Source organism: Mustela nigripes, chromosome 6, assembly GCF_022355385.1.
Source record: "Mustela nigripes isolate SB6536 chromosome 6, MUSNIG.SB6536, whole genome shotgun sequence".
Lineage (NCBI taxonomy): Eukaryota > Metazoa > Chordata > Mammalia > Carnivora > Mustelidae > Mustela > Mustela nigripes.
The window spans coordinates 10,920,608-10,990,690 of NC_081562.1; the positions used below are offsets into that span (position 1 = coordinate 10,920,608).

General features: G+C 53.6%; 2 protein-coding genes across 6 annotated transcripts in view; both read left to right on the forward strand.

Annotated features, from left to right (window-relative positions):
- The window catches only part of PVALB (parvalbumin), a 16,909-nt gene extending 8,078 nt beyond the window's left edge, over positions 1-8,831 (forward strand). The window contains exon 4 of the mRNA XM_059404614.1: positions 8,611-8,831. Within this exon, the coding sequence (XP_059260597.1) occupies positions 8,611-8,639 (29 nt within the window). The 3' untranslated portion in view covers positions 8,640-8,831. The remainder of the gene's footprint in view (positions 1-8,610) is intronic.
- A 16,766-nt stretch (positions 8,832-25,597) lies between these two features.
- Positions 25,598-43,775, forward strand: IFT27 (intraflagellar transport 27). Of its 5 annotated transcripts, none has more exons than XM_059402097.1 (8): positions 25,598-25,684; positions 25,992-26,090; positions 32,436-32,515; positions 32,885-32,944; positions 34,005-34,064; positions 35,994-36,111; positions 37,061-37,170; positions 43,527-43,775. In XM_059402097.1, the coding sequence occupies exons 2-8, from the start codon at positions 26,057-26,059 to the stop codon at positions 43,623-43,625; spliced, it is 561 nt and encodes a 186-aa protein (XP_059258080.1). In that variant the 5' UTR covers positions 25,598-25,684; positions 25,992-26,056; the 3' UTR covers positions 43,626-43,775. The 5 variants fall into 5 exon arrangements, with proteins under 5 accessions (XP_059258080.1, XP_059258079.1, XP_059258081.1 ...); XM_059402096.1 differs by having other exon boundaries at positions 25,616-25,714; XM_059402098.1 differs by lacking the exon at positions 25,598-25,684 and adding an exon at positions 25,721-25,811.
- The last annotated feature ends 26,308 nt before the right edge of the window (positions 43,776-70,083 follow it).

Genomic DNA, 70,083 nt, shown 5'->3' on the forward strand with positions numbered 1-70,083 from the left:
CAGCCTTAGCTCATGGAGCTGGTGCAGCTGCACGACAGCTCCCAGCTGCCAGGAGATACACCCTCACTCCACCGACCTGCAACCCGAGAGACTCGGAAGTGGGGCAACTTGCCAGTCAGCCAGTCACACGGCCAATCAGCATCCAGGCTCTCCAGATCCAACACTCTGACTCCGGGTGGCCCACTGCTCCCCGCAGTGCTGCGGACGGGATCTGGACACCCCGGACACACGGACAAGAGCTGAACACCGTGTTCACACACACACACACACACACACACATACACATGGACAAGATCTGCACACCCCACATACACACAGACACACTCTCTTTCTCTCTCACGCTTTCTCTCATATACACACTCATGCACTCTCGCACAGTCTCTCTCATACACACACACACACTCCCTCACGCACTCTCTGAGATACTCACACACTCACACACATACTCTCTCTCTCACACACTGTCACACACTCCCTCATGCACTCTCACACACTCTTATACACATACTCTCTCATGCACACACATCACATACTCTCCCCTACACACTCTCACACACACACTCTCACACACTCCCTCATGCACTCACACACACACACTCTCACACACATACTCTCTCATACACACACACTCCTATACACTCTTTCACAAACATACTCACACACATTCCTTCATGCACTCTCTCACAGACACACACTCTCTCATACACACTCACACACTCACATACTCTCATACACACACTCACACATTCCTAGATTCTCACACTCTCTCATACACATACTCTCTTACACTTTCATACACACACACACACTCTCTCTCTCTCTCTCTCACACACACACAGACACACACATATACACACACAGGATCCTTGTTACTCGTTCCCCAAAACCTGTTTCCAAGCCTTCCAGCCTATTCCAGCCCAAGAGCCTGTGGTTTACTTTTTGCTTCTGATGCTGAAAACTTTCATCATCATTATGGCTGGACCACTGCGACCTCCTCCACTCACATGCCTCAGGTCATTTGCTTTTTCTGCTTCCTTCTGGCAAAATCTGTTCTCTTTTATCCTTAAGCAGCCCACTTAATGTGTCCAGCGGCAAGGAGTGAGGGAGTAAGCCCTTGGGCCAAAACACCTGAAGTCAGGCCGAAAATCCAACCCACAGAATGCGGTGGTGTAGACAGCCAAGCCCTTTTCTCTCCCTAGGCAACCACCTCCTCATTCCAAAGTGGGAACAAAAATGCCCACCTCACAGGGCTGTTTCTTGCATGAAGTGAGTGTTCTGGAAATTATTCCTTTCCTCCTATTTCACATGCGCGCTTTCTCTCGGAAGCCGCCTCAAAACCCCAGTCCTCGAAGGACAGGAAATGGGGTCTAAGATAGAAGACAGTGACAGGGACGGCAGGAGAGGTCATCCAGCCCTCCAGCCCCGGTGGGATTTGGTTTCTGGGGAAGGCGGGAGGAGCCTATCCGAGCCAGCGCGGTCCTGGTGGCAGAGCCCTAAGGTGTACAGCATTTTGTCCCATCTCCCTGCGTCTTCACACTGGCCCCACGAGGTCAGGGTGGGGACAGAGTCTGTGATTCCCCCACTGAGAGCTGTGGCAACTGAGGCCCGGTGGGAGCTGTGCCGGGGTCACACAGAAATCCTTGGCGGAACGGAACCTGTGTCTCCTGACTCTGCCACTCCCTCCGCCAGCTTCTTGGAGACATTCAGGTTACAAATGGTTCCTGGGCTTAGCGAGATGCTGGCTTGAATTCGCGAGTGGATGGACGCTCCCTCACTCCAGCCTGTGTGCAGCTAGATATGACGGAGTGGAGGGAGAGGAAGCAGCGCTCTTAGAGACCTGCCTTCCTGGGAGGAGGAGCCATGGGGAGGGAGGAGAGAGACACCCCCTCTCCATCGATCCCTCTCCTGCTTCCGTGGGTCAGGGCGGGAGTCAGAACCCCACCTCGGGGGGAGAGAGAGAGAGAGGGACACACTCTAGGTGAGCCCTCCTGAGTTAGAATTTCCTGGCTGAGTGACTCGCGGCCTCAGTTTCCCGGTTGGTAACATGGGGACAAGAGAGCCAGCACAGATGGAACAGGATGACACCGAGGGCAGGGCCTGGCACAGAGGGAGCCCCCAGGACTGTTTACGCCGCTCCGCGTGGCCGTCTGGCTTGACCCCAGATGACCTTGCCTCCCGTTCCCCCGGGTAGGAAAGTGATCCCTGTTTGCAGTACCAATTTATAAGGAGCCCGGCCCAGGAGCTATTTAGAGGCGAGGTGATAAACCGGGGGCCGGTGCCTCCGTCCTGGTCATCACGACAGAGGGGAGGGAAGACGGTTCCAAGCACTGACTCAATGTCTGTCTCAGGTTCACTTGGGGCCGTCAGCATGTGCTGGTCTCACCTGTCAAGGGCTTCTAAATTTGTCCAATCCCCTCGGTGCTGGGACTGGGGCAGACCTAATTAGGCTAATTTCAGCTTCCTGTGGGAAGGGGAGGACTGAGCCCTCGCATCTCCCCGACCCTCTCTGCCCCACCCCAGGGGCCCAGGACTCTGGGCCCCGACAGAGGAACACGGGCTCTCGCATCTCCATGGGGAGCCTTGATTTAGATGCGCTCCCGCTGTGTGCCGGGCCCCCCTGAGCCCGGTGCTTCTCACCTGGTTACCTTATCTGGTCCTCTCCAGAGCCCTATCCCCATTTTACAGACTCGGAAGCTGAGGGTCAGAGGCTGAGTTTCCATGGATGGGCAAGCAGAAGGTGGGGGCCTAACTCAGTGGGTTAGACGGTGCCAGAAACTTGGGGCAGGTCAGCTGCCTGCTCTTCAGGCACCCCCTGACCTCTGCTGCTCACATCCTTGCCTCCGGGATTTCTGTGCCACTTTGAAGCTCCAGGCTGTGCCGGTTGGAGGGGAGCTCCAAGGGAGAGGGACCTAAAGCTTACAGACCAGGCATGTTTCTGCCTTTGCTCGTTTGGCCTTCCCAACTGCTGGGCAAGCAGACGTTATCATGCCCCTTCACAAACGGGAGTGGCGTGGTGAGTGGAGGTCATCCAGCCAGGAAGAGAAGGAACAAGAATCAGACCCAGCTCCAGGTGCCAGGTGGGGACAGGAAGTGGTGGCGGGGGTTGGGGGGGGGACGGGCCAGGGGCGGTAAAAGCTCCCGTGCAGGATAGTAAATGTCATGGTGCCGGTTGCCAGGCCTTCGTTCACTCTGTGCCGGGCAGCACACAGGCATCTCCTAGGCTTGGTTTCACATAAGTTTAGCTGTAGAAAGCTTTTTTTTTTTTTTTTAAGATTTTATTTATTTATTCAACAAAGAGATAGAGCCAGAGTACAAGCAGGGGAAACAGCAGAGGGAGAAGGAGAAGCAGACTCTCCACCGAGCAGGGAGTCTGATGTGGGGCTCAATCCCAGGACTCTGGCTGGAATCATGACCCAAGCCGAAGGCGGATGCTTAACGGACTGAGCCACCCAGGAACCCCAAGTAGAAGCATCACAACAGCTACCAAATGCCGGGTGCTGGCTACGTGTCAGGCCTGGAGCAAGAGCTTTAGTGCAGGTTCCTTGGAATGAGTCAGAGAGCTCCACTTTACAGGCGGGGAAACGGAGGCACAGTATGGTGAAGCAGCTCTAGTCCAAGGTCATGGAAGCAAAAGTGGGAGTTGGGAGCTGACTCCCAGAGCCCTTGCTCCAAGCCCTGTGGGAGACCTGGCAAGGCATCTTCTAGACCTGACCTTGCACAGAGGAGAGCAACAGGAGGCAGAACCAAGGTCTGCACCCCGTCCCTGTTCCGCAACCCAGCATCCTACCGCCAATCAGGTGACCTAGACTTTGCAGGACTTTGTATGTCTGCTCATTTGTTTTTCTTTAAGGAGAAACCTAACATTTTAGAGGAGACTCCCCCTCCCTAGAAGAGGGCTGTTTGTTAATTGGCTGATTGCTAAGAGCTCTGCCCTGAGGCACCTACAAAAGGTCCAGAAGAGGTGACCGCTGCCCTCAATTTGTCTACAAAATGCCCTGCTCCAGCTTCTGGGAGGATAAAATTAGAATGCAGTGTTTCTGCAAAAAGCCAGGGCACGTGGCCTTTGTGATGTCCTGCCCACTTCAGAGTAGATCCCAGGGTGGGCAGAGGTGTTTGTCTTCAGAGGCTTTTGAAAACCCACGGGTCCAAGATACCTCCCACTCAGGGTCCAAAAGACCTGATCTTCTGCCCCTGGAACGTCCCTTGGTTGGCATTCCTTGGTCCCCTTCGCGCTGATCGCACCAAATGCCATCATCTAGCGTGAAGGTGGTGAAATGCCTCTTTGCCGACGAGCAGCCCCAGGACCGTGATCTCCAGGGGGAGGCTTAGGAAGGTCAGTGCAGGTCGGGAAACTGTAAGGACCAACTTTCCCTCCCGACAATCTCTCCGTGAGCTGGCACAGGCAGACAGACCCATATCTCCTTTATCCCGGCGCAGAGCGAACTCTGTGCCCAAGGACAGGCTACATTGGCCCTGGCCAGTTTTCCAGATTCAGTGGCAGGTTGAGAGTTCCTGCTGCACGCAGCCTGGGACCCCAGCCCAATCAGGAACGGCCTCTCCACACTCAAGCAGGGGGTGCACCCGGGACCACCGACCAAATCGTTCCTCTGTCCCTTATTTTCTGCATGACCCTGAATCTTCATGTCTCTAAGCCTTCCGTTTCTCCATCTGCAACATGGGAATCACCGCCCAATGTGAGAATTATATGAGGCTAGTCGGAATTTGTTGAACCCCATGGAGGATTCATTCATGAGCCGTCTGTCCATCTGTCTGTCCGTCCATCGATTTGTTTATTAGCACCAGGTTCTACTCTGTTGCTAGGACAGTGGTGGACAAGCTGGGGTTCCCTGCCCTCCTGGGGTTTACATTCTAGTAAAGGGGAGACCAACAAAAGGAAGCCAGTCCATAAATAAGCTCATTTCAGAGAGTGTGAAGTATCATGAAGGGGTAAGGTGACAGAGTCGCGGAGGGTGGGGATATTTGAGCTGGTTCATGAGTCACTCTACACCTAGGTCAAAGTAGGTCGGGAAGCTCCGGGGTAAAGAAGAGAGCCTTAAAGCAGAAGCTTGACTCACGTCTGCTCTGTGATCTTGGGCAAGCTACTTCGCACTCGGGCCTCGGTTTCCCCATCTGTAAAATGCAGACGAAAGCATCTCTCCTCTCATGGAGGAGTCATGAGAATTTAACGAGAGGTGTGTGTGTGTGTGTGTGTGTGTGTGTGTGTGTATAATGTGTAAAACGCTTCCCATTTGGCATTCAATAAATAAGAATTCCTAAATTCTATAAAAATGGACAATATTGATGAGAGACCTCTCCGAAGAGCAGCCTGACTCACCGAGGGGCTATAGAGTCACAGGAGCTCCCAGTTGAGGAACCGGACACTGTGTCCCTGGCCCCTGGGAGTGATTTTTGGAGTATTCGGTGTTTGGGCTCCATCCCTGCCCCTCACTGTTACCACTCCGCCTGCGGCCCCGTGGGTGTTCGGGACCAGCTAGAGGACTTTCTCTCTCTGCCACCTTGAGTCAATACCTAGGTCCCCACATCCAGGTCACTTGCCTTTCCTGCCCTCAGGGACAGCCTGGGAACAGGAGAGGGTGGTGTCCACTTTCCAGCTCACACCCCAGGAAGAGAAGGAGCCCGGGGGCGTGTCCCTCCGCCTGGCAGGGATCCCACCCATTAATCCCGCGGTGGGAGCCTGTGTTTGGTTTGGTTGATGTTAGTTTTTTCACTTTTTTATTTGGAAACGACATTTGCTTTACAGAAGAGCCGCAAGGACAGCACGGTGGCTTCCCTATACCCCACACGCAGCGTCCCCCAGGGCTACCACTGCACGTGACCGAGGCACAGAAGGCATACAGTGATCAGGGGTGGGGGGCACATATGTGCTTCATTCAAAATCTGGGGAGGGCATTGCTCCCCTTAAGGAGCCCCCGTCCTTCTGGTGGCCTTTCTGAGGCCACTTCATATTCCGTTTTCACGGGTCTCTCCCAAGGAATTGCTACCACCCCCCACCTCTGCTGCCCTGACAGACACCCAGACCCACACCCAGAGAGGCACATTTCCAGGCAGGGCCTGGATCCCTAACTTTCAATGCTTTCTAGATGCCATGGGGACTTGCCTGGGGACCCACACTCTCCGGCAGGCTGGGGACACAGCTTCTCCGAGAGCATCGTGGTAGAGGGCGGCAAACTCCTCCTTGTCCTCTCTGGTCTCCTGGAGAGAAAAACAACAGGGCAAGCATTCCCTGGGCCCCTTTTACTCCAAAGAAAGGCCTCAGAAGCCCCCACTGCCTAGTGGTAGCCCCTGTGACTGTCACAGCAAGGAACCCACCATTAGGAGGAGCTCACGGCGGCGGGGGGGGGGGGGGGGGGAGCCAAGGACCTCCTGTGCACCAGCCCCTTGCTTCTGACTATCTCCCAATTCAAGAAGCAGCGCTGACTTTTCTTCCTTTTATAGATGATGACAGTGAGGCTCAGAGAGGCCAGGAGATTTGTCTGAGGTCACACAGCCCATAAGTGGTGGAGCCAGACTGAGGGCCGCAGGCCTGTTTGGAGCGCCAGCCCTATCACGCAGGGCACCAGCCCAGCATGGCTACTGGGTTCTTCCTAAACCTGTCCCCTTGTTTCCTGCCTTCTGAGCCTGCCCCATGAAAAGCCACTGCCTGTGATCCCTTGCCCACAGTCTGCTTTCTCCTGTGGGCTCCTGCTCCCTCTCACAGGACTCTACCCGAAGCCACCTTCCCTCTGAAGTTTTGGTGACACCTTAAGTAGAGGTGCACCTCTTCTCCCCGTGAGAGTGAAGTCTCTGGGCCTTCTATCCATTCACAAACACTCACGGTCCCTCAGTGTCGCGCTTGGAGGCAGGTGGTGAGATGGAGCAGGAGAGAAGGGGAGTGGGCACTCTCCAGAGAGACAGGATTATGTCCCAGTGGGAGAGGCAGATAACAAATGAATAAGCAAGAACACACTCAAAAGGATTTCAAGAGTGGTAAGTGCTATATGACTAGAATAAAAACTGATGACAGCAAAAAGGATCCCAGTCGGGGAGGGTCACTGCTGTCACCAGAGAGGTCAGAAAAGGCCCCAGGGGAGCGACATCGGAGCTGGGACCTGGTGAGTGAGAAGAAGGTAGCCGTGGGAAGTCTGAGAACACACCAGGCGGGGAGAACAGCAGGTGCAAAGATCCTGAGGTGGGAATGGGCTGGGCACACCGGAGATTCAGCCAGAAGGCCAGCAGCATGGAGCCTGTCCTGCCGAGGACTGTTTCTTCCCTGATTAGGTCAGAAGCTCCTTCAAGGAAGAGATCATCTTTGGCTCCCCTGTGTCTCCCCTTACCTGGTTGGGGCCATCCCTTTGTTCATGTAGGCGGAGTGGGATTCAGTAGAGGGACATGGGATCTCCCCCTAGTGCTGTCACCAATCTCTGACATCAATTAATATCCAATGAAGTGAGGCAGGGAGACGCTCCTGGGGTGGGAGGGGCAAACCCTGTAGAGAGACCCTGACCCCAGAGCTTGAGTCCCAGCTGAGCCCCTTAGGACCCCAGAGACTCTGAAAAGTCACTTCTCCTCTCTGGGCCTCAGTGTCCCCTTCTATAAAATGGGACTAGCTCCTAGTTTCCTGAAGGATGGGCAGGACTCCGTGAGCCACTGTGTGAGACAGGGCCTAGCTCATTCTGAGCACCTGCACTCCCCTACCTGTCTGACCTGTGTGGAGATGTCACTTGCTCTGGTCTCCTCCAGAGTCTATCTCGGCCCCCTGAGGAGGAAGAACGCACAGCAGTCCTTGAACCAAGCTGCTCACCAGAATCCCCTCTGAACAGCTAAAAGAACTCCTCCCTGACCCGGAGCCTCCTACGTCACAAATCCTAGGGCGAGGGCCTGGCCATCTGTGTCTTCTTGGGATTCTGCTGGTGATCCTGGTAGGCAGCTGGGGAAGAACTAGACAAGGAGCTAAGGAAGAGCTCCAGGTCCCAAGAGGCTCCAACAGACCTGGGTCTAAGCCCTGGTTCTGCTCACTAACTGTGTGGCCCCATAAAGATGGCTGGACTCTGAGCCTCAGCTTCCTCATCTGTAGAATGGGAATGAAGACCACGTGCGTATCGCAAGATCATTGTCAGAGTCAGACAAGATCTTGAATATCAAGTGCTTAGAATAGCTCCTGGCGTGGGGTAAACCGTCAGATGCCTGCCTCTGTTCTCACTGTAGTTACTATTAGGAATTTGCAGGTGGCGGGAAATGATGAGCAAGAGAGGTGGCAGGCACACTAAGAGAACACTTCTCCGGATGGGCGCCGAGTGGGATACGGAAGTGGTAGATGACATCACTACACTGCACAGCTAACATGAATATAACTGTGTGTATTCACTACCTCGGAATCAAAATGTCTAAAAAGCAAAACACAAGAGACGGTAGGCTCACCACTTCCCGTTCGTTGTTTGTTCATTCATTCATTCATTCATTCCTCCCCACACTCACTGATTCCATTACTCTGGGTCTGCAGCAGGTGGGAGAACCAACAGGAGGCCCCGTGCGGGGCCCAGCGGCCAGGCCGCGGCGAGTCCTCCTACGCTGCCGTCCTCTGACTCACCTCTCTGTCCTCTTCTTTTGCAGAATTCTCCTCTCTGGTGGCCGAAAGCTAAGAGGCTGTGACTGCCCCTGGTCTTCCACCCCTCTGCCCCAAACACCCAATGTCAGCCCCTCTTGCTGCCCTCCTGCATTTCTGTTCGGTGTGTTTATGTTATTTTTTACTCTTCCCATCCCCTGTGGCCCTCAAATGACATCATTCTTCTGAAAAAAATGCTGGTGAAACAATAAAGGCTGAACCAATCAGATTCTGCTGCTCTGCTCGGGAGGCCCCAGGTCTGGTGGGGCGTGGAGCTTGCCTTGGCTTCCCACGCCTATGCAGGGGTGGTGCAGGATTTAGACTGAAAAGATAGGACGGGAGGGAAATTTCCTGAGCCCTCCTCCGCCTGGAGTCCTGAGAATGGTACCTTGCATGGGTTACCCATTAATCCTTGAAACACCCATAAGGTAGGTGATGAAACTCCCACTTTACAGATGCAGAAATTAAGTCTTAGCGAGGAAAGTGATGTATGTAAACCCATACAGCCAGAACTTATGGGTGGATGGACGGAGGGAGAAATGGACAGCCTTGAAGACTCTTTGTTACAAATGACAGAAGCCCAACCCAGAGTAACTTAAGCGAAAAAGGAAAAAGAAAACACACACACACACACACACAAAGATTTGGTTATGCCTGAATAGTCCACGGCTGGCCTTCAGGAACGGTTGGATCAAGGGACTCAAGTGAGATCCCTTCCCCCCACGTCTCTGAGGACTGGGTTCCTTTGTGCTAGATTCATTGTCAGACAGGTGCTCCCTCATGACGGCAAGATTGCTCCAGCAGCTCAAAGCCAGTCAAAAGAAGAACTTCTCTCCTCCAATCTCTCCATCAAGAAGACCCCAAATTTACTTCCATCAATACCACTAGCTAATATTTATTGTGCACTTCCTTTGTGCTGAACCCTTTCCGTGATTCCATCTGGACAACAACCCTATAAGTGAAGGCTATCACTGTCTCCTTTGTACAGATGAAGAAACATGGGCCCAGGGAAGCTCTATGTTTGCCCCAAATTGCTGTCTAAGTAGTGGAGCCAGAGTCCCCAACCCTGGCAGCCACCTCCAGAGCCTGCGTCCCTCCCTGAACCAGTCACTGTGACCCAAAGGCTGGGGGCCCTGATTGGCATGTCCCAGATGGAGCCCATCTGTGAAGACAGGTGGGGTCGGGCCCACGGAAGGCACAGGGCCTGATACTTGGAGAGAGGTGTCCCAGCAGAAATCAGGAGTGGGGACGGCCACATTCCTGCAGGATGCCTTCTGCTTTTTCCCATGACAGCCTCGGGAATGGAACTGGTGTGTTCTCCTCTCTCATGTCAGGTTTCCAGAACCCATACCCAGCTGTGTCACTGGACCCTGCCCCTGGGCCCTGCCCTGTCGTCTTGGGCAGGGTTAGCAGGGAAGGCCCTCACCAAGGGCAAGGCCAGGGCGAGGGGCCCCCTCCGGGCTGAGGCTGAGGGGTGGGGATGGACAGGCCACCGGGCAGAGTCAGCTGACTCAGGCTTAGGAGGGGAGTCGGGACCAGAGCTAGGAAGTGGGCCAAAGCAGCCAGGTCCGAAGAGCCACCCCTCCAGGGGCCCAACCAGTTGTGCTCCAAGGGGGCAGGTAGGCCCAACATGGGAGCTGAGGGCGGGGGAAGATGAAGAGGAGCCGTGTGCCGGGCCGGGCCGTGTGTCATGCAGGAGTCAGGGCCAGGCTGGTGAGCTGTGGTGACTCCCCGGAAGCCAGAGCAGGGCCGTGCGAGAAGGACAGGCAGGTCAGGAGCAGTGCCGCCCACTGCGGCCCACTGGCCTGAGGTGGCTTTCAGTGCTTCTCACCCCACACGCGAGTGACAGCCCGCACATCACAATTCGGACTCAGGGCAGCACGTGGCCCAGCAGCCAAGCAAGTCTGAAAGCGGGTCTGTTCGACCTCTAAGGGGACACAGGACATTGGCTCGAGGGCCCTCCATTCAGAAAGGATTTTTTGTTTGGGGATGTGGGCAGGACCAGGCGGAAATGGCTTCTCTGAGTGGAGGGCACATTTTGGGGGGCGGGGGTAGGGAGTACAGTGGCGTCGGTGTGGGGGGTGGTGATGACAAGTGACACCACACCGGCCAGCAGTCACCAAGCCTCCTCTTGCCTCCTATTACACAGCTCATGATTTCGTCCAGCCCCTCACCTTTGCCGCCACTGCCTGAAGCCAAGCCTGGTCACAGGGTCGGGCAGGGGGTCCCTCCACCAAGCCCTGTCCCCAGGGTCTCACATTCGTGAAAAGCCTCCAGTTCAAACCTGGGGCCTCTCTCCAAATGAGGCCATACGCCCTGTCACTGTTTATAACTCGGGCTGGGACCCTTACCACCTGGAACTCAGCTGGCTCTAAGCCAGCTCTCAAAGCTGCTGGCGGCGGCTCCCCTGGCCCCTGGCCGGCCGCAGTGGCTTCCTAGCCCATGTCCTGGCCTCTGCTCCCTTCCCCAATCCATGACCATACTTTCTGAAACAGATCAAATCATATTGTTCTGCCTAAACTGCCCTGTGACTGCCCCATTCACAGACTAGGACCCCGAATCCAAGCCCAGCCTTCCCTACCCAAGTACAGCTCCCCCCTCCCACCGCTTCCCCATCTCTGGCTTCTCCCTCAGTCCTCCACTGCTCCCTACCAAGCTGCTCCCTCAGCCTGAACCGTTCTGCCCTTCCCGCCACTCTCCCTGCCTCGGTCTTATCCTGTCGAGAACCCCCCTCCTCCGGGTGGACACCCCAGCCGGGGCTGGAGGATCTGAACTTCTGCTGCAGGTGAAAACAGGTGCGGTACCTAATTCACACCCACGTCTCCCAGAGATCGTAAGATGCCCAGGGCCATGTCCATGGGGTTCCTGGCTGGATTCTAGGGCCTAAGACACAAAAAGGTGCCATGATGCCGATGTGGCCACAGTGGCCAATGACCGGCTGAAGACCACAAGCACAGAGCAGAACAGGGACCTGACCCCAGCCTCCTGCTTCCCCACCCTGCCTCAGTGTCTCCCCCATAAAGATCTTCCTCCCCAGCAAGGAGAGGGGCACAGAGGACAGATGTCCTCCTAGCCCAGCACCGGCCAGCCTCCAGCCAGAGCCACACGGACGCCTGGTCACCACCCTCTTTGTTTGCCCATAGGCTCAAAGTAACTCCGCCTCCGTTCCTTCCTGTTATGCTCACCCCTTATCTCCATCTCACTTCTGTCCTGGAGAGGCTGGGGACCTGGAGGGAGGGAGCGTGGGACTGGGAGAAGGAGCCTGACTGGCCTTTGATAAGAGCTGGGAGCAGCCAGCATGCGGGCAGAGGGCTGAATGATGGATTGAATGTCCTAGAGCTGGGAGAACACGCAGATAAGGGAGAAGAGGGAGCCGGAAAGGTCAGAGGTGGGGAGGCAGGGTGGAAAGTCGGGGCCTCAGACTATCTCCTCTTCCAGCCATGGACTTGGCTGGACCGAGCCGCCTTCCAAATCTGTCTCTTCCTCCTCTGAACACCTACTATGTGCCAGACGTTTTGTAAATACCACCTCTTAATCGCCACCAGAACCCTCCAAGGAAGGGAGCAATTTCTGTTTTACAGGTGAAAAAAAGAGAACTTGCCCAAATTACAAAACTAATAAAACCGGAAACAATAAACATTGACGCATACAGTCAACGAGTAATTTTTGCGTGCCTGACTTGTAGCCAACCCAGCTGAGCGTTTTAGAAGCATCACCTCATGGGATCATCACAGTAACTGCTGGACCTCTTTCCAAAGTTTGGCCTCCTCTGGCTCTGCCTGCCCGAGTGAAAACCCCCCCACCTCCATCCAGTGTCTGTGCCGCCACTCCACAGGGACAATTAGCCTGGAAAGATTTGAGTCCAGTTTATGGAAGAATCAGGAGGCTGTTTGCGAGGGGCTCAGCATGTGGGACAGAAGTCCAGTGCCCTCTGACTCTGTACCCTCCTCCTTCAGTCCAGCCAGAGAAAGGCCTAGGCAGCCAGTCTGGACTCTAAACCATGTCCAAAGCACTCTCACCTGACTTACCTCTGTTTCTGCTCTTCCTGTATAGCCCCCGGGAAGTGGTAGAAGAAGTAGCCACATTTGGAGTTTTATGGCCAGATCTGAGGTTCCTAAGGGGCAAAGGCAGTCTCCCCAGGGGTGGTGGCACTCAAGCCAGTTACCCTCATCATGGCCATTATGCAGATGAGAACATGGAGCCTAAGTAGCTTAGCCGAAACTCCAGATCGCATTTGCTGGACCCCGCTCTTTGCCTGGTGGGGGACAGAGCTAGGATTCAAAGTATGAGGAGCCTGGATTCAGAGTCCACATTCTCCTCCTACTCCCCCTACCTCCTCAGGCTGAAGAAGTCTCTCCTACTCAGGGAGGGCAGCCTTTTCATTCTGTTCAGGCCTTCAACTGATTGGATGAGGCCCACCCTCATTAGGCAAGGCAATCTGTTTTACTCAGTCTATTGATTTAAATGTACTGTCATCGCAGAAACACCCAGAATAATGCTTGACCCAATATCTGAGCACCGAATATCTGGGCCAGTGAAGTTGACACATAAAATTAACCATCACAAAAACCCCAATTTAAAAACCAACAAATGACTTGAAAGACATTTCTCCAAAGAATATATACCAATGGGCAAAAGAACGGGCAAGACACTCAACATCATTGGTTATTAAGGAGATAGAAATTCAAAACACACGGAGAAACTACTTCATACCCCCTAGGATGGCTTTAATCAAGAAAATGAAAATAATATTACTGGCAGGGATGTGGAGACGTTAATACTCTCATCTATTGATTGTGAGAGCATAAAATGGTATAGTCATTACGGAAAACAGCATGGCGCCTCCTTGTAACGTTCAACATGGCATTTCGATACACCCCAGAAATCCACTCCCAGGAATAGATCCAAGAGAAATGAGAGTACGTGTCCAGACAGACACGTGTATGCGAGTGTTCACGCGGCTCTGTTTGTAACAGCCAAAAGGTGAAAACAGCCAAAGGTTCATCAGTGAATGAACAGATCATCAAGACGCGGTGCATCCGTACATTGGCATGGTACCCGGCCACAGAAAAGAACAGAGCGCCGACCCGTACTACAGCCAGGAGGTACCTTATACCCGTGATGGTCCGTGAAAGAAGCCAGACGCACAGCGTCCTTCTAGATGAGAGATCCAGAACTGAGAAATCCATATGGATATAAAGCAGACTAGAGGTTGCCCAGGGAGTGGATGGAAAAGGGAGTGGATACGGGGTGTTCTTTGGCAGGAATGGAAAATTCTGAAACCAGGGAGAGGCGGTAGTTGCACAAGATTGGCAATGCACTAGATGCCGTTGAACCATTCACTCTATGCGGTTCCTTGTACGTTGTGTGAATTTCCCCTCAGTCAGCATCACCACCTAGGTTCCCCATTCAGTCGCCGAGGTTTCCTGAGAGCTAGAAACATGTGTACTTCACTCAGCGCCGTGACCCCCAGCACCGGACACAGTCCCTGGCACGAAGGAGGGGCTTAACATATCCTAGTGAAGGAAATAAACATGAAACCAAAGAACATTCACAAGGAAGCAAGAAAGCAAAACATCAACATCCAGAGGAGTTAAGCTTTTCCATAATCGAAGGCAGGAGCGTAGCCTGAACAGGAATTGCGTTTATTTTGTGTGGTTCCACAGGGACAAAATCAGGACCGACTAGGGGGATTCATGGAGCTTAAACCTCAAGAAGCCTAGCTACCACCTGAACTCCTGGGCATGACACGGGCAGTGGGCCTCCTTTCGTGACAGGCATGCAAACAGAGATGAGGCGACTTTTTGAGAGAACTCGTGCATCAGCAGGCAGGTTCCCTTGGACAGGGAGTCCCTTCCAACTCGGAGATGCTGTGACCTGGGCTGACTTACAGGTCATTATAAATCCATTAACCTCCCGCTGGCTGCTCCCTACATTACTGAATCTATCACTCTCCAGATAGCCGCTGAGCACAGATGTCACCCCAACACAGACCCAAAGAGGGTGCCTTGTCCTAAAAAAGCAGAGAGGTTTCTTTTATTCTCTCCACCCTGACCCAGCCCGGTGTTCAGAACACCACCTTGGGAAAGCCATGTGCTGGTGTCACCAGCTTCAAAGGAGACTGGTTTGCATTTAATGTCCCTCCTGCAGGCTTCTGCTGTCCCCTTGGTGTGCTCACCAGCTCCCGGTCCCTGTGCAAACTCCTTCCAGCAGCATCGCCACCAGCGGCGGCTCCTGCTGTGTCTGACACTGCTCTGCTCCTCGGGGTTCCCCAGAATGCCCACATCCTGGCCCATCCCACCCCCAGAGGCAGGCCCTGGTGTCTGGAAAGAAGCTGTTATGACACGAGGAGGGACAAGGCTGGGAAAAATCGGGGCATCCACAAAGAAACTAGGGGGTGTCCTTTACGCCGGACATTGTGGATATTCTAGAATAACATGCAAAAGAACTGTGATGTGAATTTTAATTATTTCTAGGTGATATATTATATTATATTATATTATATTATATTATATTATATTATGATTGGTCTATTAATCTCTAATTCTCACCTCCTTCTTTCTACCACAATCCCATATGTGGGTAGGATAACCATGTGCCCTGAGAAAGAAGCCTGAACAGGAACATGGTTTTGGTCCATGAGACGTAAGCCTACATCCCGGAGTAGGGTTTGCAGAGAAGCTTCTGGAGAAGCAGACCCCTTAGTCTTTGGCCTTCACCCTCCTACTTCGCCTTGTCTGGGTGCAGCCCTGGTGCCCAAAGACGCAGCTGCCTTCCTGTAGCCACAGAGATGAGAGACACGCTGGGACGTGTCACTGGAACACTAGGAGAAGCCCGGTCCCCAGTGGCTCCCAGAAGCTCCCAAGCTCAGGAGGGTTCTAACGACAGCGCAACGAGCCCTTTGTGGATTGAGCTGCTGTGATTAGAACATAGAACAAACGTGATTCTAACCCATTAGCAGGCATTCGAGCAAACGCAGAAAGCGTAGTGTAGCAGGTGGGACAGATCGTCCCCTCGTAGCCGCAGAATGTGAGCTTATCTGGAATTTCTGTGGAGGTAATCAAGGTGCGGATCTCAGGCTGAGACCCTCCTGGATCAGCGTGGGCCCTGCCTCCGGGGACGGGTGTCACCAGAACAGAAACAAAGAAGACACGGAGGGAAGAAAGGACACGTCAAGGAGGAGGCCGGGGTGGGAGTGACGCAGCCACAAGCCCGTGAGCACCAGGAGCCACCAGAAGCTACCAAAGGCGAGGAAGGCCTCTCTCCCGGGGCCTTCTGGAGGAGCATGGGCTGCCGACACCTCGACTTCAGACTCCGGCTTCCAGAACCATGAGGGAATACCTTGCTCTCATTTTAAGTCGCCAAATTTGTAGCCCTTTGTTATGGCAGCCCAAGGACGCTAAGACGTGCAGAAAAGCAGAAGAGGGGACAGATAAGCCGGGCATCTGAAGGATGCGGGGGATTGCTTGGTTAAGAAGAGAACGATCTTCCCAGGACACGAACAGTCCGCTATACCAATAAGAAGAGCGACAGAGTGTTGGCGTCGGGGCCCATCTGGTTTATCTGCCCCCCAAGTCCGAGCTCAGATCCACTAAACTCCTCTGCTCCGTGCGGTGATCTGCCCAACAGCCCCAAGTGCATCCACGCTTAGGGACCCAGACCCACAAGTAGACAGCTATTCGCAGCCCGCAGCAGGATGCAGGAGTGCCGCGGCGGCCGAAGCCCCAGCCTCTGACCGCGGAGGCTCGCGCATGTCCTGCTGTGAAAGCAGAGAACGTTCTAACTTTTCCTGTGTTCACCACGGTGCCCGAGGCACCGACCTGGCCGTGGTCCAGCAAGACGCCCGCGCCTCTATTACCACTCCAGCGTCCCCAGGTCTCGGGCCATTTGTCACCCAAGGCTCACATCTGTTCGCTCTCAAACAGTGAGCAGAGGGTGATCGTTTCAGCAGAGTGCTTCTCAGACGACCCCGGGGATGGCCGCGAAGCCTGCGGGGTGAGCCAGCGCCAGATGAGAGATGGCTATGGCCCAGCGGTTCCGTAAAATTCAAAGCTTTCTGCTGGAGCAGAGGGCCAGGGATTGGAAAGGTTTCTTGCATAATCATCACAAAAATGCCACCTTGTCAGCACTGCCAGAAAGATGGTCACGGGTGGCTGGTTGGCTCCGGGAGCCAGCCCTCTCTCTGCTTCGGAGTGTGAATAATGCAGAGGAGTGGCAGCCAGTTCTTGCGCGACCATACACTGCTTCCACGGGCACTTCATTTTCAGCTAAAGGCAACTGTCTTTGTGTCTTGGGTTTCTTGCAAGGAGAGCTTCTTATCCCCCCACAGAGGGTAGGAGGACATCTAAGCCATTCATTCATTCATTCATTCATTCATTCATTAATAGTGTGCTCTCATGTAGCAATAACCACCAGCAGCTGCTGAGCATTTGCTCTGTGGCCGTATCCCGTGTTTTGTCTGCATCACCTCATTTAAGGCACTTTTAAGCCCTCTGAGGTCAGCCATTCATCCCATTTTACAGATAGGGAAACAGAGGCTCAGCCAAGCTCATTCGCTCTCCCAAAGCCAGGCAGCCAGAAGGTAGGGGAGCAGGATTTGGAGAAAAGCGATGTGAATTCTAATCCCACGCTCCCTTCTTAGTAGCCACTTTGTACCAAACACATTTGTTAACTCATGGAACTGAGCCTAAGTCCCCCCTTCTGGAAACTGTACGTGCTGACGACTGAAGTCTGAGGGGACAGGAGAGGACCACCAGACAGGTGAGGGGCCAGCGCTCTGAGGGACGACTGAACATATTCCAGTATCTTCTTCTGAGTCTGTCTAACCCCAAAGCGGTTTTCTTCTCCCCACAATCTTTGTTGCTCCTCCCCCACGACAAAGCTTCAATTTGTGAGAGTTTAAGAATCTTTCCCTGCAAGCAGGATGTCCGAACTCTCTTTCGGGATACAGGAGGGTTGGGGGGTGGCATTGGTGGATCAGAGACATCCTTCTGTTCAGAGTCGGCCTCTTAATCCACATCTGCTGACTTCAGCGTCTGTCCTCCTGCCCCTCCGGCACCTGCAGGAGCCGCGTGCTCGCACACTTGGGCACGCAGCCCACTCTGGTCAGTGCTCTGTGCTGCTGTGTCTCACCAGCTCCCTTTCCTGCCATGGAGGTGGCCTGCTGTCCAAGCAATCGCACCCATTGACTGTCCCTGGAGGCTCAGGAAATGGCCCAGAGGCGGCCCAGCCAGGTAACTGCTCGGCCAGTCTCTTTGTCTCCACGGTTCCATTTGGAAAAGGCCTGTCGGCTTCTGACTCCGAATGGCTATGGGTACTTTCACAGCCTATCCGCAGGCTTCCAGATTCCAGCTCTGGCATGCTACGTTCAGGTGCCAATGACACACTCCCAGAACGCTCAGAACAGGGGACCAGGAACCAACCTCTGGATGGAACCCATCATAGTAATGAGGACAGCGCTGACCTTTGCCCAGCACTTTACAGTTTGCAAAGCCTATCCCGGTCAACATTTTGACCTTCACAGTCACTCTTTGAGAGAGCGAGCAGGGGTGTTATTATGCCCAAGTCCCTTGTGTCGGACAGCCTGTTGTGGACAGGAAGTCACAGCCTGGGTGCAGACTCCAGGGAGGGCCCAGAGGGCAGGGAGGTCGACCGCGAAGCCTTGGGGTCTACCATTTCAAGAGCAGCGAGCACAGCAGCCTCCAGTGCATTGGAGAAAGAGCAGCCAAGGGGCTCAGGAGAAGAACCACAGAAAGGGGCCTCACCGAGAAGGAGGAGAGAAGAAGGCCAAGAGAGACGAGAGGCTGGCCTTGCCAACTTGGCAGAGATGCCCCCTCAGAGACAGCGTGGTCAGTGGCCACAGTGGCCCCTGGGTTTGAAATCTGAGCCGCTGCTTCAAGCCTTTGAGCCCAGGCATGTTGCTAAACCCTCTGTGTCTCACTTTGCTCCTCTGGAGGCTGAAGCTACCAAGAGACCCCACTCCACAAGGCTCCCGTGAGGCTGGAGTGCTTACCATGGGCCTGGCACGCAGTCCGCGCGGTGTCCCCCCGTTCCTGCGGCCCAGCGCTGGAGCCGACCCTGGCCCGTGGGAGACTTCTGACATGGGGAGAAGACTGTTGGCGGCAGATCGTGGCAGAAGTGGGACGCGAGAGAATGAAAGAGGGGCAGGCAAGCCAAGCTCTGAAGGGAGGTGTGGGGAATGAGTCTCAAAAGCTAGGAGGCCTTGCGCGCATGTAAGCAGGGGCCAGACAGAGGAGAACTACAGAGGAGAGCTGGACCCGGCTGGGACAGTGGGGAACCCGAAACCAGGAGAAGGGGCTGGCTGCCTCCCCTCTCTGAGGGTCCAGAGGTATGTCGGGACCCCAGCTGCAGGGCTGGAGGAAGGAGTGGGTATTTGAGTTGGGTCCCAAACCCGGCCCAGAACTGACATTGCACAGAGACAGATGGGAAGGGCCTGAGCACAGCCCACTCCCACTCACAGAGATAACCGTCCCTGAGTTTAGACACGATTTTTGAAGTGTTTAATGTTCCCTAGAAGTCTTCCTGGATTTGACTCCTAGCTCTGCTCCTGTGTGACCTCTGGCAAGTGACTTAACCTCTCTGGGCTTCAGTTTCCTCACCTGGGAAATGGGGATAGTGATGACACCCACCCGTCAAGGTGTTGTGAAAATGGGGTAAAATTACCCAAGGATGAGCCTAGCATAAGGGCCAAGTACTGTGGGCTGGTACCAAGGCTCCTTCCAATCTGTAAGCAGGCCTGGTAGATTCAAGCCATCTTTATAGAATAGCTGTTCTACACCAGGCGCTGGGAAGGGATGCCTGTGAGGAAGACGTGGTCCCCACCCTCAGGGGTGAGCACTCAGGCACGGAGGCGTGCTCTGTGCTTACTCATCCAGTCTCTGAATCCCCAACACCAAAGCCCAGGATGAAGGAGCTATTATGGCTCCCATGGCACTTGGCAGAGTTGTGGTAAGCTGCCCAAGGTCCCACCGCTACAAAGTGCCTAAGCGGAGATTTGAACCAAGGACTCTGGTCTAGAGCCTATGAAGAATCACTGTGCTACAAACAGTGATCACCCCTGCTACGGGACGTGCAGGACACAGCGCATCAGTAATGTTTGAGCTGAGGAAAGTGCAGTGGGGACAAACAGTTAGGAGGGGACAGCAGGGGCAAAGGCCCTGGGGCAGGAGAGGCAGGTCAAGTCTGAGGATGGATTAAGCCAGCCTGACCTAGACACAGAAAATGAGCTAGGCCAAGGCCTGCTTACCAGGCTTAACAGCTGTTTGGGGAAAACAGTAGGATGTCTTTGAGGGGCTTGAGTGGAAATATAAGATTTAGAAAGACCACTCTCTGCACAAACATTTAAAAAAAAAAAAAGAAGGAGGGGCATTTTGGGTGCTGACGCAGAGCCTCTCCAAAGTATGTTGTTAGAAAAAGCAAAGCACAGGAGAGGGTGTATGACAGCTTCTCTTCATAGGCGGCAGGAAGAGAGGAAGGAGAAGAAGAAGAAAAGAATGTTCATGTGTGTTCGCTGTCAGGTACACAAAATACGTGAACGGTGCAGAGAAACTGATGAGTGGTGGCCCCCAGGGCTGGGAACTGCAGGCTTGTGTTAACACTGGGAGGCAATGTTCTCTGTACAATCCTTCCCACCTTTTACATTTTAAACCTAGAGGAGAGATGGTCTATTCAAAAATTGGGAAGACGTCCCTGGCTGCGGCGGGGGAAGTGCAGTGGAGGGGGTCCAGAGCGAATTCAGGGAAGCTGAGAGAACGAGACTCTGGAATGCTGTTTTTGTGAGGGGGAGATAGGGAACACGGTAAGACGGAGTGTGGTGGGCAGCTGCTGGGATGCTCCCTAGAAAAGGCAGTGTGTCACTCAGACAACTGGGCAGGACAGGTGGGGTGAGCAGGGGAGGGAAAGCCCAGGGAGCAACAGGAACCAGCTTAACTTTGCCTCCAGCAGAACTTGGCCTGGGTTCAGAGAGAGCCATCTGGAAACGGACAGAGATGCTAAATGTAGAATGTTCTAGAAAAGCAGCTCTTGGCCCCCACAGATGAGCTATTGCGGGCTGTTAAAGGAGGCCGCGGGTGGCTCTGGAGAGATGATTTAGAGATGATTTGCTCCGCTTTAAATACACGCAGCAGCCGCAGCCGCAGCAAAGGCAGCCCGGGGCACCCTCCTGCAACAGGCATTTTCCCGGCTGCTGCTGCCCCCTGCTGACAGAATCAGGGCATCGCACCCTCCGTGCACCTGCAGGCCACAGCTCAAGGGTCTGCTTTGCATTCCCCGCGCATAGGAGGTGAGCCAGGCGGGCACATTTTCTCTGCCCCTTTATCGAGATGGCCACCGCCAAGCACTGCGTCAGTGGAGGCATAAACAACAAGGCCCACGTGAACAGTGGAGAAACAAACAGCAAAGGTCATTACCATGACAAGGCAACGTGCCAGGAGGCAGTTGCATGTAGAAAACAGTCACATAGACCAGACAGCAGGGCTGCATTACAGACCACCCGAAGGGGGATTCATCAGCATCCCGACTGCTGTCAGTGAGGGCTGGTGTTTAGTGAGTCCTACCCCTTGTCAGGTGCTGTTCTAGACCCCCTTCTGGGTCTCAACCCGGCCGATCCTTGCGGCACCCACAGGAGCCAGGATGACACAACAGAACCCAAGAAGCAAGGCAGGATTCGAACCCAGATGTGTCTGAGTCCCGGGCCCTGCAAATGTCAATTTTAAAATCAACACTCCTTACTCACTGGGTTCACACCGCAGTGGCCCTTTATTCCCTGATGGTTTTGGCCACCTGGGGATATGTGGCAATATCTGGAGGCATTTTTTGGTTGTCACGACGAGGGAGATGATTCTGGCATGTAGTGGGTAGAAGCCAAAGATGCTGCCACATATCTTAAAATGCTGAGCACAGCCCCCCACAACAGAGAATCACTCTCTAAAATGTCCACAGTGCCAAGGTGAAGAAGCTCTCATCAAAATACATAAAATTCCCACAAACCTACTGGTCCTCTTTGGCACAGCCTTCCTCCCACCCCCGACATGAGGGCATTAGAGCAAATCTGCTTTGTTGGATGAAAGGTATTCTTCCCAAGGCTTCATGCTGTATAACCCTCGAGAGGCTTTCCCCACGAATTTCCCCCTAAAGCCTCTTATTTACTCCAAGGGGTTGTTTTGCATCCAATAATCTTGCTAATAATATACTCCATGAGCCGTGGGGGTTCTGAGGAGTGGCCCACGCGAAGGAGAAGCCGCTGGAGCAATGGTGGAGGGACTCGGGCCACGCAGTGTGCACGACCGGTTCGGACACGTGCGTGGAATATCGTGGCTGTCCCTGGCACCAAGCCACAGCTTGGGCACCCGCTGTTTGTCAGGGCTGTCAAGTGTTCACCCCCAGGATGATGGAACAGTCCCTGGGAACGACTTGTCAACAGCTGCCTCACCCAAAGCCCCCGCTTCCCAATCAGCCCAAACAGCCAGGTCCCTGGCTTTGGGGAGCAGTGCTATTTAACCCCTCCACTCCCACAGAGCCTATGGGTCTGCCTGGAGGTTCTACCAATCCGGAGCTGGTATACAAGGGGGAGGGAAGTAGCAGAGGACCCAGGCCTCAGGCTGTCCCCATCTGAATGGCCATGGCCGGGAAGCATGTTGCCTGTACAAGAATTGGTACTCAAGAATCAGTACTTGTAGAATGAATGAATGACCAGTAGGGTAAACTCTACAAGACTCCTTCTTTTATTCAACAATATTTACCAAGTATTTCACCAGGCTGGGCACCATTTGAGATCTTGGGAGGACAAAAGAGACCAAGTCCCTGTCCTCAAGAAGCTTACCCTGTAGTGCAAGGAGACAGACACTATACAAATAAATAAGTATAGAATATAATATTGGGTAGCAGGGAGTGCGATGAAGAAAGTAAAATAAGGCAAAGAGATTGAGACCAACAGATTGGGGGTAATTCTTTAAACTGGGTGCTTGGGAGGGCCTCTCCAAGGAGATGACATTGGAACAAAGATCTGAAGGTTTGAGAGAAAGATTCATGTGGGCACACTGAGAACAGTAAGTGCAAAGGCCCTGAGGTAGGACAGGTCTTGGGGAGTTTGAGAAACAGTGAAACAGAGAAAATGGATAAAGGTGGTCCTAGCATGACCTAAGAGCAGAGATTCTCAAACAATAGCATGCATCAAACCCACCAAAAAGGCTTATGAAAACAGACTGTGGTTCCTACCGTCAGTGTTCAGTTGGCCTGGGTAGGGCCTTGGAATGAGCATTTCCAACAAGTCACTGTGTGGGGCTGATGTTGCTGATCCGGGAACCGCCACAAAGAGTATTTTTTCCTTCATGCAACAAATCGTTTCCCACTCAACACTTACATACAAGCAGGCTCAGATCATCTGAGAGGGAATTTCACATAGAATCCAGATTCCTGCCTCCTCTAGAAAACAGGCCTGCAACCCTGGCCGGCGCTCCCGCACAGGCCCACGGTGTGACCGATCCGCCTGGGACTCTGTCACCATCACTTCGTAGCTCAGGGCTGGCCTAGGGGAGGCGCTCAAGGAAAGCTTATTAATGAAACTGGGAAGACCGCACCGGGAAACAGAAAAAGACAGCAGTCGCAAGAGCAGGACCTGAGGTCCATTCTAACTCCAGCACGCCAAGTGTGAGAGGCACAGGGGGGCAGGACAGGCTCCTTGTGTTCGATCCCTAATTCCACCCTTCACTAGCTTTGTGGCCCCGGACATTAGCCTTTTCGCCATCTGGGCCTCAATTTTACCATCTATCAAACAGGGATGATACAAGCCTCGCAGGGGTTATTGTGACTATCACACATGAACATGACTAAATTAATTTAGTCCACAGCTTGGAATGAGGCCGACATTCAGTATGTACTCAAAAAAGGCCAGCTCTAGCCACGACAGCTGCTCAGGGAGGGGTCAGACAAGAATTTCTCAAGGGCCCTCATGGCTCCAAAACTCCCTGACCCCTTTAAATCCAGCGACAGTCAGGCAGCTGTCATTAGTCGTCAAGAATCTATAGAAGGGGGGCTCCTGGGTGGCTCAGTGGGTTAAAGCCTCTGCCTTCAGCTCAGGTCATGATCCCAGGGTCCTGGGATCGAGCCCCGCATCGGGCTCTCTGCTCAGCGGGGAGCCTGCTTCCTGCTCCCTCTCTCTCTCTGCCTGCCTCTCTGCCGACTTGTGATCTCTCTCTGTCAAATAAATAAATAAAATCTCTAAAAAAAAAAAAAAAGAATCTATAGAAGGCCCTTGGGATTGTGGAGTAAGCAGGGTAGAATTCACTATACACAGTTTAGCACCTTGCTGGAAAAATCTAAAATGCTCTCACAATGCTACCAGCCCAAATCACAGAGTGGCATCAATGAGAGGGAGAGTGGATGTGGTACAGAGGACTACAGCCTATGAGGGAGGCACCATTACCCCCTTGGAGGAAATGAGAGCTCCAGAAGGCTCCCCTGAGATGTATCTTCATGTCTAGGCTCCATGCATCTGCCTCAGGAGGGTGACTCACTCAAGGTCCTCTAAGGGGGTTAACAGGGTGACAAGGGGCAGGACAGCCTGGAGGGGGAAGCAGAAAGACCAGGCAGAGACCTTCTGACTCACCCGGGCCCGAGGTACCTGAAAAAGCTGTGCACGATGTCTTCAAAAAGAGCAGGTAAAAGGAACCAAGGAGAGACAGAAGGGCCTCAATGATAATCCCAGGAATGATTCCTAAGGAAAGAAAATTCCAGGCAACTTGCATTGTTTCTCTCGATTAGGGACTGAAAATTTCATAGCAATTTGTGAGTGTGCATGTGTTCACCGCCCTGCATGTGGCTGGGAGAAGTGCCTGGTGACAGAGAGGTTCCTGATGGGAATCCTGGGCACAGGCAGCTGTGCCCCGGGGGCGGGGTCTCTTCCCTCTCAGCGCCAGCCACCCTGGGCCTGGGATGGGGGCGGGGTGCTTGACAGCAGGTGTGCCCTTGGGGTCACACCTGGCCATGATGTCATCACCGGGATGGTGATAAGCCGAATCTGTCCATATAAATTTCTTCTCGTTCATCCATTCGACAATCACTGTTGAGCCCCTACTGTGCACGAGGCCCCTACATCCTTCCTCTCCTGTGCGCCTCAGGACAACTCCAGAGGCGGGTTCTGCTGGCCCATCTTCAAAGATGAGCTAAGAAGCTCGGGGTGAAGCAAGGCGCCAGGCCAGGAAGACTGCAGGGATTTCAGCCTGGTCTCCTGACCGACCGCCCAGCAACAGGGGCTTTGGGGGGCGGGGAGGTGCAGTCAGCGGAGATGGGCTTAAGCCTCTCTGAGGGACCCGCAAGGTTCTGGAGGCCCGCTTTCACTCAGGAGGGGGTCACACGTTCTCTACTGTACCGGGGAGAAAGTGGGTTCAGCGGAAGGTAGGACTTCACGTTCCTGAGAGCAACCCTCGCCCCCGGGGCAAAGTTTACTTGCTCTCCTTCTCGTTCACAGACATCCCTATAAACACGTTCATATTTTAAAGATTTTACAGCGCATAATATCGTTGGGCTTTAAATACCGGATTTCCCTGCGGGATGTGGGGCAAGAACCGGATTTCCTGATGCACCACACAGCCTTGCTCCCTGGTGCCCGCGACCTGGAGCCCCAAAAAACTCTGAAGTCTGACCGGCTCACAGTTGTGCTTCTGCAGCTGGTGCCTCGTTACTGCGCAAGCGCCGCTACAAACTCCCGCGCGCCGGACCCGCCCCTCATGGGCTAACTCACTTCCGGAAGGGCGGGGGGGAGCGGCGAATCCCCCTTCCTCCCGCAGATGGTCCAAGCCAACCTCTGGCCAATCAGAAAGCTTCTCTTATCACCGCCTCTGGCTACGGAGATTGGAGCTTCCTTTCCGCAAACTTTCCGGCGGCGCGGGGGTGGGAGTAGCAGTGATTGACATCTCCCGTAACCATTCGTCAAGCGGGATGAGTTTGAAGCACAAATAGCCCTAAAGACTTGTCCGTGGAGGGAGGGCTGTTAGCCCCGCCCCCTCCCCCCACTGGCCTCCGAGAGCCTTCGGGGCGGGAGCTTTGGGTGGCAGCCTATCGCGGGTCAGTGGGGAGAAGGAGGTGGCGGGGCAGGTGGGTGAGAGGGAGTGCCTCTGGCTCCGTGTTGGGGCTGCAGGCTTGCTGGGTCTCACTTTTCGATCGCCGCTGCCGACTCTGGGCTGGGAATGGGGTCCGCGTCGCCTCGCTCGCGCCTCCGAGGCCGCCCTCTGAGGCCTCGAGCTGAGCCCCCTCTGGCCCTCCTCCGCGCCCCCGCCCCAGTCCTCGCGCCCGGTAGCCGCCCCCAGCCCAGCGGGTCCGTACAGCGGCCACAGGCCCCTTGAGCGTCTCCTCTCTCCACTTCCCTTCCCAGGCAAGTCCCCCAACGCCTCTAGCAGCCGCTCTTCCCTCTCTCGTCCGCGGAGGTAGTTGGTTACCATGGTGAAGCTGGCGGCCAAATGCATCCTGGCAGGTGAGTTTGAAATTTACAGTCTCCGGAGTCCAGAGACTTCCTAAGATATGAGAGGTTTAGTTCTAAATCGCCTACCCTCTTTCCCTTTTTTGTGTCTTCCAAAGGCGAATTAATGGAATGACTGATAGAGTAGATTCCGTTAGGGTGGGAGAGTTACCTTCCAGAGCGCATCTGTAGCTCCAGCGGACCTGCCCATTCCCGGTCCTGCTCCGAGACCACCTTCACCAGTTTTCGAGCTGTGTTCAGGACGAGCAGACCCGTTCTAAAAATAAAATAAAATAAAATTTTTTAAAAAGTCAGGCTAAACACACCGTAAGTGTTTCATCTAAACCGTGTGCTGTATCCCAGAGTCAGGGATCAGTGACTTTGGAGGTCTTTACATGTGGGATTTTTTTTTTCCCCCCTGAGCCCACCCCCTCTGATAACAGGGATTGGAGACAATAATGTGCAGTTGACCAGAGTTTGCAACAGACCCATGTGTGTCGTGTTTAAGAGCCAGAGCTACTTGGCTAACCCAGTCTCAAGGGGACATGAATGTTGAATCCCCCAAATCTTCGTTTTGTTGACTTCTGTATCTCAAGCATCCTGAATATCTGGAATCCAAGAGGTACTCAGTAGCCATGTGTGGAATGAATGACCGTGTGGCATTCACATTTGTGGTGTTTCCTTTATGTGTCTGCACCTTTAGGAAGATAGTCGCCTGGATTTTGATCTGGGGCCTCTGAACACAGGTGTAGTTTTAGCGCAGGGCAGGCACGGGTACTTCATTCAGTCCCCTTCCTGTAGCACACAAGTAGGTGCTGTATTGTTCTCTTACTGAGGCACTGAAGGGTCTCTTGCCCAAGGTTACCCCCTGCCCCCCAGCGAAGGAAAGTCATAGGCAGGATTTCAGCCCCCAGACCTGCCCAACTCCAAAACTCTTCACTTGTGTTAGCTTTGAACTCCGTGATCTCGCCAGGGTTCCCTGACGGGCTCAGGAAAGAAATGGTCAGAAACCATATAGAGGGAGAAGAGATGCCTGTTTGAATTCCTCTCTTCCAGACTGAAACTGATGACATTTTTAAGGGCTTTTTTAATTTGAAAATAAAACAGTCATACAGAAAGATGACTGACCATAGTAACTCAGATCATACTAGAGAGAAAGAAAAAAAAAAAAAAATCCATGCTTCTCAAAAGAGGTAGTTTTTTTCTAGTTTCCAGAAACGCCAGGGGAGGCAGTGTTGTGTAACAGAAGTAATTCTGGCTGTTCCTATGTCATCTGGGACCAGCAACTCCCCTGCAGTTTCCTTGCAGATACCGTGAAAACGTTTTTATTTTCCTCCATGGGCTTCTCTAACTGTTCTCTTCTTTCATCATTCAACTTCCATCATGGGACTAACGTACTGAGCACCTTCTGTGCGCCAGCACTGTATAAGGACCCTCAACCCAGGAATCTCAGTGAATCCTCACAAGAACCCTGTGGGATCGGTATTGCTGTCATCCTCGTTTACAGATGGGCACCTGAGGCCCAGAGACGTTAAGACATTTGCCCTGGGTTGCACAGCTGGATCTGGCAGAGCTGGCACCCAGACCCTGGTGATCTGATTTCCAGGGCTTTGTTTTCAGCCCCCAGCGCTACTGTCCCCAAGCCTCCATTCTAGACTCTTTGTCTCTCTTTACATCCACTCCCCCAGGCACTTTTTCCCCTGATTGCGGCCACCGCCTGAGTAAGTGACTTGTGAACTCCAGTCTAGTCCTTAACTGCAGCCTCCTTTCAGGGCCTCAAGGGCATTTCCTCATGGAAGTTTCCAGAAACCAAAAAGACCTCAGCACAATGAATCAGGTCCCCCCCACCCCCCCGCCCACCACCATCACCAAATTCTCATTCTCCACACCACCCCCACTGCCTACAACCCCCCCTCACTGGTTTTATTTTTCCTTTCCCTTCCCAGGCCTACTGTTTAAATTGAGTTTATCTGTCTTTTTTTCTCTCCTATAACTTAATCATGGAGGGACTTGATGTTCAACTTAAGTGTTCATTCATTCAACAGATCTTTATTGAGCACCTGCTGTGTGTAAGTCACTGTGCAAGGTAATAACGGAATACAGGGTGGAACCAGACCAGACCCTACACTCGTGGCAGTGCTGAGATGGGCAGAATAATTTATAATTCAACAAACATGAACAGAATGCCCTTTGTGCGCCAGACACCAGAGAAATACCTCAAGGCACTGCTGCTAATTGTTCTGGCCCAGCTGAGGAGATGAGGAGGGATTACACCCTTGACATTCATCTGTTGTAAATAAAGCAGTGATTTATTTCTATATTTATATATTTAAAAATCACTTAAATATAACTTCATATACGTCAGGCGCTGCACACATCAGCTCATTAAATCCTCCCACCAATTCCATGAGATAGGTGCTGTGATTCCCATTTTGCGGAAGTGGCCACTGAGGCTCAGAGAGAGATCACTGACCCAAGATCACATAGAAGATAAGTGAGGGGGCTGGAGTCTGTGCCCTAAGCACTACAATTGACTGCCCCTTGATGGAAGCGGGGACGGGGCCTCTGATATCAAGTCTCATGCTACCAGCCGTGAGCCTCCCTTCCAAGAGGGAAGAAGGGCAGGGAGCCTTGCCGGGCAGAGAATTTGGACTTGGGTGGGGAGATGTAGAAGGAAGTTACCTTTGAGTGATTCTCAGCCAGAGAGTAGGAGTGTAGGGCCCAGATTCAGTGTAAAGGGCAATTGGAGAGCAGATTGGATGTGGATTCGGGCTTGATGGCAGAGAGGGGTACAGTGATGCTGTCCTGGAAACGTCCATCTGTTGGTGCCAACGGGGTAGGTAGAACGAAGAAAAATAAAAAGCAGAGAGGGGCAGCAGGTGGGGAGCGCGTCAGGCAAGACCCGCTCAAGAAAACAAAACACATTGGGTATTTTCTTATACAGAATTGGTTCAACAGGGGTTGGAGAAACGGAAAAGCAGGAAGAGAACCTTGAGGTGACACAGAAGTGGTAGGTAGAAGTTGGGGTGTCAGAAGCTTGAGGAGGAACCCCACAGAGCTGGGATCCAGATTCCCGAGGAGGGGGCGCGGCTCTGCTGGGGTGGGACCTCAAGAATTCAGTCACCTGCCATGTGGTGCCACAGATCACTGGGCCTCAGTCCCTACCCCTTGGGAGGGAGCTGAGCCCCGTGTTCAGGCAAGACGCACCCAAACCCATTCCGGACCATCCTGAGGGTCTGGGTTTGGAGGCCACTCTTGGTATGACTGCTACAGAAGTCGGGGTCTGGGCAAAAAAGCAGAACCTACAGTAGGTAACTGCACCCGTGAGATTTCACGCAGGGTGTTCATCACACAGGTTCTGGAGGCCTGGAAGGATGAAGGGACATCAGAAACCCAGGAGTGCCCTGGGTAGCCAATAGGCAGATCTCTGAGAAGGGGACACTACCCCCCCCAGCCCCGATCCTGGCATCTCTGAGGAGGAATAATAAGGCTGGTCTGGGAGTACCAAAAAAAAAAAACAAAACAAAACTGGAGAGACATTACTACCTGCTGCTGGGTGAAGGCCATTGCCAAGGTACTCCTAAGAGACACAGCAGGCAGGTGGGAAAGGAGTAAGCCCATCCCCCCTCTCCCAGCTGCCAGTCTCTCTAGAACTCACATTGGCAGAGCCGAACAGGAAGCCCCTGGCAAAGGAGACACATGTTTGCAAAGGCCCCGCTCCCGCATCACAAGGCAGGGCTCAGAGCTCAGGCTGAGGTAACTAGTGCAGTGTCAGCAGTGATGACAAAGGCCATGCGGGCTCGAGACCCAACAAAGGACATCAGGAGCCAGGAGCAGAGCGCGGGGTGTGGGAGATGCGGTCAGAGGTGACTGCGTACAGCTGGGAGCCATGGGCAAGTGGTGACGTGAGCAGTACCAGAGAGCTGGGTGAGCAAGACCACTTGGGACCTGGGGGTGCGACACGAGCCAGGCTGTCGACAGATTGGGTGGAGGCCCAGCGTTCTCGTGGAAGCTTCCACAGGTTATTAGAGATACAGACAGAGCGTGGGAGAGGGATCCTGACCCGATGACTTGGGGAAAGAGTCAACAGGACAGAGCCACTGGGAGCAGAGGGCCAAGGACAGACCTACAGGAGTGGCCACATTTCAGGAGCAGGAAGTGGAAGAATAAGACCCGTGCAAGGACCCTGGGGCCACAGGGCCAGAGGACTCAGGAAAGAGGGGGCTGCTTCGGGCTGAGTCATCCTTCAGAGACATCAGGGAGCGTGAGAACTGAGGAAGAAGCCATTGGACTTGGCAATTAAGAGGTCACAGGTGACCTTGCATGGGGCCTTTGCAGGTGTCACCGTCTTTGTCCATCAGGGCCCCTCCCTGCCATCACCCCGGGCTCTCCCGGGCCCTGGGGAAGTCATCCTTGCTGATGAAACTGCTCATTTGTTTCTTTGCTCGATGCGCCCTCAGACACTTTGATTCTCAGCTTGTGCTTTTTGCCTTTGCACTTGTCATCGTGTTGCTCTGCAAACATGTTTATCAGTTATTCCCTTCCCTGTGCTGGATCCCTCCTCAGCCGGCACATGAGGCTTTCCATAAGTGTGGGTGACTCTGACTGACAGTCGGAAGAAAGATTCATGAAATTAACTAGAACAAATAAATCTGTGGGGAATTTCACGAGCGAGAAGAGCCAATTTCTAACTGGATTCAGAAGCAAAATTGGAGTCAGGAGCGTGGATGCAGTCAAAGCACAAGAAGGAAAGCGATACGCTCTGTTTGTTCAGAGATGGATGGGTACCCCGCCACAGTCTAGTCCGCGGGCGCCCCTGATGGCAGGCAAGGCCTCGGTGATGGGGGCCTATCGGGGCAATGTTAGAAATGGGTCAGGAGTGTCCCCGAGCTCTAGGAGAGGAGTGGGGTCTGCTGGGGAGAGTGAGATGCTAGAATTCTGGGCCAGTTACCCAGCTTTCTCTGAGCTTCGGACCCTTCCTCTGCCCAGTGAGGTTGATGCTGGCGACGGTACGGGGTGGGGGCTGGGAAGGAGGGAATCGTGGGAATGATTCCCTTCTAAGTCACGGTGGTAAACAGAAAAAAGCAAGACTGAGCAGCTCACTCAATGCTGGAGGAGTTCACGGGAAACGAAATGCCACAAGTAGTCAAGTAATTGTCTCACAAGAGAAAATTATAGGTGGGAAGAGTCAAAACTGAAAAGTGAACAGAGCAGCGGGCTGCGGAGAAGTCAAGTGAAGAGGCGCGTGGGATCCGACTGTAAACAGTGAAGGTGCAGAGGGAGGGGTCACACGTAGGATAGAGTCAGAGGCCCGAGAGTGCAGAGGCCCGAGAGTGCTGGGACTCAGGGCACGAGAGAGCAGAAAACAGGTGTTCAGGAGGAGCGTCAGTGCCAGACTCACGGCCCCAGGCCCCATGCCCCTGAAGATCTTGCAGATGAGAAAAGTGTGGAGTCCCAGGAGGCTGAGCAGAGCCACGCATGGGGGCAGGGGGATGGGGGGGCGATGTACACAGTGGGATTAAGGAGGGGCGTGGAGAGCCTTCAGCATCCTTGGGGGCAGGGAAGAACCTCCAGATTAAATATCTCCGGACAGTCTTGCAGAAGGTCCAGATCTCAGACTGAACCTATGCCATACACCTTCAGTTTGGAGATACCAATATACGGGGCTGTGGACTCATAAAGGAAGGGCAGGGAGAGAAACCCCAGAGCATATAAGGCGAGCCTAGAGGAAACAGTGGCCGTTGAGGACAGACATGGCAAAGCCCCTGGGAAGATGGGTCCGCAGTGGTCTCCAGCACGGGGAGGCAGGGGACAGAATGTATCACTTGCAAATGGATTTCAGGTTGATAAATTTAGCACCTGATCCCTTGCTTCCTGTAAATACAGATACCCTCCCAACCTCTACCCCCCTGTCCTAAAAGAAGCGTGCAGGGACCCACGGATGGAAGTTCTAAGCTCGAATTAGTTCCATAAGACTGAGCGGGTCACACACCCCTTTACCTTATAAGACTTCAAAGTAAATTCAAGTTTGAAAGTGAGAGTTTTCCCCCATGGGGTGTGTTCGGGGGCAGATGTTAGTTCTGTTTCTAGTGCTCGAAAGCGCCCCCCGCCCAAGCTCTGTTACCTTCTGGGTCAATTCTTTCGGATGAAAGGATTACCCTTGAAGAAACGCGACTGGGCTTTGAAGATCGCTCTCCTGGGCCCGTGGCCCTGCCAGCCACCTCACAAGTCCCCAGGAGAATCAACTACATTTTCTCTGAAAAGCCATTGAAGTTTCTGGTTTCTAACTAGCATTCTGGAGTGAGAGCTTCTGTGGTCAGATCGGGACGGCAGTGATGGTTTTCTTCTCCAACCTCACAGGAGATCCAGCAGTGGGCAAGACCGCCCTGGCACAGAGCTTCCGCAGCGACGGGGCCCATTTCCAGAAGAACTACACCCTGGTGAGATGTGGGAGTTGGGGGCTGGTCGAGGCTTAAAGAGAAACGGTTGTCCCCTAACCCTGAAGGAGTGACTTTCCAGAATTTTTTAAGAAGCCCTGAGAGGTTTGATGAGAAGCTCTTTGAATGGCCACAAGCCACAGGGCACGAGGCTGTCCATGGAACAGACCAGCAGGTGGTCGGCCTGGTTCTCATGTGTTGCTCCTTGTGGGTGGGGACTTGGACGAGGCTGGTTGGTCCTGTCTGACTTCTGCACCAACAACCAATCCAGAACATAGTACTTGTGCCTTCTGGGTATTGGGTGTTCATCGTGTCCTGTGACATGCCTCTTGGGACCCTCTGATGCACATATTCTCGGTTCTCCCCCCACAGACAACAGGGGTGGACTTGGTGGTGAAGACAGTGCCAGTCCCTGACACGGGGGACAGTGTGGTAAGTGGTGCCCTTGACCCCAGAAAGGTCAGTGCTCCTCCAGCTGGGCTCAGAGTCTCTGGGGCCCATGTCATCTTCCCTAAGAGGGACACAGTGTCAGAACTTGGCCGAGGCTTGTCTGAGCACTTGGGAAACGTCACTGACCCAGGCCAAAGAAGGGAGTGTAAGAAGACAGGGATAGGGGCCCTGCACTCATAGAAGTGGTGTAGTACCAGGGTTCTTAACCGAGGTCCCTTCTTTGGAATCCGTAACTCTGGAAATTGAACTGCAAAGGCATCACGTGTGTAGTACTATCCTGGAGAGAAGACGGATGAATCACCACCTTCCTAAAGAGGTCCATGAGGAAACACAGCTTGAAGTACCCCCAGTGCAGGGAGAAGGGCTAACATGAGTGCAGATAAGCGGCGCTCAACACAGAGTACAGCCCTGACCTTCAGAGCGCAGGTGCTGGGGTCAGAAGCCAGCCAGGGCATCCAGTGCCCCGGGGGAGCCGAAGGGGAGACTTCCCGGAGCAGCAGCAGCAGGGAGGGGCCCTCGCATGGGCTGGCCGAGGTTGCATCGAGGGGCAGGAAGAGTCACCCTGCACCCTCTGTCCGAATCCCACCGCTCTCATCAGGGAAGGATGGCAGGCTGTCCTATTTCAAACACCTTCTCCAGGCCTACTCTGTGACCTGCTTTAAAAAGAATTGTTTTAAGATTTAAAAATCAATTTGGTTAACAAAGTGCAGAATGACCTTTTGGAAACCAGAGCACTTGTCAGCCTGTTTAGCATTCTGTTCTGCCAGGTGGGAAGTCAGCTTGTTCCTGGTATTTCTGCACTCGGGGTTAGGAGAGGTGAGCTGTTGCACAGAAAGTGCTAGTTGGTGTGGAAGACCATTGCGCTGCCCATCTCGGGCTCTCCAGATCGTTCCTTTCCCCCATCGTCGTCACCGAGCCTGTGGGAATGGGTGCATCTCACCATGAAGCCGGGTCTGCAGGGAGCGGAGGGTCACCTCGGGGACTTGTGGCCAGCCATTTGCCTACATGTAGATTTTCTGGGGACCTGCCTTTCTGGTTCTAGGAACTCTTCATTTTTGACTCTGCCGGCAAGGAGCTGTTTTCCGAAATGCTGGATAAACTGGCAAGTAGCGTGCGATCTTTTCCTTAACCACCACCACCGTCCACACAAACTTGCCCCCTTCCCTGCTCTCCCAGAAGCTACCACGGCAGAATTCTTCCAGGAGCAGTCCTCCCAGCCTTGGGATGCACAGCCCCTTGGCCAGGAGGACTGGCACATGCGTGTTGAGTCCCTCTTCCCCCAGCTCTGGAATGGCCAGGTTCCAAATGCTCCCAAGCTGTGTGACTCAGTCCCCGCAGCGCTCTGGGCCCCCCTCCTTTGGCCAGCTCCCTCCTGAAGGTGATGGTGCTGAGCATTCCGCACTCCCCAGCCTCGCAGGACAGAAGCAAACATTTTCTTCCCCTCTAGGGGGCACCCTGGAGGCCCCGTAGCAAGGCTCACCTTCCCTGCCCACCTCTGGGGTCCAGCCTGGGGTCCACTCTGGGACCTGCACCTGCTGCCCCCCCAACCCCTGGGGGGTCCTCCTCTGGCCCACCCAGCCATCCTCGCAGGGTCCAGCTCCCTGTACCTGTCAAGGTAACAGTTCCGCTAATCTGGGCCAGTGAGCTAATTAGAAGTTTTGAGCTCTCCAGAGCCCTCCCCTGCCTTTCCAAGAACAGCTACACTTTAATAGAAACTGTTTTCTGCCCCTTTTTTGTTGTCTAAGGGAAACAGATCTAATGACAGTCATTTCTCATGGGCTGGCTTCACGCATCCATCTGTGATGCCTACCACGTGCGTGCTGTGTGCACGGCCTCTCAGTGGGTGCTGCCCTATTGGGCAGAAGGGAGGAAGTGTCTGGACAAGCCAGAGGGGCACCGGTCAGCCCACAGCCTGCCTCCAGCTAGCCCTGACACAGGGCTCCCCAGCTTGATCCCAAGCCTATCCTGGGTCCCCTCACTGAGGCCTAGAGGAAGGAGGTGTTCCCTGCATGCACAAAGGCGAGGTCACTGTGGTTCTAGCAAAATTTCTTGAGTTAGTCCGCAGCGTGAAGTTGGTGGGGGGGGTGTTCATCAGTTCCGTTAAAGCGACAGCATAGCCTTGGGGTACAGTAAACCCTCCAGAGCCAATGCTGGACCAGCCGTCCAAGGACAACTTGAGGGAAGAGGATTCCTCCCCACACGCTGGGAGGTTACTGACACACCAGAAATAAACCAGGCTGTAATTGTGCAGGATAGGGGTCCTCAGAGACAGGGGCCTGTGTAGAGCCTCGTACACCAGGACGACGAGCATCACAGCCTCCGAGCAAGGCCGTCCTGTGGCCTTGTGCAAGGCCGCAGGATGTCCCAGGCCACAGCCCCTGAGAGCATAGGCCTGCTTCTTAATTGGGACAGCAAGCCCTGTCCACTTGTCGGTCTGGTTTGGATTAGGGCTGATGTACTGCAGGAGAAGCAGAAAGTGCTCTTCGCATTTTGAAAAGCCAGCCCTTATTAAGAAGATGCCAGCAAACAAGCTTCCAGAGGCTGGCTAGTGGAAGAAGGATGCTCTTTTAGGCCTGCAAAGCAGAAAAACATAATAACTGACATAACAGTGGGCCCTTGAGAGGAATGAGACAGAGAATGAATGGATGAAACCAGCAACAGGCCAGAGCATTTCTGGGTCGGAAAAAAGCCTCAGTCCTACCCTAGTCTTTAAAGCATGTCTGATCTGAGCAAGTCAGTTACCCTCCCCGAGCTCAGTAGGGATCTTGAGACCAGCCTTGCAAAGTTGGGAGGTTTTTCAACCACGCACAGAACGTGCCCAGAACGGCAGCCTGGCACAGGGGTGAGCCCCGGCCCTCCCCTTCAGCCCAGCCCTCCCATTGGTACCTGTGCGTGGGCTCAGGTGTCTGACTCCCATCCCCGTTGTGGTTTTTCATCTCCACCCACCACCGCTGCCGACCCCTCTGGGCTTCCCTGGGAAGTCCCACCTAGGAATCCTTACTGACATGCTCATCCTGTCCCTCTGGCACAGTGGGAGAGTCCCAACGTCCTGTGTCTCGTCTATGACGTGACCAACGAGCAGTCCTTCATCAACTGCAGCAAATGGCTGGAGAAGGCTCGGTCACAGATTCCAGGCACCTTCCTCCCAGGTAGGAGCTGCCATCAGCTGTGGGACTTCCAGCCGCAGCTGTCCCTCGAGTTCACGAGTTCAAGGTCATTGCAGAGGTGCCTCAGGCTAGAAAAGAGGGTGTGGTGCCCCTGGCTTAGAGTGTGGTGGTCTTCATGGTAACGGCAGCACTGCCTCTTAGCTGCCCCGGAAACCTCAGCGAGTTACCACACACACCTCTGTGAGTCTGTAAAATGGGCATGAAGACGCCCCTTGCCCCCCGCAGAGTCATGGAGAGGAGACTCAAGGACAATACGGAGAAGGTGCTGTGATATGAATGAGTTCTTATTTCTGAAAGCCAGCCCCGGGGATGAATTCCTCATTTTCTCCTATATGTGGGGCACAAGTAAACATTCAAGTCCTATTGTCACTTCTGAATGCTTTAAATCAGTTTATTTTTCATCCCTATGTGAGATCAACAAATTCCCCTCATTAGAGACCAGGGAAAGCGATCTCCAGAGACGGGCTCAGAAATTAGCTGCAGCTGATGCAGCTGGGAACAGCTCTAAATTGCCTCCGAGTCCCTGGCTCTGAGCCCAGTCCTTAGATTAGTATTAATGACCATTTTTAACGTCTGCTCCATGCGCTCGGAATTATCGCAAATGCTCGCATAAATTTGGCCCTCGCCTTGCAGCCTGAAGGAGACAGGGCAGACAGATCGGCGTGAAGTCTGGAAAAGGGGCCGAGAGAAAGCTGGGTGTGAAAAGCAAAGCCCAGTGGCTTTCCCGAGGCAGGGGTGGGGAGGGCGGGTGTGCAGCCTGGGAGCCTCTCTCCCCCTCCGCCTTCCCTGGTGCTCAGCACCGGGAATCAGTTGGCCTCTCCTCGACAATGTTTTAGACCCCTCAGAATTAGTATGCTTGCCCTCTGATCTCCCCAGCAGCCCTCCGGGCTGCCACAGTTAAACCAGTTAAATGGTTGTTTCTTTTGAGCAGGTGTGTTAGTGGGGAACAAGACAGACCTGGCCAGCAGACGAGTGGTGGATTCGGCTCAGGCCCGGGCATGGGCCCTGGGCCAAGGCCTGGAATGTTTCGAAACATCCGTGGTAAGTAGCCCCGCTCGCCCCGGAGCCGAGTCTGGAGTGGGCCTCTGCTGGAGGTGGTCTTTCATGTGATCTTACGGCCTCGAACCCCACCATAGGCAGAGTCTCCTCTGGAACTGACATGCACATTCCTGGTTCAAAACCTTTCTCGATACAGCAGAGTCACTCATGCACTTTCAGGAAAGCAGATGCGCCGGCCTGCGCCGACATAGTTGTATCTCAATTAATGAGAAATACAGGTGCATCGAGTTCGGGCGTAGCGACCCTTGGTGTCCACGTGAGATAGTGTGGGTTACAGTGTCCTTGGAGCATTATCTCACGGGCCCTCACAGTCAGTACCGTGACCTTGGGCGCTGGTCCCATAATCCCCATTTCCATGTTGAGAAGGTGGAAGTGACTTGTCCAGGGTCACGTGATTTGTGAAGAGTCGAGCCTGGGCTATGAGTGCTGGCTCCCTGTCCCAACTCCCCGCAGCACCGGCGTGACACCAGGCCACAAAGTACCCTCCTTAGAGTCCGCAGGAGCCCTTGAGAGAAAGGGGACAGCCAGCGGTTTTGCTACTGGCGCCATCTCACAGTTCTGGCTATCCAGCGCCTGAGAACGCCGTGCCTGTTTTTGAGACCTTTTAGGTCCCAGCCTCCCTGCAGCCAAGGCACAGGCATGGGACCCCGTCTGCACCAGTCAGACATGCTCCTATCAGACTTTCCAGAAGGGAGGAAAGTAACAACTCCCCCTGCAGGAGCAACCCAGAAGTATCCATTCTAGCCAGCAAGGGGCCAAGGTTCGTGGCTGCAGCGCCCCTCACCAGGGTTGATGGGGAGACTTGCAAAAGCCTGCGTGGCCAGAAACACCCATGGTTGTCACTCGGACCTCACTCCTGGCCTTCTGGCCCCCTGGCCTGAATCTTTGGCCTTCCAAAAGAGTCAGTGAGCTAGTTAAGAAACAGTCTAGATGTGGTTTTCTACTCACACTGCAGATACTTCCACTGTTACGTTTACAAAACTTGGCAAGTCTTGCTGTTCAGTTGCTGTGTGGATGTGAACTTTTTAAAATCCACCCCCCCACACCAAAGCGGTGTAGCTGCGTGCTTTCTTGGGAAAGTGTAGCAGGTAGAGGCCAACACTCTGTCCGCTGGGGGCGAGGCGGAGAACTTAGCCTGTTCGTCGAGCTGCCAATGCCTCAGCCTCCTCACCTGTAAAATGGGAATAAGAAAATCTATTCCTCGTTGAGTGATGAATGTGCGAATTCCGTCAGATGGTGAATAGGAAAACATCAGCACAAAGTCTGGTGCATAGGAAACGCTCAATAAATGTTTGCTTTTGAAGTATGCCCATTCCCCCTAGAAATCTAATTGATACTATTGTTACTTAAAAGTTTCAGATTCATAGATGATACAAAAATAGATGTCCCTCTTGCCTCTGGCCCTATGATCACAGATGCTAAACTAATGAATTTTGTATTAGCAGCTTTTACGGGATGGAGGGCGTCTCCCCTTGTAGACGGTGCCCCTTTGAGCCAAGCGAATGGTGTACTACCCGCATCAAGCCATATTTCACTACTCCCTCTGCCTCCATTCACGTTTGTGGGATTGCCTCCCCACCCCAGGATCCCACAGTCCCCAGAACTCTTGATGGAGCTCAAAAATTAACGCCCACTCCCAACTCATGAGTCATCACAGGCCACTGGGCTACGTGCTTCAACTCTGCGTGGGTGTTTGTTGCTGCGCCAGCAAAACGGGTGGGTATCAATTATGCCAGGGGAGGCCGTGGTTAAGCACTTGGTATTAACTGTGTAAGCTAACTAGTCCCCGGAGTTGACGCTAACAGAAGCACCACTGGCAGCTCGGGTAAGAAAGCTGTAATTAAAAAGGAAATAGAACCCGATGCCGCCTGAGACGCAGCCGAGCCTTGACACCTGGCGCCCGGCTCTGCCCTCCTGATGGCTGCGTGGCGGCCACCGTCCTGACGGTCCCCACGCGGTCGTCTGACCTTCTATCTCTCTACCCTTCATTCCATCCCCAGAACAGGCTCGTCTTAAAACTGGAACTTGGCTCCCTTCGATGCACCATCCCCCACGTCCCCCATCGCTCCTAGCACCCACCAGTCTGCTTTGTGTTTTTCTATGACCAAGGGTGTTTTTAGATCCCACATATAAGTGAAAAGATGCAGTATCTGTCTTTCTCTGTCTCGCTTGTTTCACCGAGCATAACGTCCTCAAGGGTCACCCACGTCATCACAAATAGCAGGATGCCCTCCTTTTCGAGGCTGAATACTATTCCATCATGGTCATTTGCATACCAACCGCAGGTTCTTTAATTCATCTGTTGATGGACACTCGGGTTGTTTCTGTGTCTTGGCTGTTTCAAGTAATGCTGCAGGGAACATGGGGGTGCAGGGGTCTCTTCAAAGTAGCAATTTCATTTGCTTTGGCTATGTACCCAGATGTGGAATTGCTCAATTGTATCCTAGATCTACTTTTAACATTTTGAGGCACCTCCCTATGGTTTTCCACAGCACCAGCTTGCATTCCCACCAACAGTGCACAAAAATTTCTTTTTCTCCATCTCTTCCCTGACACTTGTTATCTCTTGTTTCCAGGGTAATAGACATCCTAACAGGTGTGAGGTAGTCATCTCATTGTGATTTTGATTTGCATTTACCTGCGGATGCGTGGTGTCCGGCACCTTTTCATGGGCCTGGTGGCCGCTTGAATATCTTTTTGGGAAAAATGTCTATTTGCTCCTCAGTCCATTTTTTAAATCAGACTATCAGTGTTTTTGCCATAGAGTTCCCAGAGTTCCTTACATATTTTGGATATTAACCCCGTCTCAGATGTGTGGTTTGTAAATAGCCTTTTCATTTTGTGGGTGGTTTCATTCACTGTGCAGAAGCTTTTAGTTTGGTGTAGTCCCATTTATTGGGTTTTGCTTCTGTTGCTTGTGCTCTGCCGTTACAGCTGTAAAATCATTGCCAAGTTTCCTGCCCCAAGCTTTTTCCCAATGTTTTCTTCTAGGAGTTTTATGGCTTTAGGTCTCAAGTTCAAATCTTGAATCCATTCTGAGTTAATTTTTGTGAATAGTGTAAAATAGGGGTCCAGTTTCATTCTCGTGCCTGTGAGTATCTGGTTTTCCCAACATCGTTTATTAAAGAGGTTAGCTTTTCTCCAGAGTATTCTTGGCCCCCTTGTCAAATACTAGCTGTCCGTGTAGGCAGGGGTTTATTTCTAGGCTCTCAATTCTGTTCCATTGGGTTTTAGGTCTGTTTTTATGCCAGGACCACTCTGTTTCGATGCCTATGGCTGTTTAATATAGTTTGAAATCAGGATGTGTGACGCCTCCCACTTTGTTCTTTTTTCTCAGGATTGCTTTGGCTATTTGGGGTTTTTTATAGTTCCTCTTGGACTTGTTTTAAGATTTTATTTATTTATTTGAGAGAGAGAGCGAGCATAAGTGGGGGGGAGGCAACAGAAGACGGAGAGAGAGAATCCCAAGCAGACTCCACACTGAGCACAGAGACCAATGTGGAGGTTCGATCCCTAAGATCGTAACCTGGCCCGAAATCAGGAGTCAGGCATTTAACTGACTGAGCCACCCAGGCGCCGCCGCCCCCCCCCCCCCCGCCTTAGACTTTCTTACACCCTTTGAAACTTGACATTTTCAGACCAAAAAATGAAAAAAAAATTTTTTTTTTAAGCAAGTTCTAAAAAAAAGTTCATCTCTATAGGACAATATTAAACACAAATTCAAGAAGGATCTGAGGGGAGGGCTCTCCTCTTACAGCAGGGTGAGGGAAGGGAACTGACCTTTGTTGAGTGCCTACTGCGTGCTAGGCATCTGCACACATTATCTGCAGAAGCTTCTAGCCTCCCAACAAGACAGCCAGTGCTCTCCCTGTTCTACAGATGACGAAGAGACTCGAAAGCTTGTGTGGTTCTCCCTGGTTGCCCAGCCTTTGAGCGGCCGAACCAGGACTAGAATGCCAGTCTAAGCTTGAGAACCTTCTAGAAGGAGCTCTGGCCTCCCACAGAACCTACTTTGGGACTCTCAGAGGCAGAATTCTAGGCCAGATTGAGCACTAGTCAGAGAGTCTGATCAAAGGATCTTTTCATACAAAGCAAATGTACTCTCTAGTATGTCAGTGAGATTATGATTAGTCTTTAACAAATGGGTTCCTGTCATCGGCAAACCCTTGTAATGCATTCAGAAAATGGTGCCGTTGACATCTGCTACTTCAGGAGTGCTCCGTGGCATATAGAAAGGCTCAGCTCCACTGAATTTTTACTTTTCATATTGCATTCTCCCCAGATCTTGCTTTCGGGAACTTTCAAATTTATTTGGAAATCCTTGTGCATGTCCTACGCAATCCTCATCCTCTGTCTGCTCCTTACTTAACTATGCTTTCAACTGGGGTAACATTCTTTTTTTGGAAAGGGAGGAGGGAAGGGGCAGAGGAAGGAGGAGAGAGAATCTTAAGCAGGCTCCACGGACAAAGCAGAACCCAACATGGGGCTCCATCCCACAACGCTGAGATCACGACCTGAGTGGAAATCGAGAGTCAGATGCCCAACCGACTGAGCCACCCCGGCGCCCCCAGTGTAACATTTTACTATTGACGTTGGTGTTGCCTAGGGTTTATGTTTCGTACAGCCAAAGTTGCCTCGCGGATGTGATGAGTTTGTTCCCTTCTGTCTGACGGCTGGGGGGGTGGGCCTTGGGGGTCGCACACTTAGTACAGGTGCGCTTCTCGGCTACGTCCCCTGTTCCTCAATGGCACCCCCTCTTTTTCTGCTCTTGGCTAACTTGTCCCATTCCCATTTGGGAATTCCCTTGTGAGAAAGTCTAGGTAACGCTCTCTGTGCGAACCGGTTTCTGTTGCGTGTTTCCGTCTCCCCGGCTGTCAGGCGGAAAGGCTGTTCTCCAGTTGGGGAACTCAAATCCTAGGCTGGGCTCCGCACACCCCAGCAGCACCCCTGGGCCACAGACAAAGCGAGGGCACTGAGCTCGATGAGTTAAAAACATTCTGCCGTCTGGAAACCCTTCCCTGTCGTTGGGGATATCTCGTTGCCTCGTGGCAAGGCTGCGCTTTTGCCATCTGTCAAGAATGGTCTGGAGGTGGGTTCTTATGCGTGCATAGCTTGAGCCTCTGTCCTCAGAGTAGCGGATTCCTTCTTCTGCCAGCTTATTCTATAAGAAAAGAAGAAAAAAAGACACGCGTGCACACAGAGTGAGAGAACACTAGCTAAGCTGAGAAACTACGGTTTTCCTTCCTCTAGAGCTTGCCATGCTCACCTTGTGGGACTGGTTCTTCCCACCCTGTGGAGGTCATCTAGGGCCAGCTCCAGAACTTGTCTAATCGCTCAGAGAAGTGGAAGTCCTTCGGGCACCTTTGGTTACAAAATAGTCATCGCAGTTACGAAGACGCACAGTGCTGGGCACCTGAAAACTCTTCCCCACGTCCAGTCAGGGCTCGTTCCTGCCATGGGAAGTAGGGCCGGGCCTGCCCTTCCCACCCCCAGCCTGCTGCCTGCAGGAGAGGGAGCTCGGGCAGCTTGGCTGGGACCCGCCGCACTTCCTCTGGACTTGTCAGGTGTCTCAGGCTGGCGCCTGGGAGCACTGCACTGACGCACCCTCCCCGGCCCCTGGGCAGAACCCTCCCCACCAAGCTTCCCGCTCATGAGTGACCCCGCATCATCCCCTCCTTCAGCCTTGGTTCCTGGCCCTCGGCTCTTGTTGGGGCCCATCCCGCTCCTGCAGCCAGTCCCTGCGGAGGCCCCTTGGGGTAGCTCCAGGCTGGCTCTCCTGCTCGGCTGGCCGCTGGCTTAGGCCAGTGCTGCTCCACACAGCCGTCCACACAGCCAGCCCCGGCTGATCTTGAGGTTTCCCAGGCCTGGCTCCAGCACCGGCCTGAGCCCCTGAGCCTCGGGCTTTCTCTTGCAGCCTCCCGCTGAGCTCGAGGGGAGGGAGAGACACCCCAGGGGTCAGCGCCACAGTCTGCCCGTCCGGAGTGAGGCAGCAGAGAGAACTTGCCATTGTTATTTTGCCTGGCCCCTTGAGGGCCCCAGTCAAAACTAAGCGACAAGAGCCTCACTTTAGCATCCCGGCACATCTGGGGCGAGTGCAGCCGCAAGCACGGGCTCTGTGGAAGCATCCAGGTGCAGCCCCAGCCCCACCACTGAGGGCGTGAGGCTTTCGGCAAGTTAGGTAACCAGTCTGTGTCTTGGTTTCCTCCCTGTCACAAGGGCGCGCTAGTAGCCAGACTTGCTGTTCCGGGGGGACAAAGGAGGTGTGGCACCTGCCGCGAGGGGAGGGGGAGTCCTGAGCAGGTGGAAACACCACCAACTTCTCCACCTTGCCTCTGCAGAAGGAGACGGAGAACTACGAAGCCCCCTTCCACTGCCTGGCCAAGCAGTTCCACCACCTGTACCGGGAGAAGGTGGAGGTTTTCCACACGCTGGTGTGAGGGCCCCGGGGCGGGCCGTGCCTTTCGACAACTTGGCACCGCTGGGGATCCGGCAAGGACTCCGGCTCCTGGGGGAGAAGAGAAGCTGGACTTGCTTCAGCCACTTCTGATATATCCTGACAGCTTTAAATAAAGTGAAAAGATGTAAGAGCCACGGCTCCTTCCGTTCTTGGCTGGGGTGGCCCTGGTTCCGTCTTGCCCTTGGGCTGCCAGTTCTGGGCGGCGCTCAAAACCTTGGTGGCCCCGGCACCTGCGGGGGCTGGCACCCATCAGAGTGGGTGGTCCTGCCAGCCCCGAAGGGCCTGCACCCATGGCGTGGCCCACGGTGGGATGCTCGGCTCGGAACTGGGCCCACGGCTGCTCCTCCTAACAGATCCGGCTTTGCTGCCCGTTTTGCTGTCCAGATGCCGAGCTGCCTTGCGATGGCCATGGTCACCGACCAAACAGGGCCCTCTGTCGGCCCCCTTGGGGCCTCCTCCCGAGTAAGGTGCCCCGCCCTTCCCCGCTGCCGGGAACCCCGAGTGCCCAGGGAGCTGTGAACCAGGCCACTCTCCTTTGATGACCCGCCTCTCACAGCTGGGCGGGAGTCGTAATTCTTTGCACTAAGCTTGACTCTTTTCCATCCCGTGCCTGCTGCCAGATTAATCTTCCTAAAACCTCACTTTCCTCATTTCACTCCCCTGATTAAAGACCCACAGAGGTTCCTCGGTGCTTTTTACACCAGGGCCGTGGGCCACGGTCTGGCACGGAAGGCCCCCCTGTCACCGCCATGGGGGGGCCTCAGCTGCTTTCAGTCCTGGTGCCGCGGAGGGTTTCCCCCTTGCCCGCTGTCAGGTGCCACCCCTCCCAGTTCGTGGGAATGGTGGCCTTGGTGCAGAGCACCAACTTTGCAGGTAGACAGACCTGGATCTGTCCCAATGATCGTGATGGTCATGAAATTTACTCTGGGTGCTGTTAATGACCTGAACTAAGCACGTGACCTGTATTAGCTGACTCAGTCCTTACAATGTAGTCTTACCATCCCGCTTCTACAGACGGGGAACCGGAGTGAGAGAATCTGGTAGCTGAGCCAAGGGGTGACAGAGCCAGGATCGTGGACATCAGAGCCCGGCTCACAGCCACAGCCTCTTCGGCCTCCCTCCTCCTGCCCTTCCCCCTTACCCCCTGCTTGCCCTGGCCTGGAGCAGGTGGAGGTCTTTCCACCTTCAAAGGGTGCTGGCTGGGCCGCCCCTTGAGGTGACCATGAGGAGTAAACTAACAGGTGAAAGGCAGGGGTGGGGAGGGAGCACATGGTGTCCCCCCTTCAGGCCCCATCCAGCCCCTTCCTCTTCTGGCTGTTTCTCTGTGGGAGCTCACAGTAACAGCAGTCTTCCTGCTGAGTCACTCTTTCAGATGGTGGGCACCGAGGACCTACGGTGGGTCAGGCATTTCTCTAGGCGCCCACAATGCCAAGCTGCTGATCTCATGTCACGTGGTATGCAAGGGAAACCTACAAAAAACAACCAAGGAGCCATGGAGGGGGCATTTCCAGTTGCTCCAGAATTGGTCCCTGGGACCCACCACTACAGACAAAGATGCTAAGAGATCCCAAAAGGCTGGGGCCAGACACCTTCCCTAGGGCAGAATTGGCGCTGCTGCCAGGAACTAGCCCCGGGCCCCTCTGCTCCTGCCCTCCCCTGTTTATGTAAGAAAGATGAGTGGCAGAGAGGAGGGACTGTGGGTAGATGGGGCGTTGGTGAGTGGGTGCCTCTCCGGCTCCTGCCCCACTCCCCGAGAACCCTCCTGAGGCCGAGGGCAGTGCCAGCAAGAGGCTGGCGCCCCGCTCCCCTTCTGGATGCTCACCGCACTGCGGGAGCTTCGTGCCAGCTGCAGGCACAGGGTGGTGAGGGTGCCCTTGGGGGAGCCTGGCACACATGCCTGGGACTTGTGCCAGATCCAGGGGGATCTGGTGGGGAGAAGTTGGTGCCACCGGCAGGAAGAACAGGTCCCCCCCTCAGTTGTGCAGGACCCACATAGAGTGGAGTCAGTGGGCCCCCAGACAGATCCTGGGCAAAGGGAGCTGCTTCCCACCCGGAAAAGGTTGGGGCCTATTCTGCCTGCAGTGCTGCAGTGGGGGGATATGGCTGTCGCCTCCTGAGGAGATCTCAGCTACCAAGGAGACTCTGCCGCAAAATGACCAGACACCGATCTCCACGGAGAGGAGACGGCTGGTAGGTGGAAGCAGACCAGGAGAGGCGTGCAAGGGAACCGGAAGTAGCCCACCCCTGACCCCTCTGCTCCAAGGGGAAAGGAGAAGACGAAGCCCTTGCTCCTCATCCTGCCCCTTCGGTAGAGGAGCTCTGAACCAGGATCGGGTTTCGAACCCGCCTGGTCTGAGTCCTGATAAGCAAAAGTACCCACCATATGTGGGATTGTGCAGTCAGGAAGACCCAGTGGGAAGGGACTCAACGGAGCAGGACAGAATAAAGCAACTCAGGAAAGCAAGGTGGTCGAGATTCTCCAATAAACATACTACGAGTCAATAAGTGATCAAGATCATTGCAGACTGTGCTAAGTGCCACGCAGACATTGCTGGGGTCAGTGCCGGGGTGACTGGGTTGGGTGGGCAGGAAGGAGTCTAAGGAAAAGTGACATTTGAGCTAAGTCCCCCAGAGCCGTGGGACCCCGGGAGGGATGAGCTATCAGGCAGTGAGGACAGCAAATGCAAGGGCCCTGCGGTATGAACAAGCGCAGAGGATCCAGGAAGTTAAGGCCAGTGAGGCATAGTCTGGTGTGTGCTGGGAAGAGCAGAAGGAGGCAAAACAGAGGCCATATCAGAAGGAATGGCATTTTATTGCAAAGGCAACCAGAAGCCAGTGGGAAACAGTGTAGCTTTTATGAACTCCATGCCCCATACTATTTGGGGAATCTAGGAAGTGGTTATTAATGTCTTCCCTGGCCTGAAGACCCCATTCTCAGCGAGCAGATGTTTATGAAATGCACACCAGGCCTGCCGATATACTCGTTCGACATTTGCTGAACACCTACTATGTGCCAGTTCCTGTTCTGGGAATGGGGATTTATCAGTGAGTAAAACAAAAACCCCTCCACTCCCTCTAGCACAGTGAGAGAGAGAGGTCGGGTTAAGTGGGGAAAGTAACCATCTGGCAGATGGCGACAGAGCAGGAGAGTGCAGGGGACGGTGCTGGGGAAGGGGCGTGGGTCAGGAGACCTTCCCGAGATGGAGTTGGCATTTAGGTAAGATCTGAGAGAGCAGAGTGATTGGCACCCTCCAGTTTGTGGGGTGGCCCATCTCCCACTTTCTGTCCCTGGCATGCAGCCCTGGGACTCAAGATGAGCACAGCCCATTTGTACGGACTTGGTGGGGGTAGGGGTGGGCGTGTGGGGAAGGAATGCCACGCTGAGTGGGACCCTGTCTTAGAATCACCTACAATCCAGAGAGGAGAAAGCTGAGCAACACTTGACTTCTAAACCTCAGTGAAACCCAAAGAGCACCCCAGCCAGGGTCTCCCACCCGCCGTGGGAGGGCACAGGAGCCAGGTCTCCTCCCGCCCCTGCATCTCTTTTAGGACCGTGGGGGAAGGTTCTCACTGCCCTCCATGGCTTCCTTCCTTCTCTGAGGAGTAGCTTGGGGCCAGGGCCTGGCCTCTGCGTTTGCTCCCTGGTTGTGTGAAGCTGACTGTCCCTGCTGCTTGCTGACATGGCCGAGGTTCACCCACTAAGAGGGCAGGGAAGCACAGGCTAATGGGAGAGGGTGAGGACTCACGGGTGGGTAGAGTTCTGGAGCCAGTGTTCAGAAACAGAAGCATGATGTGACCATCAGGTACTTGCCCTGCTGAGTCCTTTGCTGGGGTCCCACGACGGAAGGGTTCCTTGTTCCGATGTGGATGGTGTGGGAGGAGCCCCCAGGCAGGTGGTCCCTAAATGCACTGGCTCACTGTGACACTTCTGCCCCGAAAGCCAGCTCTGCAGTTTCCCAGGCTAAGACAGGTGCTTCGGTCAGACCATCTTCTGCAAAGACTCACGGGCAGGAGGTAACCCACTGCAGTCGCTGTCTATGTAAAAATGCATTCATTTCGGTGCTTAAACATTGTGTTTTAAAAAAGAGATTAGGGCTGCCTGAGTGGCTCAGTGGGTTAAGTCACTGCCTTTGGCTCAGGTCATGATCCCAGGGTCCTGGGATCAAGCCCTGCATCGGGCTCTCTGCTCTGCAGGGAGCCTGCTTCCCCCTCCCCCTCTGCCTGCCTCTCTGCCTACTTGTGATCTCTCTCTCTCTCTCTCTCTCTGTCAAATAAATTAATTAAATCTTTAAAAAATAATAAAATAAAAATAAATAAATAAGAGATTATTGGGAAAATGTCCTGTCCCAAACTGGGGTGATAGTAACCGCAGATTCAATGGAGTCCTGGATGAAAAGAGTGTTTTTCTAACCTAGATCTGTGGGACAGGTTTTGCCCATCCTAGAGATGTAGAGAGAAGCCTTCGGTTTTGCCCTTGCCTGCCCCATTCCCCTGTCCGTGTCTGGGCAGGGCCGCCTCTATGCTGGAGAAAGCTGTGGTTGTGCTCTCGAGGAGCTCAGGTCTGGTGGGCAGGGAGGGTTTCCAGGAATCTTACAGGGAAATACCTGATGCTAACTGGGGAAGAGCATTCCAGACACTAAGAACAGCATATGCAAAGGCCCTGAGGCACGAAGCTAGGGCCCCTCTTGGAAACCATGCATGCAGGGTAAGGCAAGGAGTGAGGACCGTCCAGCAGGTGACAGCTGGGGAGGACAGACAAGATCATGGAGCTTGGAGATCAGGTGAGAGACATCACAGTACTCTGACTGAAAGCCAATGGGATGAGATAGAGCCCCGCCTTTGTCCATTTTCAACATTAGCAAAAACTTGGGAAACATATTTTCAGCCCAACTTAGAGTTGTCTATCTTTTCTCCTTTCTTCAGAGCACCAATTGATTTTTTTCTAATGGGTTATCCTTTATTTACTTTAGAGACAGAGAAAACAGAGAGAGAGTGACTTCTTTCGGTTGCAAATTGTTAGCGATAGAGCCCAGATTAAGAACTCAGGCTTGCCAGCCCTTGGTGGGTTTTATGATATTTATGTATACAATACCCGTTCACTCTTCCACTCTGCCAGTAAATCGAGCTGATAAATATGAAGCAGGTAACAGCAGAGCGCTTGTTTCCATCCTAAAAAGGCAAGAAGCCTGGGAAGGCTCATTAGAAAATATCAAAGGGGCAGTGTTCGAGTTCAAGTTCAAGTTCAAGTATGACGTAAGGTGGGGGGAACAGTGTGTTCTTGAGGAAGCCATGACTTAACTGGTTCTCAGGGCAGAGCACAGGGGCGGGATACCAGGGGGACTGGACAGGTTGGTTCCTGGAGGGCAGGGCCCACACCTGATATGCCTTGCAGTTTCTCTGGAAGAAGCTGGGGCGCAGTGTGGCAAAAGCACTGGTGTCACATCGGAAGAGTGGAACTAGAGCTGTGTCTGTGTGTCTATAGGCAAAGTGCTTGCCCTCTCTGATGCCCAGCTTCCCCATTCATCAAACGGTTATAACAGCATCAACCTCACCAATGACTCCGTGTAAATTATGGTATACCAAACCTCCTTTTGGAAGACATGACATATAGTAATGCTCAATGCATAGTAGGTGATTTCCACATTTTCTTTAGTTAACTATGCCTTTTTTAGAAGTGCAAATGTATGCTTATTGCAAGAACGAAAGTCAGAAATGACCAAAAAGTATGAAGAGGAAAACGGAAATTATTCATATGCCACCACCTGGAAATGGCCACCATTACCATTCCGGTGCGTGTACTTCCATCCTTTTTCTTTTGCGTATAAAATTCCGTGTATATTTTTAAACCAAAAAAAAAAAATCTGGTAATGCCATATATGCTATTTGGGATTTTTCTCTCCTCATGTAGCAATATCTTGCAGGCATCAAAAAATGCGGTTTTACACAATCGTTTTATTTCTTTTTAAATCATGAAACATTTTAAAACGTGCACAAAATTAGAATGGATACTCAGGAGCCCGTCGGCCAGGGTCAGAACGTGCATGATTTTGTCGGCATTGCCTCCCCCCATTCCCCTTTCCCTGACTGTTGTTAATAACAGTTTAAACCAAATATCAGCCCTCCTGTCATGTGTCTCTAAGCCAATCGCAAGGCCATTATCACACCTGATAAAATTAACAACCATTCCTTAGGAGCAGCGAATACCCAGTCAAGATTCAAATTTCTCCAATTAGCTCCAAAGGGTTCCTTTCTAGTTGGTTTATCCCATGGTCATTTTTAATGACCCCCTGCTGATGGGCTCCAGGTTTCCAAGTTGTCACTCACGAAAAGCACTGAGGGCAACATTATTTGTGGACCCCTGTCCAATTATTATTTCTAGGACAAATTCCTAGAAGGGGACTTTCCAGGTCAAAGCCTATGCACTTTATTAAGGCTTTTAATAGCATTTGACAAATTGTCCACCAGCGCAATCGTACCAATTTGCACTCCCACCAGCAGGGACTGGCATCCTGGACAGCCTTGGGTTGTTCATGAAAGGAAATTAAAGGGAGACAAAGCAGGTGGGAGAAAAATAGAAAAGAAGAGGAGCTGGAGGGAGGAAGGGGGTGCAGAGAGAGGGGTGACGCAGAGGTCTCGGTGCCCCCTGAGTGGGACCCCCCCATCTCTCCCCTCCCCACCCACGCTCCAGGTGCCAGCCTGCCCGAGCCCAAGAGATGCTCAGAGAGCCAAGGGTCCCAGCCCACCGGCGACTACACCAGATTAAGTCCTAAAGCAACGATTCAATCCTGACCGAGAACAAAGCTGGAGCAAAGACTCTTCGATTCATTCTAATTAGGAGCTGCCTTTCCAGAGAAATCAGGAGCAGGCTGCCACCACGGAAGGGGGGCGGGGGGCAGTGAGGAGCTGCAGCCCAGCTGTGCTCGAAGCTTATCTGTTTTCCTAAAATCCCAAAAGCTTCATCCTCTGTGGTCACAGTCCAGGGGCCCCTGTTCTGAAGGTTATAAATTGGACTTGGGCAAGACTTTCCACCACCGGAGACCAGGGGATGTTCTGTTCTTGCACTTGCTCAGGGCGGGGTTGAGGGGCAGGGAGGGGGCCCCCACGTAACTCCTGAGTAGGTCGGTACCCTACCTTGCTGCTGTTGCTTTTTTGTGCTGGCTTAAAAATGAAAATTAATCTCAGGGTTGAGAAGAGTAAATAAAATGAAGATACATTTGAGGCCTGGCTCTGGCTCTTACGGGCTAGGTAAAGTCAGAGTGTCACTCTGGAGGGGGACGACATGACGCTTGCCTTGCCTATGACTCGCCCCCTTCGCTGTTGGCACCCATGTGTCAAGTACAAGCCCTCTAGTCCGAGGACTAAAGTCATCAATCTCCAACTGACGATGGGAACTTAGGACTAGGGTAAGTTCATGGGTTTAGAATGAGCCCAGAACGCTCTTGAGTGCTGTATCCTTCATAAGATGGTATTGAGATTAGGAGCACAGAGGATCTAGGTCATTGTGAATTCTTGCTGGTGTGAAAGGAAGTTCTCAAGCAAAGACCAAGAACCCGTTTCATGAGCAACGCATGGGGCAGTCCACACGTCCTATCTCAATTTCATTTTCTATGGCAGCTCTGTGAAGTAGACATTCTGTACTCAATTTCACACAAAAGGAAACTGAGTTCCAGCAAGTGTCGTGACTCATCTGACCGGTAGGGGGCAGGACTCAAACCTGGGGTCCCTCCGACTCAGGCATCTTTCCAGGACCTCAGGCTCTCTTTTTGGCATCTGTGAGCCTTTTCTGTCTCCAAACGTGGATGTCCCCATCCTCGTGGATCCAACAGTGGCTCCCTTTCCCAGAGGGGGCTGGGACTCTGGGGCCATGTGGGGGCTCAGCAGGAGAACGTAGCCTCTGAGAGTCCCGCTCTGTGCCGGGAACTCCCCAAGTTCCGTTCAAGCTCTTTCCTCTGATTCAATCTTCAAAACAAATCAGGAGGCCAAGACCCTGTTCCTCCTTAAAAGCTGAAGACACGCTGGGCCTGTGCCTGTGACCTCCCTTCCAGAACACACGGCTTTCCAGGAAACGCCCACTGCCGCCTTCGGGGATCTGTGAATCTCAGGAAAGATCTTGAGGAAGGTCGGGTCCTTGGCGGCAGCCTTCCTTCAGCACCTTCCCGTTCCCCAGGCAGGAGGTGGCAACAATTCAGATTAGCGGAGTGTGGAGCCGTGGGCCCCTCACGGCATTCTCGGCACTGGAGGCGAACAGCCCTGGGTTCTGATCTCTGCTCAGCGGCTTTCTCACTGAATGGACTTGAGCAAATCAGTTCACTGCCCTGGGCCTCGGTATCCCCCCTTCCCTGCTGGCCATAAGGATTCCCAACACAGCAGTACTTACAGAACCCTCAGCCGCCGGAACAGAGCCCTGGGTCAGCCACCGTTCGTGTCTGGCTGTGACCATGGATGCTCCTGCTGTCCCATCCTGTGTCATCCCAAGGGGCTGAGTCCGCTGCCCCCCCCCCCGCAACTTCCATCCAAAGGAGCTCTGGTGCTGGCAGGCCTGAGTCCCCCACGAGGGTCCCCTAGGAAGTGGCCCAGCACGGCCCAGAGCAGACGAGAGAGAAGTGACTAGGGGCCAGGAGACCTGGGTTCAAGTCCACCTCATCCCTCAGCAGGAGGGCCAGCCTTCAGCGGCTTCTGTGAAGACAAGCTTGGGCTAATAATTCCAAAGAGTCCTGTGCTTCTAACTTCTCTGCTTCTCCACGCACAACAGGCAGGCAAAAGGGCTTATGGAACAACTATAGGCACAGGGACAGTGTGTCTCAGTTTACCTTGACCTTTTGAGCACCAGCTGCGTGCCAGGCCCTGTTTTATGTGCAAGATCTTCTGAGCTGAACAGGATTGGTAAGTGCCCTCTCCATGCAATCTCGTGAGGGAGAGACAATAAGCCAGTTCACAAACACAATATAATCAAGTTGCAAAAGCTGCTTAAAGGAAACCAGAACCTTCTGAACTAGGTTTCAGAGGAGACCTATTTTCAGTTGGGGAGGAGGTTGTCCAGCAAAAGTCCCTATGTTGAGATGTGAACAAGGAAGAGTTGGGCAGTGATGCAGGAAAATTGTCTATCAGCCAACGGTAACAGCACGTTCAAAGGTCCTGAGGCAGAGAGGAATAACAGCACCAATTCTGTAGCAGATCTCATCAGAGCCTTCTCCTCTGTCCTCACTCTCCCGGGGTTTCCATATGCCCTTCTCTGCCAGGTACTGGCACTCACCAGCCTGAGAGGATAGCAGACACCAGACATTGGTGAGCAAAGGCTCAGATAAGAACAAGGCTCAGATATGAGCCTTGAGCTAAGATGGGGCTCCAGCTCTCCCCCTCATAGCATGGGCAGCCCCGGGGGTCCCACACAGGACCGACCCACCACAAGACCCATCAGTGAGCTCCAAGATCAGAGCAAAGGCCCGAGGAAGGCTTCCACTGACCCGTGGAAATGAGAGACAGAGGGAGGGAGAGCCCCATGGAGCAGGAAGGATACCACAGATGGGAATGGTCAAGGACAGGGCTGCAGGGAAGCAGCTGACCTGGAGGATATGCAGAGCAAGATCACATAATAAGTACTGGACTTTGGGGCCTAGAGCCCCAGGAAAGGGGCTGGAGAACGGCCCCCCAGGAAGGCCGGAAGCAGGGTGATGAAGAGGTGGTGAGAACCAGGTGATGGTCCAGGGTAGCACTTAGCTGAGGACTAGCCTCTCAGCAAACATGTGTTCCCTTGACCTCGTCCTTTGGGGACCTCCATGGAGTCACCACCACAGGCCACCCAGTGAGGGGCTCACTGTGCCATCAGGGGCTCCCTGAGGCATCTGCAGGGTGCCCTGCACCCCTCACCACTCTCCTGCCCTCCCACCCTCCAGTCCTGCAACCACTGCCCCAAAGCACCCCCAGATCCACGTCCCGCATACCCCGCACCACGGGATGCCTGGGGCGTGTCCCATCCCCCCTCAGCACACTGCACCGTGCCACCGGCCACCGGGACTCATCAGGCTCTCCAGGACGGTGGCGAGGGCAGAGGAGCCCAGCAGAGACAGAGGAGGGGGAGAGGGGCCGGCAGACCCTCCTGACCCCATTCAGTCCACCGTCACTTCCAAGACCATCTGCTCAGGCAGTGGGGGGCCGCATGGGGTGCTGGGGCAGAAACAGCGGGCACCAGGCTGGCCACGTGCTGGCCTCTAGGGCCTGCCCAGTCAGGAGGCCCGGCTGGCCTTCCCGCGGCAGCTGCCGGCCCCAGCTGGGCTGCAGAGAGTACCAGGCGCCCGGCACAGACCCTCCCTGAGGGAGGTCCCAGGGTCAGTGGCCGGGGAGGTAGGGAGACTCTGGGACCTAAGAGGGCAAGAAAGGGATGTGGGCAGGGGTGCAGCTGGGACACAAAGTGTGTGTTCCTCCTGGAGAGATGAATTCTGGGCAAGGTGCGGGGAACGAAGCCCCTCGGACACCCAAATATTCCCTGGCTATCATAGGGCCCCACGGATCTCCAGAGACCAGAGTGAGCTCAGTGTCCCTATCCTGGTGGGTCCCCAGGGCGCCCCCAGTAACTGCCAACCGGCTCCTTGCATGTGCTCTAGCTCCTCTAACCCGGGTTTGCCTCAGTCACCACCGTGACTGCGTCCCACCATCAATCAGAACGTGTCACCCATCTGCAGAGAGCACTGAACAGCCTCCTGTGCTCTAAGTTAGTGACCCAGATCCTTGTCCTGGCCTGCACACGTGCCTCACCCGCCTCCTCTGTTCCAGCACACGCACATGCATGACTGTTGTACATAGGCATGGGCACACGCATGAAACCATACACGTGGGTGCACATGCATGCATTCTCACACGTGTGTACACACGTGCACACACTCGGGGCTTTAGTTTCAAAGACCTTCCATCAGTTCTGTGCCTCGGCTTCCTCATCTACGAAATGGGACACTTTATAGCATCTTAGTTTGGGTTACTCCCAAAACAGAGCCTGAGACAAGTGTTCAGGAGCAAATAGTTGTTTTGGAGTGATGCCAGGAGCTCAGGGAGGGAGGGAGCCGGTGACATGTGCCCTGATGGGGCCACTCCTGTGGGCAACAGAGCCTCCATGTCAGGGGGAGGGTCTCAGAAAGGCCGTGGGAGGACCAACACTGAATTCCCCACTGAGGGGACATTTACCCCCCGAACCCCCATGGGGGGTGGTGTCTGTGCCGGTTCTCCAGTGTCATTGCTGTGCGCGCTCCTGGGAAGTGGCTCCGAGTCCCCAGCACTTCCAGCCCACCCCCTGCAGGCGGCAGAGCCAGAGCTGGGAGAAGCAGGAGAACCGTCCTCAGGGGACCTCTGCGGCAGACTGAAGGAGCAGGGGCTGGACCTTAACAGCTTGTGCCCTAGTGAGTACCTCTCTCATAGCATCCTGCAGATTAACCGACATAATACATGTAAAGAACTTAATCCAGGGCCTGTCACATAGTAAGCCTTCAGCGAGTCTGAGCCGTAGTGACGTGAATGATGTCGCTGTCATCGGGAGGGAGGTCGTGCTCTCTGTGATTTCGGGGCCTTCGTGTGCCCCTGGCACATGCCGCTCCCCACCCTCCCTCCACTTGGTTCATGTCTGCGTGTGGTTCGAGTTGTAGCCCCAAAGTCACCTCCTCGGGGAAGCCCTCCCTGCCTCACAGATTAGGTCATCTCTGCTTGGATGTGCTCCGAGCACCTGCTCGGCCCCTTCCTTTCAGAGCATGTGATCACTATCATCACTTTCCATTTATTGGCACGATGGTATGATTCTCTGCTCCTGGCCGGTCTCCTCCGCTGGACTGGAAGCTCCCTGAGCACACGGCTGGGTCTGTTTTGTTCACAAAGACATGCCCGGGCCCTGGCACGGGGTAACCACATGGGAGATGCGTGGTAAGAAACTGGTGGAACAGAGACAGGGATGGGTGGGGGGGAACAGGCACGGAGTGAGTGTAACCCAGAGATGTCAGTTTCAGGTCTGGGATATTTACAAAGTGCCCCAGGAGCACACATGACAGACCAATCCATCCCTTTCTTCAATAATGATTTCTAGAATACATATTCTGTGCTGAGCCTGGGGCAGGCAGACAGTGATAAACAAGACAGACACAGTCTCGGCCTCCACGGACACAGGGCTTCCCATCCTGAGGGGGCATGCGTGCAGAGAGCAGGGGAGAAGCGGCACAAAGCCAAGGGCGAAAGTGTGGAGGGACGGTGCTGTGTGTGTGCCATTCCCCAGTTCCCCGCAGCTCGGTGGGGTCACGTGACCAGCTGTCGCCAGTGGAACGTGGGAGCCAGCAAGACCCAACAGTTCGTGGCCCAGCCCATTGAAACCTCCCCACTTTCTCTTCCCAGGCCTCCAGAGCTTATGGTCTGTCTCCTGGGGCCATCGTGGTAACACTAGGGCCGCCTCAGCAGCTATGTAACTGAACGGGCATGGGTTTGTCCTGATAAAACTTTATTTATAAAAACAGATCACAGTTTGCCCATCTCTGCCCTAGAAGACAGTGGAAGCCCTGCAGGAGGAACCCAAGCCCCCACATAACCATGGAGCAGACCCCACCACCCCCCACCCTGGCCAACTTTCACTCAACTGCGCTCCAAGTGAGAAATACACTCCTGTTCGTCAATCTGCGGCTGGCCTGGAGTGTTTTTATAATAGATCACGTGTCCTAACTATGATGGAAGACTTCCTGGAGGAGGTGACACTCCTCTTGGGCCCTGGCAGGTAAGGAAGTCACTGTCAGCGGGGCGGGGGAGCTAAGATGAGGAGGGGCGTTCTTGGGGAGGGTGGGACCTCCGTGAGCCAGAAGAGGGAGAAGTGGAATGTAGTGGGGCAGATATGGAAGGGCTGGGGCTGCACATGGGACAGAAAGGGGGGTGCTGAGTGATGGGGAGGTAGGAACCTCCATACATCCATCTGGATGTATGACAGATAAGGCCCAGCCGAGAGGGATGGAAAGGTGCTGCCCTCTTGGATGCTTCGTTGTGCCCCCTCCCCCCACCATGTGCATTTCCCTCTCCATTGCCAAGGTCTTGTTCATGGGGTAGCTCTACCTGGACACCCTCCCTTCTCCCTCCTGCTTCAGCTCCCCACCCCCCCTTTCAGGACTTCGAGGAATCTCTGCACGCTCTACCCTAACTGGAGGCAACAGCGTCTCTCAGCGAGAGTGCAGGCTTTGAGAACTGAGAGTCCTGGGTGCAAGTCCTGCTCTGTCAGCAGGAGAAGCCAAAGAACAGACCATTAAATGTAACGGAGATAGGACGTGCTGGGCTTGAAGACTTTTCTCGAAATCTGTCCACAAGAGGAAATGAGGTTCAGGCCAAGAAGACCCCGCGGGGGGGCCAGCTCTGCAGGTCGCACCTGCCAGCTGTCGGGCTACGGTCCATGCAGCCTGCAGAGAGGCTGGTCTGCTCAGTGCCCCAGGCCCCAGGTGCCCACACCAGCTAAACCCACCACTTTCTGTCTTGCCAGCCGGCCCTCACCTCTGACTCTGCAGCCTCTAGGCTGGTCCTGGACTCTCTCACGCCCTCAGTCTCTATCTCCCACAAAAGCCCGGTGCTCTGTCCTGGGTGCTCCCCTCTGGCCTGTCTTGGGCCCCTTCCTCCAGCTCTTCCCCTTCCACAGGTTTTCTCCCGGGACCCTTCTTGGCTCTGCTTCTACCCACTCAGCACCTTTCTGAGGCTCCATTGGTGCTTTTTACCCCAGGTCCTTGCGACTCAGGGACCCCAGGTCCCTACACCTGTTTTGGTGACTCCTCTTCCCTGTGCCCTTCCTCCCTGCCCTCCTCCCCGTCCTCCTCCACACCTCAAGCCTCATCTGTCGCGCCCCTGCGCCCTGCGAGCAGTGCTACCTGCCTCCCGTTTCTCCTCCCAAGTCCCCCTCCCCGCCACCACCAGGTCTGCTCCTCCTCCACGGAGAACCAGGCTGTGAAAGCCTCCCCCTCGGAGCAGGACGTGCTGTATAGCCGCGGCTCCCAGAGGGCCAGGTGGTGATCATTTTATTTTTACAACGTCCTTGGATGGAGGGAGGTGTCGGTGCAGGGTGGGGTTGTGCGCTGGGTAGGAGAGGACTCAAGCGGCAAATAGCGCTGGAGAGGAATATAGGTCAGTTACCAAGCAGTGTCCCAGGGGTCCTGGGGAGAGGAGACCTGGTCACTGGGGGCTGGCTCTGCAGAGGGAAGCCGTGAGGAGGGGACTTGGGACAGTGGCAGGAGAGGCGGCTTCGCTGGCTGCTCTTCTGGGAGGATCTTCCTGCTTCTCCTCGGGGCCTGGGAGCACAGAGGGCCTTCTCCGCAGGGAGGATCCTGGGACGGCTCCCGATGGCTGGCAGGTGGACGGAGCAGCCCGATCTCACAGGAAGTGCAGAGAAAAATGGGAGAAATACCCCTCACAGAGGGACATTTGTAAAATGGGGATGGGATAAAATTTTAAATAAAAACAAAATTAAAATAAAACAAAAATTTTCATTTTTAAGAATTTTTTTTAAATTGTTTTTAAGATTTTTGTGTTTACTTGAGAGAGTGAGGGCGCATAAGTGCTTGCGGAGGGAGAGGGGCAAAGGGAGAGGAAGGGAGACTCAGGCGGACTCCTCCCTGAGCACAGATCCTCAGGCGGACTCCTCCCTGAGCACAGACCCCGAGGTGGGGCTCGATCTCACAACCCCAAGATCATGACCTGAGCTGAAATCCGGAGTCCGAGGCTTCATTGACTGAACCCCCCAGGCACCTCCAGAACAGAATTTTTAAAATATCTTCACTGCGCTGGACGCCTCCATACCATATTCCATCAAACCTTCCCACCAGTTACTCCGATCTTACAAATGAAGAAATCAAAGCTGAACTATTGTGAGGGTTCAAGGAGATCCGAGAAGGGACAAGAACTCCGGAACTGCTTGTTAGCCCCTGTGTCTGGGGCAGATACTTCCTCGCACTCACCTTTTCCAGCACAGGACCAAGGCAGCCGTTTTGGGCATCCTGGGGAAACAGCAGGCAGCATCTCCATTCATTCAACGCCAAGTGCCCTTAGACAAGAGGGGGGGCTGTCCTCTTGAGGTTAACATTCTGAGAGGGAGATGGACATCAAAGCCCAACCAAATCACATGCACAAGTAAAACAGCAAGGACAGGTTGTTGGGGCAAAGGAAGCATGCAGAGTCATACAGAAGAGGGAGGCCAAGGAACCTAATTGAGATAGAGGCAGCAGAAAGGAACGTCCCTGAGAGTACAAAGTTTCTATAGCAATCTGAAGGGGCAGTGGTGTGCCAGGTGAAGAGCATGAAGAGCGTGAGAAAAGCATGTTCCAGGAAGAGGAGTGAGCATGTGCAAAGGTCCTGGGGCAGGAGAGAGCCTAATGCAGTGAAGGAACTGAAAGATGGCTAGGGGGCTAGAGAGAGAGAGAGAGAGCTAAAGGCAGAGGCAGGGGCAAGAGATAGGCCTGAGGGAGAGAGAGAGAGGCCCATTATACAGGGTCCTTGGAACACATGTGAATCCATTTAAAGGTCTTAAGCAAGGATGTGACACGAGCTGATTCTGTTTCCAAAATAATAATTCCTCTAGCTGCTATGCAGAGAAGAGGATGCAGAGGAAGGAGCCAGAGTAAACAGAAGCCCCTAAGAAATATCTAAACAGGAAATGACTACTTCTGTAACAGACTTTGAAGGTTTGTTAAACTCTCCCATTTGCCTCTGGGAGATTAGCATAATCGTGCCCATTTGACAGATGAGAAAACTGAGCCTTAACGAGGTAGAAGTGGCTTGTACAAGGTGGCTTATCTGCTGAGCGCTGGACTCCAGGTTTCAAGCCCCAAGGTTCCCACCCCCAGTCTGTACGTCTTGCCTTTCTGTCTTACGGTCCTAAGAGAGTCAAAGATGTGGGTCAGGTGAGCGCTCAGACATCAGCCGCTGCACGTAGCAGTGTCCTCGTCACTGTGCTTTTACTGATATTTTCAAATGCCAAGCTTCCCAAGTCCTGGTGTCTGAGTCTGTGAATGGGGGCACTGAGCTGCCCTTCCTTCCAGGGCTGTTATGAGAACTCAATGAGTGCGGGTGTAAAACGCTTAGGAGAATGTCTGGTACCCAGCAGATGCTCAATCAATGTCAACTCTCCTTTCCTTACGGAGGAGAGCGGGTCCAGCCTGTTTGGCTTCAAGAGCCAGTGACATATACCCACTGTCATGCCATTGACTGAGTGTGATGGATTTGACAGTCAGCCGTGCCGCACGTCCAGCACGGGCTCTGAGAGCAGACACGGAGGATGAGTCCATCCCCTGGGCCATGAATGTGTAGAGGAAGAGCCAGGCAGAGAGCTGCCCTCTGGCTGGGATGTCCCTGCACAGTCCCCAGCAGCAAGCCACCCATGGCTGGTTCTTGATTCCTTCTTCCAACCACATGCTAAACTCCTGGGATCAGCCAGCTGGCAGGTCTCTCCTGGGCCCAAGAAAAGTGTGAATGTGAGAGCAGGAAGCTTGTCCTTGTCCCGGAGGACTCCCTCATCAGCGCCTGAGGAATCTATATTTCCACGGAACCTCAGAACAACCTAAAAATGGTATATTCCTCCCTGGCCAGAGAAAACGGATGCTCAGAGAGACAGGGTAACCGTCAGCAGTGGTGGGAACACCAAGTGGACAGGCTGAGTTGGGGACCTCGAACTCTTGTCCACCACCCGCCCTCATCCGGAGGCATGTCCCTCGCGCAGCACAGAGCCAGGGGCAGGGGCAGATGAGCGAAAGGGGTCTGTATTCCTAGATGACCAGAGGAAGCAGAGCGCCCCTCCTTCCCCTTGCTGCCAAACAGACTTTACGTTAAGTGAGGCAGCCACTGAGGTTTAGGGGGCGACAGGTTCTAGAATGACCCTAAAGAATCCCTAACTGAGAACAGAGGGCTGCTCAGATAAAGTGCATGGGGTGAGCAGAGAGGGGCCCAAGAAGGGTTCCTGGGGGCTCAGATGGTTCCGGGATGGGCAGAGGAAAGCCAGCAGCCAGCGGGGCTGAGAAGGAGAAATCGAGCGGCAGAAGGAAACTTCAAGAGGATGCAGCAGATGAACAAGGGACGTAAGGGCTGGAGGAGGGGGAGATGTCAGGAGGTCTGGTGCTGCCAGAGCTCATGAGATCTAGGTCTGCAAGTGTCCCCTGGGTTTAGCAACAGAGGTGGCCGCTGCCCTCCCTAGGAGCTGCCCACTTGACAGGGGAGCAGGTAGAATGAGGACAGGCATCGGAGGCCCGGCTGGAGGCACCGGCTGCACCGGGACGGAGAGCTGCAGAGCACTGGGGCACTTTTGTTAAGGTAACAGAGGCTGGGGTGTTTATAGGCCAGTGAGGAAGAGGCAGTTGAGGAAGAGAGGGAGGTGTTTGAGACACAGGGCTTTGTTTTTGTCATATCTGTGCCTTTCATCTCAGGCTGCCTCAAATCCTAGTTGAAAATAGAGTATAAATAAATGATCAAATAATAAGACATTGTTCATTCCCTGCCAGCCAGTGACCTTGAAAGGGTCTTCGAACAGTCTTTGTTCTCTCCCGGCTCATGTCAGATTTGCTCTGTCGTCCGCAACAGGCACACACTGGGGAGGCAGTTGCTGTGTTCCAGGCTCTGGGGCAGCTCGGGACACAGAGCCCAGCCTCTGCCTTCAAGGAGCTCACAGTCTGATGGTGCAACAGACTTGAAGATGAGCCCCAGTGAGACAGGGGACACACACACACTGAGAAATGCACACGAGGTACAGAAGTCACTCAGAGTAATCAAGGGAGGGAGGGAGAGAGGAAGGAAAATGGTTGGAAGGAAGAAAGGAAGAGAGGAAGGAAGGAAGGAAAGAAGGAAGGGGTCTCTCCAGACTCTGGAGGGCGGAAGTATCACGGAGGACCTCAGGGAAGAAGCAACACCTAACCGGGGGCTTTGATTAACACCTAGGAGTCCACCAAGTGAGAGGCACAGCAGCACATGCAAAGGGCCTGAGGTATGACAGCACAGAGCCTTGTCAGGACCTTAACACTGATAGAGCCTAAAGGTAAGAAGAAGATTAAAATGTGCCTAGAAGTGGGGGCAGGAACCAGGTCAGCAACTTACCAGGCAGGATCCCTTGGCCTCCTGAGGATTCTCACAATACCTAGTACAGTGGAATAAACCAATGCTCTCCTGGTCCCCAATTTCAGGGAGCAAGTCAAGGATCAGAGGAAAGTGATAAGGAAGTGGTTCATAGAGTGTCCCCCATGTCCTGAGCCACGTACCAGAATCCTGCGGCACGTGCGTGAGCAAAACAGGCAAAGAGCTTCACTTCTGGGAGCCAAGATACTGGCCGCAGGAGTCAGACAATAAATAGCCATCCTAATACTCCTTAAGTGTGTTGTGTAAGTTGCCAGGAGGCAACACATACTACGAAACAAAAAAAAAGGGGGGGGGGTCAGGGTGAGGGGCTTGGGAGTTTTGGGGGTGGGGTGTGGATGATGCAATCCTGGTGTGGCTAGACAGGAAGCAGCCAGTTGAGCAGAGACTCAAAGAAAGTGAGGGAGTGATCTTTGCTCGTATCTGGGGTAAGAGGGAGTGGACAGTGCAAAGGCCCTGAGGCAGGAGGGTACATGGTGTGCAGGGAGAGGGCAAGGAAACCAGGGTGGGGGCCAAACTGAGTGGGCAGAGGAGAGCTATAGATATGTACCCAGGTCAGGAAGGCTCCCAGAGGCTACCTTGAACCTTTGACTTCACTCAGAGTGAAATGGAGAGTCACCACCCAGGGGTAAGACCGTCTAACTTATGTCTTAAAAGGATCATTTCAGTCGTTGCAGTGGGAATGGATGGAGGTAGAGCTGGGGTCGCAGCAGAAAGACCAGTTAGGAAGCCAGTGGGCTAATCCAAGCGCCAGAGGATGGTGGTTCAAACCAGGACAAAGCAGAGAGAAATAGTCGATTGGGAATATAGGATTTCCTAATGTGGGATGAAAGAGGGAGAGGAAGCAATGAGGATTCGGGGGCTTTGGGACTGGGCACGAGAGGGACGGAGGCGCCGGTAATCAAAGTGGAATGAGCTACAGGAGAAGCAGGGGCTGGGGCTGGGGGAGACCGGGGGCCCAGGCGCATGGAGTTTGCGGTGTCCACCCACATTTGGCTGCAGGTGCGAAGGGCGCTGGAGGTACGAGTCTGGAGTTCAGGACAGGAGTCTGATGGGGGCTGGGGGGTAGGAGTCTGGGGGTCATCGATGCGTAGGGAGCACGGGTAAGGAGAGCGCCCTTTGTCCCCAGGATCTGGACATGACGCAGGGAGGAGGTGAAGTTCCCTTTAGCATCTCAGAGCCGGGATGATTTTTTCCTAAAGAGCAGGAGCAAAACCACATTCACAGGAGAAGGGTGTGTGCTTCTCCTGTGGATCAAACTATTGTCTTGGGAAGAATCAAATACCTCCGTGCCTGCCTCGCAGTAAATCAGGAGAAAGCAGCCACTGCCACTGCTGAGGAACGACACCTAGCAGAACCAAGGACTTTCCATGCGTCCCCGGCAACATTCCCCTGCCTCAACCTACTCATCCATACAAGGGGTATATACCTCTGCAGCAGAGTTCTGGAAAGAGTAACCATAGCAACCTATGTTGCTGCTGCTTTCGTGATTAGGGCCGTTCTTAATCTCATAAAGGGCCCAGCCCATGGTAGGTGCTCAGGCAGTAGTGAGGGTCACTCTTTCCGACACTGAGGATGACGGTAGTGATGGGGAGAACAGCGAGTCTGGCCTTTCCCTGCTAGGGCCCTGCCTTTTGCTGGTGAGAGCCCACAGAACTGCGAAACAAGATGATCAGCCCCAGGCTGGGGACCCTGGAATGCTCCGCAGACGGCAGCAGGGCCGGCTTCCTCCAAACTCGCCCTGCTCCCACAGCTCTGAGGCCTGCCGGGCCCCTGATGTGAACCAGAGCCCAAGGAGAGAACAATGATCTTCTTCATGGAGTGTCAGGTCCTGTCCTGAGTGCTTCTCAGGTCATAACTCACGGAGACCGGGAGCATAGAGGGGTTCCCATCAGGCCAAGAGCCGGACCCCCGGCAGCAAGCACACTTGTTGGATGACAACAACGGAAACCAGCTGTGAGCATATAACGTGGGGGACCTACGTGGCTGGTGGGAGCACGTCAGCTAGTTGGCTGAAGCAATGGGCGAGCCAGAGAATGAGGGTCTGGCAGGGTTGGGGGGACAGGAGCGCGGCAGTTCCAGGTCCAGGGGAGCCGGCAAGGCTCATTCGCTCACCACACCCCGCGGGGGTGCCTGTGCTCCGACTCTTTATCATTCGTGGCTTTCAACTAGGAGGGGAGATGTTTGTCACATATCTCTCTGTTCTAAACCAACAGTCCAAGAAGTCGAGTTTGGGTCAGTCGTCTAAGAACAGGCAGTGGGCAAGTCACCTGAATTGAGGGTGCCCTGAGACTGTACCCCCAAGAAATCAGAGTGTTGTGACTAAAGAATTAGGAATTGATTCGGGGGTGTGGGTCCTGCAGACAACCGACACCCATGGCCTTGGGCTCAGAAGACAGGCAGACCTGGATTCATGTTTACGATCTGCCACGTGCAGTCTGAGCCTTGGTTTCCTCATCCACAAAATGGGGATAACAGAACGCGCTCTGAGGGTCACGAAAAGCATCACCAGATGGTGCTTAGAAAGCCCCTGGCCGTGCCTGGCACAGGTTAGGACCTCGGGTAACAGGACGCCGGGAGGTCTGGCCCTAACCCAACCCCGCCGTCCCCCAGAAGAGACTCCACAGGTTCACTGTAGAAAAGGGGGCTGAATTCTCCAGACTGTCTTCAAGAAGGCCTGATTCCTAGGACGTCCTGTAGCCCCAGGGGCAGGAGACTCCTGCCAGAACAGCGTTTATCAGCGAGACATGCAAGAGGCCAGTCTGGGGTGAGATGAAAAAGGTGCGTCCGAGCCCCCCTTCTGCAAGACCTGGAACGCCCTGGACCACCTGCCCTGCCCTGCCCTCCCCCGGAGTCAGGGAGATTTGCAATGAGTGTGGAGAAAGCGACAGGGAGACTGTGGGGCGGACAGGAGGATGCCCACTGCTAGGTGTGGGAAGGACCTGTGGGTCTCCCGGGGCAGAGCAGACCTGGAAGCAGAAATTCAGGGCTTAAGTCAACGTCACAGCCCCCTGCCAAGATCAGGGGGGGGACGCTGGGAGTTGTAGCTGTGAGCCAGCCTCCAAGACCAGGGATGCTGGGAGACAGCCGTGAGCGGATCCCTGCTGACTGTGAGCACTCAGAGAAGGAGGTAGAGACTGAGCCAGGGCTGCCTCCAACAGGCACCTCTTCCTGAGAGAGCCTGCCCTCAGGCACCTGCCTCACAGGAGGCAGCCTCAATGTGTTGGACAGAAATACAGGCAAAACCCTGGGGCAGAAGAGTAGTAAAGCTGCCATCTCTCACACGGGGCTGTCTGCAAGAGGCAGCCAGTCTGAAGCAGGCAGATAGCACAGCCCACCTGCAGGGCGCGGGCACACGAGGAGGCAGCTTTCTCTGGGACCAGACTCCAGACAAGGAATACACGGCAGCACACACATATATGTTCACATGCCCAGGCATGAACACGGGTGCACATGTATATGCACGTGCAAACACGCCTGCAGACACATGCCCAGACACACACGCACACTCGTGCCCCCCCCCCACACACACACACGCAAGACCCTGGTGCAGAGCCCAGCGTTCATGTGAGATCGACATTTTAAAATGAACAGGGTTGAGTCTTAACGATCGAAATGAAATGATTCTGTTCAATAACCGCAAGTGATCAGAAAGTAACAGGACGGGCCTGTTGTCCTGAGGGAGGCCAGCCAGAGGATGAGGCTCAACGGAGCACCGTGGGAGCCGTTGTTAGACAAAGACGCGTGATCACCGTTCCCTGCTGACCTCGAAAGCTGAGCCCCTTCATGCATGACTTACCTGTGTTGCCCCATCTCAGGCCAGGAGCTTTCGTTGCTACCCTCCCGGCACGTGGAAGACGTCTCCGTTAATTTGGGAAACTGGTGCCTAAGCTAAAATTTGGGGGAGTTGGAGGATTTCTTGCTGCAACTTAGCTGCCTTCATGCCAAAGAGTACGTTTGCAGAGAGGTTCACCAGTGTAAAGGGGCTAGAGAAACTTCTGTACCTAGTCAAGGTACAAGAACACTCTCCTCCTTACGCCATCCTGCTCCCCCACTCCCCCACCCCCTTCAGGCATTTCCATCTCCTCCCAAATTAAAATGAAGTATGGGAAGGAGCTGGGGATGGGAAGCCTGCTCCTGGCATATAGCAGCTGTGTGACCTGGGACAAATCCCTGCCCCTCTCTGATCCCTGCGTCCTCACCTGTCCTGTGATGATAACGCCCAGCCCAGGGAGGCTGTAAGAAGAGCAGACGGAAGACCCTGGATGGGAAAGGCCCCCCGTGGGTGGTAACCCCCTAGACATGAGAGTTACTCCCTTTCTAAACATTTTCGCGACCCCAGCTACTTACCCGCCACGAGAAACCAGATCTGACACCGTAAAAATTCCCTTGTTCATTCATTCAAGACCAGTAGAGGCAACTAAGAGACTTGGTCCCCGTCTTCTGTCCTAACGAAAGAAGTTTCTGGGTGTGTTTTTTTTTTTTTTCTTTTTTGGCAAGCGCCTTTACACCTCCTGCCTGGGGGAGCCTGTGACAACCCGTATGCTCTCCCCCTCTCACCCCTGTTCACAGATGGGGCTCACCAGGGCTGCTCGGACAGGACCACAGGACCGCAGGGCTCCCTCGCCTCCCCCGTCAGGCCCCGATGCCGACCGAGGCCTCCGCTAGCCTGACCTTCCTCTCCCTGGGAGGGACTCTGCTAGAAGCTCAGGCTTTTCCTCTCTTACCGCGGGCTGTCTTCCCCATTCACTGATCCTCTGGCCCATGAATCAAAGCTTGTCTTTTTTTTTTTTTTTTTGCCTCTGCTACCAGCCCTTGAGTTTCTGATTTCACCATTAGCTCATTGAACAGTGGCAGCGTTCCCAAGCCTCATTCAGGAAGGCTCCATCTTCGGCAGGAGGCCGAGCCCAGGGCACCGGGGCAGAGCTGGAAGCGGACCTCTTCCCCTCGGGGAACCTCGCCCCCAAGGCCACCCCCAGAGGCAGGGTCTCGGGCCCAAGAGTGCTCCCTGGGCCTACATGTCCTCATCTGTAAGGCTGGGGTCGGCGTCCCTGATCCCAGCAGATGCTTTGTGATGTACGCACTGTAAAGTTCTAGAGGAGTGAGGGGGTAGCGATGTGTGGTGCAGGATGAAGGGCTTCGTAGGCTGTGAAATGCGACACCCGTGCCGGGCATCCGTGCCTTTGCAAACACTGGGGAGCTGCTGAGTTGTGCCTTTCACGATGTCAGGAGAATGCTGTCTCGGGGGTGGACAAGCCACTGGGCCTGGAAGCGTGAGAAAAAGGGCTAACAGAACTACCCCCACCTGGAGGCCAAGGACACCTGGGTATGTCTTCAGGCCCCCTTGTACGCCCAATTTTCAGGGCTGGTATTAAATAGGGCAATAATAATGACTACAATTGCTTTTTTCATCTCAAGGCAGGTGACCCTCACACCATGCTCAGGGTAAAAGGGAAGCAAAAGTAGGATTTCCTCCTCTGTAAATGAGGTTGTAGAATCATCTGTCCTCCACGGTGCCTTCCCACGCTGGCTTTCAGGGCGCCCCGGAGTCACATTTCCTAGGTCCGTGGGACTGGTCAAGTGCAACCCCTACGTAATTGTCAAAACTGTATTTACTAAACCCCTGCCCTGTGTCAGTTTCCGTACACACAGAGCCTCTGGTCATCCTCAGTTCAACCTGACAAAAGGGAAATTGAATCCCCCCATATGGCCGAGAGGGAAGTTTAGGTTTTCGGGTGTATAGTCATTTGCCTGTTGTCCCATAGCTGAGATTCAAAGCCAGGCTCCAGGTCTGAGCTCCTTCCATCATACTCCGCCACCTCCCCACCAGGAGTGGGTGCGGAGAATGGATTGCTAAAGCTGCTTCTCCCTCTGAGTGGCGCCCTGTGAGCTGCTGTGGTCATGATTCCTACCTCACAGGGCAGGACACTGAGGCCCAGGCACGTGGTCACAAATCACCACCCTCTGGCCACAGAGCCCATGAGCTTAGCCACGGGGCTACACAGCAGTTCCCATGTGGAGGCGCCCCGGAAGATGCTGGGAAGGAAACAGTGGGAAGCATGGGGGTGCCAGGCAGTACCGTTAGGTATGAGAGAGGGTCCAAAAAGGGGGTCACCCTCCTACGCTGATGGTGGGAATGAAAGCTGGTGCAGCCACTCTGGAGAATAGCATGGTGGTTCCCCAAAAAGTTGAAAATAGAGCTACCCTATGACCCAGCAATTGCACTACTGGGTATTTACCCTAAAGATACAAACGTAGTGATCCGAAGGGGCACATGCACCCAAATGTTTACAGCAGCAATGTCCACAATAGCCAAACTGTGGAAAGAACCCAGACGTCCATCAACAGATGAATGGCTAAAGAAGAGGTGGTATGTATATACAATGGAATACTATGCAGCCATCAAAAAACCAAAATCTTGCCATTCGCAATGATGTGGATGGAGCTAGAAGGTACCATGCTAAACGAAATAAGTCAATCAGAGAAAGACAATTATCATACGATCTGACTGATATGAGGAATTTGAGAAACAATACAGAACACCATAGGGGAAGGGAGGGCAAAATAAAACAAGACAAAACCAGAGAGGGAGGCAAACCATATAAGAGACTCTTAATCTCGGGAAACAAACTGAGGGTTGCTGGCGGGGTTGTGGGAGGGAGAGGGTGGCTGGGTGATACACATTGGGGAGGGTATATGCTATGGTGAGTGCTGTGAATTGTGTAAGACTGATGATTCACAGACCTGTACACCTGAAAGAAATAACACATTATATGTTTCTTTTAAAAGTAATAATAATAAAATTTTTAAAAGAAGAAATAACCAAAAGAGGGGCGTTTCCCATCCCAGACCAGGACAGCAGGAGTCTTCCCGTCGGGAAGTGGGGGGTGGAGTCCTGGAAGGTGAACAGAACCAGCACGGCAAAGGAAGAGAGAGGAGGTCCCCACACCATGTGTGAGGGGGGACAGTTTATGACTCAAAGGACATGAGGTTTGGAAAGCTGACACTAAGTGCCCTTGTGGTGGGCTGGAAACCAGGAACAGGGCTATGGTGCCCAGCAGGGTGGGGACATGCCTCCCACAGGCAGTGGCAGTGGGTGGAGAGGAAGATGCATGCTCCGGACATGTGAAGGAAACCCTCGATGCTTCCATAAGAAGGAGTCTGCGGTCACAGGAGACCCAGCACCCACAGCCCTCAGCCCTCAAGGCACACGCGCATAGGCCAATCTCAAAGCCTTAGAGCTGTAGAACGTGTTGAGTGCTCTCGAATTCAGCTTCCCAAATTCGACTTACCGCAGGACGCTCATGCTGTCATTTTCAGTCTGACATCCTAGGGAACATGCAATGGAACTAATGTTCCATTGGAATTCACCATGAGGAAGTGAGCTGTGGGCATGCACGGATCGAACAGAGGAATGTCTGGCACACAGTGGGTACCGCGTGAACGTCTGTTGGCTGGACCAGGAGACACAGCTGAAGCAGACCCGGGAAGGGTCAGGGCTCTAGGGCAGGCTTTCTGTCAACCGCCCCCCCCCCACTCCAGACCGTGAGCATTTATGGACCTTACTGTGTGCCAAGCACTTAACTACATGTCTGACTTACAATATCTTCTCCCGTTCACATGACAGCTCAATGACATGTGGAGAAGATAAGAAACCAGGGGCTCCCAGTGGGGTCAGTCAGAAGAACATGCAACTTTTCATCTCAGGGTTGTGAGTTCAAGCCCTATGTTGGGTATAGAGATTACTTAAATAAGCAAACTAAAAAAAATATGCCAATCACCATTTAACAAAACAAAACCAAACAAAAAAAGAAGATTAATAAACCAGCCGATGGTCACTCAATAAACAAGTGGCAGAACTGGAATTATGACCTAAATTTAGCTACTTCCAGAATCCTTTTTCTCAGCTGCTAGATGTTACTGATTCTCCAAAGTCCACATTTAAGCATTCACCCCTTTGACTTAAACATCTGCTGTTCAACATAAACATTTGAGGTCTGTGTCACACTATCTTATCAGACATTTACAGTGTGGTGTGAATGTGTATTTTGGTTTTTTTTTTTAAATATGACTTTTTTTTTTTTTGGTCAGAAAGAGAGAGAATGAGAGAACAAGCAGGGGGAGTGGCAGGCAGAGGGAGAAGCAGGTTCCTTCCTAAGCAAGGACCTGGATTCAGGACTCGATCCCAGGACCCTGGGATCATGACCTGAGCCAAAGGCAGACACTTAAACGACTGAACCACCCAGACATCCCTGAATGTGTATTTTGAAGAGTATCTGTTATGTGATTATACTAATACAAACACCAGTATTAATATCATCCCTAGTATGAATTTT

Excerpts from the sequence above, each read along its gene's own strand:
- IFT27 (XM_059402097.1), top strand. The coding sequence starts at position 26,057 with ATGGTGAAGCTGGCGGCCAAATGCATCCTGGCAG. Across the intron at positions 26,091-32,435 it reads GGCCAAATGCATCCTGGCAG|GAGATCCAGCAGTGGGCAAG; the intron begins GTGAGTTTGAAA and ends CCAACCTCACAG. Across the intron at positions 36,112-37,060 it reads TCCAGGCACCTTCCTCCCAG|GTGTGTTAGTGGGGAACAAG; the intron begins GTAGGAGCTGCC and ends TCTTTTGAGCAG.